Source organism: Zootoca vivipara, chromosome 11, assembly GCF_965207765.1.
Source record: "Zootoca vivipara chromosome 11, rZooViv2.hap1.1, whole genome shotgun sequence".
Lineage (NCBI taxonomy): Eukaryota > Metazoa > Chordata > Lepidosauria > Squamata > Lacertidae > Zootoca > Zootoca vivipara.
The window spans coordinates 25,402,714-25,474,802 of NC_142594.1; the positions used below are offsets into that span (position 1 = coordinate 25,402,714).

General features: G+C 44.0%; 2 protein-coding genes across 3 annotated transcripts; both read left to right on the forward strand.

The window, feature by feature from the left end:
- Positions 1-22,912: 22,912 nt before the first annotated feature.
- Positions 22,913-47,759, forward strand: TMEM196 (transmembrane protein 196). Its single transcript, XM_035130046.3, has 6 exons — positions 22,913-23,198; positions 41,032-41,088; positions 42,901-43,155; positions 44,160-44,233; positions 44,761-44,842; positions 47,033-47,759. The coding sequence occupies exons 1-6, from the start codon at positions 23,034-23,036 to the stop codon at positions 47,093-47,095; spliced, it is 696 nt and encodes a 231-aa protein (XP_034985937.1). The 5' UTR covers positions 22,913-23,033; the 3' UTR covers positions 47,096-47,759.
- Positions 47,760-67,077: 19,318 nt separating this feature from the next.
- POLR1F (RNA polymerase I subunit F) lies at positions 67,078-71,350 on the forward strand. Of its 2 annotated transcripts, none has more exons than XM_035130335.3 (4): positions 67,078-67,361; positions 68,137-68,278; positions 69,313-69,521; positions 70,691-71,350. In XM_035130335.3, the coding sequence occupies exons 1-4, from the start codon at positions 67,117-67,119 to the stop codon at positions 71,001-71,003; spliced, it is 909 nt and encodes a 302-aa protein (XP_034986226.3). In that variant the 5' UTR covers positions 67,078-67,116; the 3' UTR covers positions 71,004-71,350. The 2 variants fall into 2 exon arrangements, with proteins under 2 accessions (XP_034986226.3, XP_088509878.1); XM_088653752.1 differs by having other exon boundaries at positions 70,694-71,350.
- The last annotated feature ends 739 nt before the right edge of the window (positions 71,351-72,089 follow it).

Genomic DNA, 72,089 nt, shown 5'->3' on the forward strand with positions numbered 1-72,089 from the left:
GGAAAACGACAGGAGCATCCTCTGAACTGATAAATGATAGCAAACACAAGCTATTACCCAGGCACCCCCAAACTGCGGCCCTCCAGATGTTTTAGCCTACAACTCCCATGATCCCTAGCTAACAGGACCAGTGGTCGGGGAAGATGGGAATTGTAGTCCAAAACATCTGGAGGGCCGAAGTTTGGGGATGCCTGCTATTACCCCATCTCTGTTTGGCATTATGAGAAGCATGATTGTTGACGAGATCAACATCTGGTCTGATCCAGGAGGGGGGCGGGTCTTCTTATGTTCTTACACATTAACAAAAGAGTTGCAAAAAAGAAACATTTCTTGCAAAGAAGCTGTGCTGCAAGGTCAAGTGCAGTAAAGCAAGGCCATGCAGAAAAAGCACGGTCAAATAAGACACAGGAATGCCATATGTAAAATAAAAAAGATACGATATGGATATATATGTAAGTAATTGCAAAAGAGTTACATATAGCAGTTCAGTAACGTTGCCATATTTCAAAAAGTGAAAATCTAGAAAATGTTTTGTTTTGTTTTGCTGAGTTTTTTTATTTGCAAAATATAAAATAAAGAAAAAGGTTTTTGAGCTATTTTTTTAAGGAAATTGACCAAAAAACCAATACTTCCAATATAGGCTGCCATACATCCAGATTTTCCTGGACATTTTAACTGATTTCTGAAAATTCCACCCAGATGCTATTTTCAGCGGAGAATCCTGGGAAATTCCGGGAAATTCCAGACATATGGCAGCCCTAAATTCAGCATTTCACCTTTAGTTTAGTTTTGCCTAGTAATATGCAGGTTGTTAAGTATATTCCACTGCCACCCTAGTTTCTATTGCATTATTATCCAGGAGGGCAGGTCATCTTGGTTGAATTTTGCTATTAAAAAGTATTTCTTCAGGAACTAGTCAGTGTTTTGTGGGGGTTACCCTGTAATTTAAAAGTGCAATATAAGGATTTGAATCAACAGATTTCCCACTAGCCCACTGAACTGTAAGAATTTTAAGATGTTTTCTGATAGAATCCATATTTGTATGCAAAGCCATCGAGTTCATGACAATAAATATGAAAGGCATTAGTTGCCCTCACTGGTTCTGGAATCTTATAATTGACATCACTGCTTCTGAAACCTTGTGGTGTATATAAATTGATTTTTGCAAAACAAGGGGGTCGGAACACCTCAGTGGTTATTAAGTTTCTGAACGGGGCTGGGGAGGAGGAAGGCTGCGGAAGAGGTCAATTTCAGGACTGGAGGGATAATTATCCATCACCAGACTGCAAGTAATTATTTCCTGCTTGCACAAACTGACCCATACAGCTCACTAGGTGGAAAGCATGGAATTAGGAACTTTATTAGAAGTACCATTGGCACCTTCCTTTGATCTGACCTGTATTCATGCCAAGCAGCGCAGGTGTACTGTTTATAGTTTCCTCTGTGTCAGCAGCTGTAATATACTGAGCCAATATAAAGCATCTCATACTGTACTTTGTTCTTTCATATATATGTGTGTGCGTGCTGGAACTCGCTGGAGCTCAGTTCTGCCATCTCTCAGGTGGGCCTAAACCATGTGCACTTTGCTGTGGAGATTGTTGAACCCCCTACCTGCCGCTTAGACTATAATGCATAAAGCTACTCATGAAATCCTGATAATTTTTAATCCATGAAACCAGAAGACACCTCACCTCCCAAATGCCATAGATAACCAACCTTGAAATTCCAAAACAGTGAAGGGCTTTCATTCTGTGCCATTGCCAGGTCCTCCCTTCAGCCATCCAGGAAGACCGCTTTAGGAAGACACCGTATGAGGAGAGGAAATGTCCATGTGGCTCTGGGCAACTGGAAACAACAGGACATGCCTTTTTTCCCCACTGCCAATACTATACAGATATGCGAGCTAGGTTCAGCTTGTCTCTACTACATAAATTCCCAGGTTGCACAGAACAACTTTATACCTCTCTGCTACTTCAAGATGAGAACCCAGATGTTACATACAGGTACTTAGTTGCTAGATTTTGCGCTGCCATGATGGATACTCGTCAAAGGATGGCTTGCGCCACAAACTAGGCCTAAACTGAAGGACCTGTGCTCCTAAAACCAAAATGCAGGACCTGTGCTCCTTTACACTCCCTCCCTTCACAGTTTGTCCTTGTTTTTATGTTATGTATGGTATAATCACCTTTTAATTACTAGTTTTTATCACTTACCTGTTTTAAGTCTTAAGTCAGTTTATCTGTATGTTTTATCAGCTAATGCTGGTCTGTGACCGAAATAAAGTTTGATACTGATCCTGATAATTTCTGATCCCTGAGCACAGCTTGTCAGTGAACCTTCTACACTGTTATCCATTGAGCTCCCAACTTTTTAGATCCGTATGAAGGGACATTTCACGTATTGCTGAAGGTTATATTAAGCATGCTGACCAAGATTAAAATGTGTGCTCTCTTCTTCCAAACACCACACCACATTCCCAGGCCATGTACACTTAGTTGAATATTTAGAATATTACACTTAGTTGAATATTTGTCTGTATATTAACTGAGGTGACACATGCATCAAGGATGTAGTAGCGATGTTTTCCTGCCTTTTCAGATTGGGCATCCCTGTGACTTGTGTGTAATGGAGAACAGGCTACTGGTGTAGAAACAAAAGAGCTGGAAGTTGTATAGCTGTGAGCTGACATTGTACTGCGAAAAGAATGTCATCTGCATTCTTTTGGTTTTGTTTGTTCATGCCACATAAATGGTGTGTAAATCTTTTATGAACGTAGCCTTGGAAGTGAAATGTTCACACAGTGGCTTCTTCCCTCTAATCTCAATTAAATTCTTCAGGGCATTCCTTTCTGATTCCTTCGAGCTGTACTTACATTAGGTCCCTTGTAAATGAGAAATGCTTTCATTCATTTTCTTCTGGCACCGACTTCTAGACGATTAAGTGGAAAGAAACCATTACACAATTACCGAACTGCACATCCCACAGGTATAAAAAGTATTCTCATAATTAGAACGGGAGAAGGTAATGGTAGAATTGTTTTAGGATGACTTTAGATGCAGGTGGCACTGTGGGTGCCTAGGGCTTGCTGATCAGAAGGTCGGCGGTTCGAATCCCTACGACGGGGTGAGCTCCCATTGTTCGGTCCCAGCTCCTGCCCACCTAGCAGTTCGAAAGCACGTCAAAGTGCAAGTAGATAAATAGGTACCACTCCGGCGGGAAGGTAAACAACGTTTACATGTGCTGCTCTGGTTTGCCAGAAGCGGCTTAGTCATACTGGCCACATGACTCTGAAGCTGTATGCCGGCTCCCTCGGCCAGTAAAGCGAGATGAGCGCCGCAACCCCAGAGTCGGTCACGACTGGACCTAATAGTCAGGGGTCCCTTTACCTTTACCTTTAGTCCTTTTTGAGTGTTCAGAAAACTTGGTAAAGGAACATACAAAGGAAGCACAGGAATGAATGCGCTTTGTCCTCTCTGTTCCCACATCACCCTCCACAACAAAGGGCAACTGTCCTGAACGGCTACCAACTTGGATGGCTTTCAAGGGGAGTTGAACAAATTCATGCAGGATAAGGCTATTGATGTTACTAGCCATTATGGCTGTGTACCTCCATCAGAGGTTGTATGTGTCAGAGTACCAGCTGCTGCAAATCCCAACTGGGGAGAGTGCAGTTGCATTTCATGACTTGCTTTTATTATGATTAACATTTTATTGATCTACATAACATGTAATTGCTAAGCAGGCTTCTAAGCCGTTTTTAAGTATAAAACCAATGGCACTTATTTAAAATGCACACCAATGGATCGTCGTCAAAGCATTAGAACAAATATTCACAATTAAAATGTTTAATAAAACAAGCCCATTAATTCACAGCACAACAATTAGAAGATTTAAAACAGCAATCCAGTCAGGAGGTGTGTGTCTTCACAAGTCTGTATCTGTGGGCTCCCCATAAGTCTCTGGTTGGCCACTGCCAGAACAGCATGGCTGATTAGATGTCAGGATGCTGTCAGTGGCTCCCGGCTGTTGCCCAGGAAAGTATAAAGGCAAGGAAAAGTGTCTAACCATCCTTTTTATTTCAGTATTTGCAGAGAGAAGCTTTTGAATCCAGCCTCTTGGATAATGGCGTTGTCCCAAGTGAATTTCCACACCCCGTCTCTCCCACTTCCTCATTTGTCATTCTCATTCTCTCTTCTATGAGTGCTGCTATGTGCCCTCTGTCTTTGAGCTCTTTGCTCTCCTACTTTTAAGGCTCACTGGGTTCTGGGAGATGGAGGGTCTGGAATGCTTTCTAATGACAATTTGTCAGCTGGGTGTTGTTTCAGCTCTCCCATGATTTCTCAGCTTTCCCCCTCATCTTCGTCTGAACTGCTACCTCCCTGAAACACCTGTTGTAAATCTATACTGTCTTCCTCTTCCTTCTCCCTGGAAGGGTCAGGATGGGGAGGCGGTCTCCACCATTCCTTCTTTGCCCAGTCCCTGACACTAGATGGGCCTTTGGTCTGATCCAGCGGGACTTTGGAGAGCATGCCTGCATGGAACATCAAACTGGCTTTTCTGGTACACCTGCCCAGCCCTGACGTCACTGCTTCACCTTTGTCCAGCACCATTCAGGTAAGCTGTGATGACACTAGTGTCAAAAGGGTGGCCCGTGGGCTACTGTTGCTTACCAGATCCTTCCACCCTGAGCAACTCACATACACACAAACACCAGACTTATTCCACGGTGCAGTAGACTGAGGCTCTGGAATTCTTATGGGAATATGACTCAGGATGCAGAATAGAAACATCAAGTGTAGGATTTAATTCAGGTTCCCCCTTCTGTATACAGCAGCCACCAGACTTTCCATTCATTCTCACAGACGGCTTTTCCTAGTCTTGTGTGATGGGACTCACGGTGATGAACCCAGGGCAGCCTGACATTATGATTTGGGTCGAAGAATGGATCTATCGCGAACATTGCACACACTATTTACGCATGATTGATGCAGTCACACAAAGACAACATCCACAGACAGTCTGTGGACCAACATTGCAACACTGCGGTAGGACACCTACTCCTTTCACTGTGCAACATTTCACTAAAAAGCATGCCTGGAGTGTTTATGGATTATATATATATATATATATATATATATATATATATATATATATATATATATATATGGATATATGTATACGCACTGTATACTGTATGCACACTTATTGTGCAACTGATTTGTCCGAATCCCAAATCTAGTCAGGCCAACCTGCGCCAAATCTGGATCACCTTCAAGCAGCTACAGATGGCTATAGACCTAAATAGATTTGTAGTGATTTGTGCCTATCTAGAACTGAGAAACATTTTCTCTAAAGCCAGACAGACTGTCTCCAGTGTGTTGCAATTATGAATTGCAATGCCTCATAAGGAGAGTGCCAGGGTGGGGAGGGGAGGTGAAGGGGAGCTGGACTTTGTTCACTGAGAGCTCTAGCTTCTAGTCCAGGGCTAGAATCTCACACAGCATTCTCCAATCAGTGCTTGGGCAGAGGAATGGTTGTACCAATGACTAATAAGAGTTCATTTATATGTACTGAAACAGAAGATTTTACAGCCCGCAGCAGCAGAAATGCCCAAAGCTGAAGTGTGTGTTTACCTCAACCCACTTTTACTTTCTTTGTTTTTTACCAGGTGGTGGGAGGAATGGCAAAAACCCAGACAAATATTTACCCTGTATTTCTCTGTAAATCTTCATGACATTAATTTGGTCCCTTTGGAACTACCTTAAGAGCCCTGAAAGATTATTCAAAGCTGGTTCCAAGTTTGAAAATAGATATATAGGGTTTTTTTGTTTTTGCTTTCCACCACTAATTTGAATACAGCACCCTCACGATGAATGAGAGGTATTATATAATGCCAATATTGATTTGAGATGACTCTCAGCAAAGGTTCTCAAATGTACAAAGTGCCCTAAATCTACTTAGCTTGCTTTCGTTCTGGGGCCAGCAGCTGATTCCCCGCAGAGATAAACTAAGAGCAGCGGTAAGACTATTATGTTTCAGGGTTGGTGGCCTTTAATATTATTTCATTACAGCGTAGTTTGCTCTGCTCTTCACTCAAGTCTCACTGAACTCTCTGTGAGTTTAGATTTGCAAAACACGCAATAGAGAAGGCCCTTTGGCACTCGGAGCAGCTTTGCTTCTGCATCTATCATATTGACTCGAACTTGAAGCTTTGTTCCCTTTAATGCTGCCTGCTAACCAAACTGAGAAGTTTAAGTGAAATTGTATGCTTTTGTGGTAGTAGAAGCAGGATCCCTGCCCCTTTCGCTTGTTCTTAAAAGAAAGAAAGAAAGAAAACCAGCCTTTCTGCATGGTCACCTCTCCTGATCCAGGAAATCTGTTCTTCCTCTCCCCTCTTCTTCCCATTTGTTGACACAGAAAAAACCTGGAATGATTAATCATTTAATTCCACAGTGCCGGGCTGTTTTTATGAGATGCGTTGCTCACATTCCAGACTATGGGCAACAGCCGATGTTAGAATCAAAGACTAAGTTGAGCTGGAATAAAATAATGCAAAATGCTTATGAATCTCATAGGAAAATGAAGTACAACTTTAATCCAAAGTCAAAGTATTAAAATGTGGTCAGAATAGCCTGCAATTTTATCTATGTTTGACTACTGGTCTGTGATCAGTTCTTTTATCTATTACCTCAGGCTTTGATCTGACTAGATAAGTCAATCTGTTATTGTATTATCTTTGTAATTTTATCTATTTTGACCACATTTTATACTTTTACACTGAAAGTTGTCCGGTAATCTGCTACTGCAGCCACCGCTGATTCCCAGAAAGCCTTGCCACCGCTTCTGGCTACCTTCCTCCTTCCTGAGCTCCTCCTCCTGCCAGACCGACTCCATTCTGATTGGCCAGGTGGTGGCATTGGCACCAGAAGGTCTAAGTCTTTTGAAATTTTCCATGGGCCTTTTCCTTTGCACCACCAATGTTATGTATGTGTGTGAGCAATGTGAGGATCATAAAAGGCTTTTGGCAAACTCCAATGTGGTAGAGTTTTGGGTGAGGGTCATTGGTAGGCAAGTGAAGTGAGGAGTGATGGGAGCCCCTAGTACACACATTTTTTTGGTGTTAAATATAGGAATATAGAGAGCTGCTTTATACTGAGTCAGACCCATAGTCCATTCAGTTCAGTATTATCTACACTGGCTGGCAGCAGCTATCCAGGGTTTCAGACGGAAGTCTCTCCCAGCCATACCTGGAATTGTTGGGCATTGAAGCGGCATGCAAAGCAGATGCTGAGCTATGACTAATCTACATCAAACTTGTAGTCAAAAAACAATGTTGGAAAAGGAGTAACTTACATTAGTGTAACTTGTGCCATTGTAACTTATGCAGGCTTTCTATAGTTAGGATTGGTCTGTTAATAAGTAAATGAATGAATGAATAAAAATTCCCACACTTACTCCCAGGTAAGCAGATACAGCAATGCGAGTTACTGATAAAATGGGGGCTATTTTCCCACCCAGTGTGTGGTGCAATGCATACTTAAAGTATATAGTGCAGAATTCTGATTTCCCTTTTACAGTACTCATTTCCTGATTTGTAGTTCCAAGACACCAAATGTTCAAATCTGCTACACATTCCCATTTTCGGCACTGCAAGATCCTCTTTTCATTTTCACGATTAAGCGCAGCTCGGTGTTTGTTCCGTGATCTTAATCACAGGATTCTAGAGACGAATAACTTAAGGACAAAGTTGTAGGCCATAAAATGGGGGGCAGGGGGGGAGGGAATTAAGCTTACAAAACAGAGTGATATATAGTTTGGTCACAAACTGATTTTGATTTGACAGGAGATGGAAGATTGATGAGACAAGGAGATAAATTATTATAAACTAAAAGGTGATGAGAGATTTATGGTAAACAGTCATTCCAGATTGTCAGTACACTCACACTCACACACTCACACACTCTTTCTGTCACTATATAACTTTTGTTATGACAGCTACACATTTTTGGAAGAAGGGCAAAGACATAAATAATCATAGCAGACCTGAGTCGGAACCATGTGAAGAAAAAAAGAGGAATCTATCTAAGCCAATGAGCCTAAGAATACAGCGTGCAACTGAAGTTTTACTGAAAACAAGAGGGTGTTCTTTCACATTATTCTCATAACTCAAGAGTTATGCATGCTGGATGAAAGCAATGGATATGCCAGTGCTATTTTCCTAGAAAAAGAGGTGCTTGAACTCACCATGAATGCCTCCCTCATTCTCTTAGAATGGCAATGGCACCCACCTGAGAGGTTCTGGAACCTACCTGAGAAGTGCCAGAACCGAGTTCCGGAAAGTTCCCCCTGAAAAAAGGTCCAGGATATAACCATGCCTCTCTCATTGCTGAACTGTGGCATTGGGTTTATGACCAGGAAGGAAGATTTCACTCCTCAAGCTCTTTACTTCTGGGGCATTTCTGTGGAGCAGAAATTGAGGGACTCCATTCCACCTTTATCAAGTTATTTGCCGCCACACTCTGTGGATTCAGTAGTGGCTGGTGGAGGAGGACAAACTGTTGCCATTTATCGCCCAGCCTACAGAATGAATTGTGCATTTTATTCCACAGAATGGGCTTGTGTGCTCTTCAGAGGAAGGAAGCATAATAATGACATCTTTGGCAGCAAGAGATTTTGCAGACTTCCCTCCTGGAGCGCACCATCATGGCAGTATGGATCTAAGCCAATGGATTTGTTATGAATACATGCTTCTCGTTGGTGCCAAGAACATGTCCTCATGGTGTGTGCTTGATGGAAAGCTACCACAGTGAGCCTCTCCCCCCCCTGCTGTTAGATAGTCATGACTCTGTGACTGTTTGCATTTGACAGACATTGTCATTCAACCTGAAGACAAAACTCTATGCCTTTTAATTGATGTCTTTAAACCCGGTTCTCATGGTTCCGTCACATTTTTCCATGGCCAAGATTGGCTTCTTAGTCACTGTATTTAAGTCTCACCTTGAATTAAAAGTCGGCCACTGACAATTTGCAACAGAAACAACCATATTGAAAAGTCACAGTATATTAAAAAACTTAAAAACTTAAAACAGCAAGAGTAGAACATAGATGATGATAATAAGAGAATCCTTAAAACGGTAGCCGCATGAGACACATCAGAATTTAAAACTGCAGGATTAAAACACAACAGCAGAGTAAAAGGCTAAAAATAGTGTTAATAACAGCTATGGTTTCTTAATTGTTTCCTTTCTAGAAATAGAAGTCTTTCCTGTATGGTGGAAATCCATTAGAGAAGGAACAAAGCACACTTCCTTTGAAAGAGAATTCTGAAGCTTAAGTGTGAGTAGCAAAAAGTCCCCACTTTCCGGTCCCAACCGAAGCACACACAACCTTTTTAAAGCCCACACTTTTCAGGATTTTGTGATGCACAAAAGAAAGTCTGGATGAGCCCTCAATAATATCAAATAAACAGAGTTCAGTGATGAATAGAGGTAACCAAACTGATGAAAGCCCCCACCAGGTGGGTTACGACAATATATGGTAAAACAGTTACTATAATTATTTTTTAAAATGAGCAAAACTATTCCGAACCAAAGCAAAGATTAAACAAAAGAAAAGAAGTGGGCACCACAAAATTAACCCTCAAAGCACAGGCTAAAGATGCGTATCTTCAGCATGCGACATATTACTCTGCTGATTTTATTTTATTTTATTTTATGAAACGTGCACAGAATTGGGCCACGCCACTGAAACAAGTTTTCCAAGAGGCTGGCTGTCTTATCAGAATTAAGTATCAACAGTTTGCAAGTGTTTGTTAAACATTAATACAGCACTGAGCGTAGCTTGCCCTGCAGAACAAGAGGATTAAGACTGAAAGGCCAAAGGGAAGTTTGGGGGAATGGAGCATTACTTGCGAGCAGAGCACAAGACATTAGATCTGAAGCTTGACTAACATCTGTTACAGCCAGTTAATTTGTGCATAGTCCTTTATTAGCCGGGAGGGGGGGAAATAGTTGCAGTTTTCCATATTTGTGGTCTAGGATAACTGCTGCCAGATGAGGCCAATTCAAAGTCCATAATTCGCTGCCCTTTGTGTGCATTCATGAGTCTTCAGATAGCTGAACTTGAAAATCCTTGCTCAACAATTAGTTTTGCTGAGTGGTGCTTTTTCTTGTACACCCTGTAAGTGGGGGAAACTGCTGTAAACAATGAATCACATTACTTTGCCATTCCATCACTAACCTTTCCAGTTTCAGGATCTGCAACTGAATCACCCAGAGCACAATAGCACCAGGGAGCTTGCAAAAAATTAATTAAAAAAGTGGAATGACTGGACCAGCCATGAATTGGGAAGGGGAAACATAGGGATGTGGGGAGAAAGTCAAACGCGAGCTTATTGAATTTGCACTTTCCGAAACAATACATGAACCAAAATTCATACAACACAATTGGCACTTCATCACATTTTGAAATGCAGTTCTCCAGCCAAGTAACATGTACAAAAATGCATGTACCAGAGCATAAAAATTGTATATATGTTTGACAATAAATGCATTGGGGGAATTTCCTTTGCCAGAAAAAGGGTGTGTGTGTATTAGAATGAACTGCATACAGACATGTGTATATTGGGGGACATTTGCACTATAATAATAATAATAATAATAATAATAATAATAATAATAATTTATTTGTACCCCGCCCATGTGGATGGGTCTCCCCAGCCACTCTGAGCGGCTTCCAACAAAGATTAAAAATACATTAAAATGTCACACATTGGAAATTTCCCTCAACAGGGCTGCCTTCAGATGTCTTCTAAAATGCCGGTGACTTTATTACTATTGTTAAAAAACACCGCAACTAAATTGGCAGTGAGGGATATCTAGGAGAAGTGAATTACATGCAGCCAATTGGTAGCATCTTACAAAATCAACTGATGAGGCTGCTGCTCAGACGGTGTCTCCATTTGATTCTCCAGTCTGTCACGAGAACTGTCACGAGTCTGAAATAAATGCAAGATACAAAAGCACATTTTTACAAGCTAGAAATAACTGCCCCAAATCTTGACAATATTATGCCAACTGCAGTGTGTAACAAGGTTTTGCTTTTAAATTCAAACAAGCCTTGTAAGGTGCAGGTTAAAGGTGTCTTAAAAGAAAAGGGAGGGGGGAGATGGATGGAGCAACTATAGTGATTAATGTAAAGGTCACTTGACTGTTCAACTAAAATCAATCTCCTCCTCTGTAGCTATTTGGAACGTGGAGAAATGTAGCCCCTGTGGGGATTTAATAAGAGGAAATAGCAGGAATTTAGCCTTAGTAAAGCACGTGGAGGGGCCATGGTCGCTATTGCTCCTATGGCAGAACATTATATTGTGTACTAGCTGACCCGGCCACGCGTTGCTGTGGCGTTGTGTTTGTAGTTTGAAAAGTAGGAAGATATTCAGTCAATGTTTGGGTTAGCGTTTGTTCTTTGGATGCTTGCCTTTGTATTTTGGTGGGGGTTTTTTTTTTACGTGGTTGTTGAAGTTCTTGTTGTGGTTGAATTGTCTTTGTGATAGTCTTAGGATGGCGTTGTTTAAGGTATTGTTTGAAGGTGATGGATGTTGTTGGTTTTCATTGTGGTTTTTGATATATGAAAATATAATAGAAGAGAAAGATTGGTTAAAAATTTGTTTAAGGAAAGTTTGGTTGTGTTCTACGAATAGTATAGTGTTGTTGTTCTGTATTGTAAGGTATTGGCAGTGTGTAGTTGTGTATTTAGAAGGAAAAAGTGGATTTGTTAAGAGGTGTTGAATTTGTTTTTATTGTTGTTGGTGTTGTGGATGAGTGGGGGTAGTAGGTGATGTTTGTAGTTATATTGGGTTTTTTTCCATTGATAGTGAATTGGAGGTGTTGATGTTTTTTAAATTTTTATGTTTTGCATGTGTGTGGTGTGTGAGTGAATGTAAGTGAGGTTTGAGATGGTTGTGGTTACCTGAAGAAAGAAGTAGTTTGTTGATTTGAGGAACTCGGTTGTTTTCTTGTGTATGTTGTGATTTGTCCAGAGAAGTGGTTGTTGTTGTTGTTGTTGTTGCTGCTGCTGTAATAGTGCGGTTTTCAGGGATCTTTTGTTGTATTTTTATTTGTATTGTTCATTTTGTTGTTTCTTTGTCATTTGGGGGGGGGTTGAGGTGGTGTTAGTTTTGTTGTACTTTAAATGGATGTTGGAGTGGTCTGCAAGTAAAGGGTGTGAGGTTGGTATGAGAACCGAAAAGAATTGTAAATATTAAGAAGTTTAAAAGTCATGTTGCTGGGGGTAGAGATGTGGTACCCTACCTTTAGAGTTCTTTTTGAATTGCTGGAGTTGCAGTTTTGGTGAATAGTTTATCCTGGGGTTGTCCTGGATTTGTGGAAGGTGTAAATGGATGTTGGAGTTGCCAGTAATTAAGTTATCTTATCTTTAATTTTCTTTTTTGATTGTAGAAGTGTTAGTTTTGTTGATGGAAGTGTATTTCTGCGTGGTCTGGATAGTGGATTGGTAGCCTTAGAGTACCCCTGTTTTATTTGGAGTGGTGTGGTTCCCTTGGGGAGTTTTGTAATATATTTGGGGTTTATTAGGTTGTTTCACCAATTTTTGGATAATTGAAATGGGGTGTGTGGAGTGTTCAGTGATGGCAAGAGGGTGTTATTGTCAGAGGGAATGGTGTGATTGTGAGACTGTGATTGTTAGTGGGAAAGGGTTTGGAGGACGGTGTTTAGGAGTGGATGAAGGATCGAAGGATGCTGTTGGAGAGGTTTATAGGACTTTGTTTATGAGGGGATTTTGAGAGGGGCAGTATTGGAGGAAGGTAAGAGGGAATGGATCGGAGGACGGTGGTTTAGGAGGTCACCAAGATTGCGGAAAGGTTTTGAGGGGCATTGGGGTGGGTGTGATTATGAGAGAGAAAGGATCACAGGACGCTGTTGAAGAGGTTTGGAGGATGTTATTGAGTAGGGGATGAAGAGCAAGGAAAGCGTTCATGAGAGTATGTTGGGGGGGGGGTTGAGAGGGAAAGGTTGAGAGGACGGTGAGAGGGAACCGATTGGAGGATGGTGGTTTGGTGTTTCCCAAGATGGCGGAAAGGCTCTGAGTGTCTGGGGGGGTGTTATTGTGAGAGGGGACGGATTGGAGGACGCTGTTGGAGACGTTAGGAGGAACTTGTAATGGAAGGAAACTGTTTTTGAGGGCCTTTGGGGGGGGTGTGATTGTGAGAGGGGAAAGGATCGCAGGATGGTGAGGTATCGGAGGGTGGTGGTTTGTAGGGCCGGAAGATGGCAGATACGCTCGGAGGCCGTGGGGTGTGAGAGGAAAGATAGGAAGATTGGAAGAAAGATAAGAGGCAACGGATCGGAGTACGATGTTCGAGATGTTAGGATAATTACGAAGGAAAGTGTTTTTGAGGGCCTGTGGGGGTGTGTGATTGTGACAGAGGAAAGGATCGCAGGACGATGAGTGGGAAGGTATCGGAGGACGGTGGTTAGTAGGGCCGGAAGATGGCAGATAGGCTCGGAGACCGTGTGTGTGTGAGAGAGAGAGAGGGGGGGGGGAGATCGGAAGAAGGATAAGAGGCAACGGATCGGAGTACGATGTTCGAGATGTTAGGATAATTACGAAGGAAAGTGTTTTTGAGGGCCTGTGGGGGTGTGATTTTGAGAGGGGAAAGGGTCAGATGACAGTGTTTGGAGTATGTGAGGGATAGGAGGATGGTGAGAGGATGAGGGAGTGTGAGAGGGAAAGGTATACTTCTAAAAGATTTTAGGACGTTGGTAGGAGGTTAAGATGGCAGTGTTGTGTGTCTCCGTTGAGGTCTTGGAAAGTAATGGAAAGTGCATTAATCTGTTCCAGACAGGTCCGCAGAGTACTTAAACTGAAAATACTAAAACCGAGGCGTACTTAAACCGAGGTATGACTGTATTATGCACTCAAAGACTGCAAGGCTACAAAATGTACCCAGGATAAATGACTTAGTCTGGCATAGGGTTGTATCTAATGAAGTCATCCTGGCAGTATAAGGACTTCTGATTGCTCAGTAGGACTTCCTCTTCTGCCATCTTTGCATGCATCTCCCCAATGTGACAACTGACTTTACAAACAAACAAACAGCAAAAATGAATAATACCACCAGATTTTAGAAGCATCGCATTTCAGGTCTACTGGAAACAAAGCATCTTCACGAACCATTTATATCTCACTGTGTCTTGATGCAGCTTCCGTTCCATGCAGTTGGGCTGCAACAGCTGAGCTTATTGGCATCTATCCTAGCAACAGTTGCTCCCAGAGCCCATCAGGATTTGGAACGATTTTCCAGCCGTGATTATGGTTTCACAGATAGCGTGGACCTTATCTTATCTGGGATATTTATAAAGAGCTGAACATTACAAAATATGGTATAGCACAGAGCAGAAAAAATGCAATCAGTATGGGCAGATTAAACAGTTCTCAAAGAAGAAATCGGATGCTGCTTGCTGGTCATCTCATCCTTCGATAGCCTGCAAACCCTGCAAAAATAGCATCTGACAAAATGTGTATGTACAAAGTTGGGACATTTAATGGGCAGCGTATTCTGAAAGGCTGGCACCATTGCACAGAAGGACCCTTTTCTTCCTTCCCCTTACTTGAATATAATGCTTGTGCCACCTTACACATGTTACTTCCGAGCAATTCAAATGCTGGAGTCAGATGCCTACAAAAGCAGTGCAGAACGCATTGCTAAGAATACAAGATGGATCAGGTCAAAGGTCAAAGGTCCATCTAGTCCAGCATCCTGTTCTTAGAGAGGCCAGCCAGACAGCTGTGGGAACAGCACTTTCCCAGCAGCTTGTATTCCAAGCCATGCTGCCTTGAACAGTGGAAGTAGAACATAGCTAGCATGTCTATGAGCCATGGACTAAAAATTAAGCCTGTAAGTGGAGGGACTGCCCCCTAATTTTATACCCAGTAAGTTTCTGAGCACAATTCAAAGTGTTCGTGTAGGCCTTTAAAGCTCTAAACGGCCTTGGCCTGGCCCAGTATACCTGAAGGAGCGTCTCCACCCCCATCATTCTACCCGGACACTGAGGTCCAGCGCCAAGGGCCTTCTGGCACTTCCCTCACTGCGAGAAGCCAAGTTACAGGGAACCAGGCAGAGGGCCTTCTCGGTAGTGGCACCCGCCCTGTGGAACGCCCTCCCTTCAGATGTCAAAGAAATAAACAACTACAGTACCTGATGTTTAGAAGACATCTGAAGTTTAGGGAAGTTTTTAATGACTGATGTTTTAATGTATTTTTAATCTTTGTTGGAAGCCACCCAGAGTGGCTGGGGAAACCCAGCCAGATGGGTGGGGTACAAATAAATTATTATTATTATTATTATAAATATTAATATTATTATTTTACCCCCCCCTTTACAAACAAATAATGAAATCAATAAGAATGCCTTTGTTTAAAGGTTCCTTTGTCATTTTTCTCTCTCCCAGAGGCCAGATGTCCTACCTAACCAGGTAGAACTAAACATTCTTAGTGTGAGTGTTTGCATTTTCAGGTCTGAGGAACTCATGCATACCTGCATACTTCACCAACTTTTTTTTGTAGCAGTGTGATGTGTGAGGGATTTGTTCTTGTTTCATTTTTTAAAACCACAAGGCAGAGGACAGGGGGGCACAGGTTTCCTTTGAGCAACATGACTCAGCAGCATTTTCTCCTTTTTTTCTGTTTTAAAATGCTTTATTTACACTTATGCGTCATACAAATAGACAATGAATAAAACGAACATATAATACCAAACCAGATAAAATACAAAGCAAAAACAAAAACAAACAAACACATAAATACAATCATTGATAACAAAAACTACAGACAAGAATATAGGCGCCATATTCTCCTACAAAAAAGAAAAACTTCACTTCAAGAAAAGACGACAAAAAGAAACAAACCTAGAAGAAAAAGGGGAAAAGAAAATAGAAAAAAGATGACATCCAGCTAACTCCATGTGGTTAATTCTTCTCATATCACTGGTTATGTGTAATGATTAAATTTTGGAGAAACATTTTGATTACGTGTGAGACTTTCATTTTAAGCTAAGGCAAGTACAATTCTGCATTTTCTCCTTTGCTAAGGGGGGTTGTGAGAATTGTTCTCAGTTGGCGGCAGGGGAGAAAAAACTTGTGATGAGGAAGGGAGGAGAAGAGACTATTCACATTCTATGTCCTTTTAAACGTGTGGAAGGAGGGTGGGTATTATTGGTTTGCTTTTGCTTTTATTATGTATTTTGTATATTAATACTGTGAACCTCCCTGTGACCTTCGGATGAAGGGAGGTATACAAATTAAATAAAAAAATTAAATAAATATAAATAAAAAAATATTCTGGATGTTGAAGTGCATGGGAAATCCGTTGCAGCTAGGATTGCTAGCAATCCTGTACGCTGGGCTGTAGTCAACAAAGTTCTATGCAGAATAAACCCATTGAAGTTAATTATTATTATTAGCAATCGGACTAAGTTCATCTATGCAACTACAAAAGATGCAGGAGCTCTGCTTTCTTTTTCACCTGCCCACTCTAGTCAGGCAGTAGGAAAAGCCTTTGCAGGAACAGGAGCCAATGCTAGCAGACACAGTCAAGGATGGTGAAAGAGCATTGAAATTCACTGTGTTCTTAATTTGCCATAAGATCCTGGAAGAGCTCCGTTAGTTTCTGTAGAATAACTTTGGTAATTAGAGCCAATTGCTACTCTTCATCAAGACAGCCTCATGCATTTAAGCTGCCTGCTAGGCCCAAAGAATAATAATAATAATAATATCGATCTGGCTGGGTTTCCCCAGCCACTCTGGGCGGCTTCCAACCAAATATTAAAAACAATACAGCATCAAACATTAAAAACTTCCCTAAACAGGGCTGCCTTCAGTTGTCTTCTAAAAGTAAAATACTGGTAGTTGCTTATTGCCTTGACATCTGCTGGGAGGGCATTCCACAGGATGGGTGCCACTACTGAGAAGGCCCACTGTCTGGTTCCCTGTAACCTCACTTCTCGCAATGAGGGAACCGCCAGAAGGCCCTCGGTGCTGGATCTCAGTGTCCGGGCTGAATGATGGGGGTGGAGACGCTCTTTCAGGTATACTGGACCGAGGCCATTTAGGGCTTTAACGGTCAGTACCAACACATTGAATTGTGCTCGGAAACGTACTGGGAGCCAGTACCTGGCTAGAACCTGATAGGCAAGTATAGCTCTCTGTGTTGAGATGTCAGTGGCAGTCGAATGGGTATGTAGACCTCTGTATGTAGAGCTGGAAGGACCATAAGGGTCATCTAGTTCAATGCAGGAATATTTTGCCTGACATGGGGCTTGAACCCACAACCCTGATATTAAGAGCCTTATGCTCTACCAACTGAGCTAAGCAATACATAAAGAGGGGGTTTCTATATGACCACTATGTCCTGAGTGTACAATTGCCTAACTGTACCTCTGGAAATTGGACAAATGTGTGATCTGCAGTGAACTTTTGTAATGAAGATGAATGCAGTCAGGGTTATAACATTTGCCTGCTTGTCCTGTAATTGATGGATCTCATCCGGTCTCACCAGGTATTTTTGGATGCATATTCCACTTACTGTACATTCCTTATATGCACTGTATTTACATTCATGTGAGAAATTATCACATGAAGAAAAAACTTAGCAAAGCTTGGCAGTTTCCCCATGGTTTATGATAGGAAAGTATAGTCACAACAGAAATGTCACCTCCCATCTACACCAGTAATTTAAAATTCTTTGCTTTTTTATCAGTTTAGCAGCCCTTACACTATTGCTTCTTTAAAAAGTGGTAATGGGTGTCAGATACAAGGTGAAACCAGCGGGATGAAAAGCAGCAAGGGGGCAATTTGTTTTTCATGTGCAATATAGTTTTCCTTTAGGAAACTCATACAAACTGTGGACAGCAGCTGCAATACAAAATGCATGTACTCCTGCGTACATCAAACTGCTCTTAGTTCCTGGTCAGTAATGGAGCAATTGACACAATATAGGTGTGTGTGTGTGTGTGTGTGTGTGTGTGTGTGTGTGTGTTTAGGTTCCATTAATTTCTATGGGGAACATGTAAAAAAAACAAAAACCACCCATGTTTACTCTCCTACTAAAATCAAGTTTTAACATCAACCAGATGATAGTCCATTTTCTCCTTGCATAATTATGATGATAACTATAACACACAACAGTGTTGTCCTTTACATGCTTACTGTAGGTCCTGCTGTCTTCAGGTCTGCTTACTTCCTAGTAGTTAGTGTGTTCTGGGTTGCATCCCAAATTGCGGCAAAGGACAATAAGGTTCCCAATGCCTCCTGCTGTTCTAAAGTACTGTTTTCTTCATTCACCCATATACACTTTGAAAACTGTTTTTCCATTCCAGGCAGTGGTTTACTGCATGAACCCAAAGGATGGTTTGCTCTAAATCAGGGTTTCCCAAACTTGGGTCTCCAGTTGTTTTTGGACTACTAAGCATTGCTGTGCCTTTAGTTTAAACAGACACATCTAAAGTACAGTATGTATAAATAGCACTAAAGTACCAAAGTGTTAGGACCCCTGAATCCAGTATCAATCCTGTCAGGGGGACCCCCCTACAGGGAGCCTCGCATCATCCTGACCTGCACTTCGCCCAGCGACAGCGCTAGCAGCGGGTCAAGGGAAAGTGGAATGGAAGGGGGAAGGCTCAGCGAGGCATCAGAGCCCTGGCAATGCTCTGGGGAACAAACAGTGGAAGAAGGGCTCAGCGACGTATCGGAGCCCCTGTACCACTCTGACCATCTAGAGGAGGAGGGACGGCTCAGGGAGGCGCCAGAGCCCAGGCAACATCCCAGCCAGCAAGGGGAAGAAGGGACACCACTCCTTCCGGCGCCCAAATTGAGGCGCGCACCCAAACGAAGGGGCGGCGTTTCGGGGTGCCCAGGTTATTATGATGGCCCTGAAGCTGACGGGCGCCATTGCCAGGTTCTGAGAGTGACTAGGTGGTCATGTTTTCTGCTACCTCTGCTGTAATGGGCTGTGGCACCTCTCACTCCTCCCGACCCTCTCTCCTGTAGCTGTGAAACTTAGACAAAATAAACTTCAGTAGAAGCTGCCACCATCCCTTCTTCTCACGCTTGCACCTGGGAAGAGAGATCGAAAGGAAAATCTCTCTGCCTTATACTTAGGCTGCAAGTCTCTTAGTCTCTTCTTTAAGAAGCAGACAGAAATTCAATAATTAAAACAAACTTACCTCAAAAGAAAGAAATCAAGCAAGCCTCTTTGAACATAGGAAACTATCACATCAGGGAGATAGCTTTGTGACAATAACTCTGCTTTTAGTTTTCCATGTAGATGGAATTCTTTTGAGAATGGAGAAGCATGAATTCATGTGAGCCCCTGCCTGCAGCCTGATGTTGCAGTCCAGACACAATATGAGTTGCAGAGAGGTGGTGGGTATCTGAAATATTATGATATGCATATCTGCATCAGAACCATATATACACCTATATGCATCTTGCTTTGATTTGTCTCTCACTGGCTCTTGCCAGCCCTTCTTTGTTCCTTCGGTGTTCGTCATGTGTTTTCAGTACATAACCTATATAGAAAAACAGTGGAACGATGAAGGACAAATGTACCCTTTCAATCAGCAAGCTGGAATACTTACAAGCCATTTTACTTGCTGGCACGCCTTCAAATATAGGAGGCAGCAATATCCTGCACAATCTGTTAGGTACATTGCAGAAAAGTTGATTCCTCTTTCGTAAGGTGCTGACTTCCTGGGAAGAACTAGGGCAGGGGTGTCAAACTCAAATTCATCGGGGGCCGCATCAGCAGTTTGGTCACCCTCAAAGGGCCGGTTGTATCTGTGGGACTATGTTTCCACTCTTTATTATCATAAATTATTGTCACTGCATTCAATTATTACTGTTTTTTGTAATAATGTAAGTAATAACTAGCTCTGAAAGCAGAAACATAGTCAGAATAATGGCAAGTAGATATTCAAATGTACAATTATTGTACAATTTATTGAAAAATGATTTTTGGTAACTGCACTGGGTGGTGGAGGCTCGCTAGGGTTTCATGCAGGACCTTTGCAGAGCTACTAGTACCTGGAGATGCTGGGGTCCTTCTGCATGCAGGACAGATGTTCTGCCAGTGAGCCACCACCCTTCACCAAAGGGACTGGCTGAGGTTGACTCACTGAAGCTGCTCTCCTGGTTCCAGGGTTTAAGGGCCAGAAGTATAAAGCAGCATCCTATGTTTCTGAGGAGAGGGAGAGGGAGAGGGGAGGAAGGAAGGAAGGAAGGAAGGAAGGAAGGAAGAAAAGAGGGAGTGGGAGGGAGAGAGGAAGGAAGGAAGGAAAGAAGGAAAGAAGGAAAGAAGGAAAGAGGGGAGAGAAAGAAGAGTAGGAAATAAGGAAGAGAATAAAGAAGGAAAGAAAAAGAAAGAGGGAGAGAAGACGGAAAGGGAGAAAGAAGGAAGGAAGTAGAGGGAAAGAAAGAATAAGAATGAGGGAGAGGAAGAAAGTTGGGAAGGACGGAAGGAAGGAAGGAAGGAAGGAAGGAAGGAAGGAAGAAAAGAGGGAGCAGGAGGGAGAGAGGAAGGAAAGAGGTGAGAGAAAGAAGAGTAGGAAAGAAGGAATAAAGAAGGAAAGAAAAAGAAAGAGGGAGATAAGACAGAGATAAAGAAGGAAGGAAGGAGGGGGAAAGAAAGAATAAGAACGAGAGAGAGGAAGAAAGAAAGGGAGGGGGGGTCGCCGCCTTGATTCAGCGCCAGAAAAGAGCACGAAGGGACCCAGGGGCAAAAAGCATTTCCCCGGCCCCAGCTGTTTGTCGGCGCTTTGTTGGCACGGCGCTTCAGCAGCAAGGTCCCACTGCTGGGTCCCGCTGGCTGGGGCACTCGGCGGGCCACATGACGAGGTCTGGCGGGCCGGATTTGGCCCCCGGGCCTTGTGTTTGACACCTGTGAACTAGGGCATGGAGTCTTCGCCAATGACACCACTTGCAGCTATGATCAGGGATATCAAAGGCTACTAGCTATGCTCTGCCTCCACAGTTTGAGGCAGCGATGCTTCTGAATACCAGTTTCTGGAAACCGGGGGGGGGGAGTGTTCCTGTGCTCCATTCCGACCTACAGGTTTCCCATAGGCAGGTGATTGGCTACTGTGAGAAGAGGGGGTCATGCTGGCTACGGGAGGCCTGGAAGGCTGTGCCGTCCTCGTGATCCCTATCCCCCCATTAGATGAAGGGGGCAGTGTCAGCTACGAGAGGCCTGGAAGCTAGCATCGTTTTCGCAGCCCCAACCCCCCCCCAGATGAAGGGGGGCCATATTGGCCACATGGCCTTTCAGAAGGCCTTGCCATACTTGTGGCCCCAATCCTTCCACCAGATGATGGGGGCAGTGCTGGCCACAGGAGACCTTGAAGGCCGTCGCTTGGCTTAGCAGAAAGCCATGCCATCCTTGTGGCCCCAATCCCCCCGCCGGATGAAGGGGGGCTGCTCCAGCTACAGGAGGCATGGAAGGCCACCATGCAGCCTAGCAGAAGGCCGCACCATCCTCGTGGCCTCGATTACCCCACTGGATAAAGGGGGGGGCGCCAGCCAACTCTACCTAGGGAGGCCAAGGATTGAACCTGAGACCATCACACATGAGACCAATGCTCTACCACTGAGCCAAGGGTTACCCTCACCCTACTATATGCTATGTAAATCATTCCACCTGGAAGTGATCCCACTTAAATATTTCAATTCTTTTATTTTTAATAGCCTTAGAACCAGAATGGGGGAAGCAGGCTATATATGTCATTATTGATGTGTATTTATTGATAACTGTGAATGTTGAAACCACAAGTAGAGATGTTACATAACTCCAACACTTTCCCAATATTTCGTATATTAAAAAAGACCAGTCCTTCCTGGGATGGAGGTATCGGGAAGGTTTTGCATTATCTGACTCATTCTTGTACTGTCAGGGCACGACTTTGGGGCAGAAGCCCATGGGAGCAGAGGTGTAGGTTGGCAAAAGCAGCAGGGCTTGCTTACCACATTTGAACATAAGCGGCGGGGGCGGGAGAAAACCCACCACATTACAATCTATAGAGGAGGAACCCCAGTAAGTAAGATCTGGGTTGGGTTGGGGGGGGGGGTTGTGTCAAAAATTACCTGACTCCACCACTGCTCTTCCCTCACACAATGCACCAAAGAGACCTGCAGTTTTGCACCCCATAGATTATAAAGAATTACACCAGCGTCGCCACCGCTGGGGTTGTGAGCGCTTGTGTCGGGGCTGCTGCGAACTTGCCGCGTCCAGGCTCATGCATAATTCTTGCTAGGGCTGGGCTTTCCCCTTCGGCGTCTCCTCCCTCCAGCCAACTCTTAGCGAGGTCATTCCAATGAGAACGAAGGAGGCGTCATACAAGGTCGCTTTTCCCCCCTCTCTCTTTTTCTGGAGAAGACACCAGCTGAGCGCGAGAGAAGAGCGTGGTGCTGAATTTAATCTGCCTTCGCCAGTCTCAAGGATATCCAGACTCTTTTCATACAGCGTCCGCAGAAAGAGAGAGAAAGGCAGAGACAGACACCCCAAAGGAGAACAAGATCGATGCCACCGCTTAGGAGAGTCGTGTGATCAGGAAGCGTCTGGAGAGCGCGCGTCGGGGAGGTTCGGGGAAGGAGGCACCAGCACCTCGGACAGCTCCCCGCTGAAGCTCCCTTCAGGCTCTGCGTGGCTGCAGCGGCGCTTTACTCGCTCCAGGCTTCCTCGACGCCCAGCACCGAGCAGCGCGAGAAACCCACCTCCCCGATCCATCAACTAGAGGCGCACCCAGATTTAGGATCTCCGGCCCGGCTTGGAGAGAGAAGCACGCCCAGACTCGAGGCCACCCGGCCTTCACCGCTGTGGCTATATGCCTGCCAGCTGCTGCTGAAGAAGAGGACAAAAGTTTGCCGCGGAGGGGAGAGCCCTTCTTCTCCCTCTTCCCTTCCCCTTGGAGAAGGCGAATGCGTCGCTTTCGGAGCTGATTTGGTAGGAACGATGACCGAGCGAGGATGTGCACCAGCAGTCAGATCATCGGAGGCCTCCTGGTGCTCTCCGTGCTGGAGATAGGGCTGGGGGTCTCCAGCGTGGCCGTGGGGGCGGTCAGCTTCAGCCTGGCTCTTTCCGAGCGTGCGCCTCAGCTGGGAGACTCTTCTCCGGTATGGAGCGGGGTGTGTGTACGTTAGCCATTTCACTCTCTCTTTAACTCTTGATGGTGATGATGTTGTGCTCAGCGGGTGCTAATTTTCCATACGGCCCTTTCTCTAGCTTGCATGCTCCGTGCACTCTTGATATCTGCATGATCCATGTGTATAGACTGCTTCCTTCCTTCCTTCCTTCCTTCCTTCCTTCCTTCCTTCCTTCCTTCCTTCCTTCCTTCCTTCCTTCCTTCCTTCCTTCCTCCCTCCCTCCCCTCCCCTCCCCTCCCCTCCCCTCCCCAACCTCTTTTAGGACAACATAACCTGAACTTTATTTGAACCCTCTAGCATAATATCTCACACCCCACCGCAGCCTTCATCAGATTTATACCTGCGGAACACTGGGCAATGCCTTTGACCATGGGGGAAAAAAATCTACAATGGGGTGTAAAACTCTTCCAGCTGCCCTGCTCCATGCAAAGCCATGGAGGAAGGATCATAGCTCAGTGGCAGAGCGTCCATCATGCATGCAGCTCCCAAGTATCTCTAGGTAGGGCTGGGAAAACTCCTATCTGAACTCCCAGGTCAGAGCAGATAATACTGAGCTAGATGGACTAAAGGTGTGACTTGGTATAAGGGTGGGTGGGTGGGTAGACAGAAGTCCAGGACCCCATGCAGCAGAATAAGCAGAAGACTCCCAAATGGAACAGGGATGGCTTAATGCTTTGGAAATAAGCGAAGTAATGAACATTGCCATCTTAAACCAGTACACCCCCCCAAAAGAACCCGAATATTTGTGTCTAAAATTATCTAGTTGCACCATTGTGCATAGGACCATGTGGTAGTCCAAAGACAGAAAAGGTATTTCCAAATGATGCCAAGGACATGCCTTAGACTGCATATTTCTGAAAGAATGAAAAGGAAGCATATTCTTGCAGCATTACATCATTTTCTTGTGATCAGGATAGAGCAACTGCATCTTTAAGTCAGGATTTTACTAGGAACTGAAAATGTGGACAAAGTCAGTCAACATTCAGGCATACTCACAATTAATTTTGACATCATATGTTGTTTGGTTGAAATCCCCTACCACCACCATAACTTTAAATGAAATGAAAGATTGACACCTCAGCTTCAATAGAGGGTGGCTTCTTCTTCTTCTTCTTCTTCTTCTTCATCATCATCATCATTACATCCATTGTAACAATTGGATGAATGAAAGTACATTGTACTGTTTTCTATTGCAATTCATGAGACTGGCATCCAATGTGCTTCAGAGCTCAGCTTTAGGCACCCTTCTCCTAAACATATTCTTTGGAAATCAGTCCTACTGATTAAAATGGAATTTGGTGCAACCCAAACAAAACTAAGTAGGTTTAATTCCCATTCAAATGAATTGAATTTTAAATCTCAGTTACATTATTAAATCCAACTGAGTGGGATGGGACTTAAGTATGTGTAACTTCCAATGTTATGCCCAGCATGACTAACATTGTGGTGCATGGTAAAAATAATCCATGCAGCCATCATGGAGTAGCAGTGGAGTTTTCAGCTGAAATTAGTTAGGATACAGTGGGGTATGCTGACTAAGGATTTCAGCCTGCATTGGTATGAAAAAACGTAGCATACAATGTACATTTCCTCACTGGTTCTGTTTAGATCATTAGGAAGCAAAGCAAATGTGACCTGTATTAGAATTCATAATTTTAACTGAATAAGAACTTCAAAACTTAAAGAGAAATGAAGTGGAAATGTATTAGAATCATATAGACATATATTGGTCTAATGAAAGATACGATGCACAAGGTGTTTTGAAAGTGCACCATTTCCTCTGATTTTAGACTAAATAGCTGCACAATCCTGTGTTGAAATGTCTAGTTAGTACATTTTTACCTACATGTACATGTATCTTGGAGTAACAGCAGCACATTAATTAAGCTGCTGAGCCACAGAAGCAGCACTTACAGATTGTGGTAAGAGCTTGGAATCACAATTTCACCAGGTGGCCTGAGTGTAATAGTGGGCATGTGTGGGGGGAGGTATAGCTTTCTGAAGAGCAGGTTGGATCCAACCCAAATTACTTGCACTTAGATCCCAATGAAATCAATGGGACTTAAGTTCCAACTAACTTGGGTTAGATTCAACCCTACGGCTTTTGTCAGACTAGGAGTGATTATTAAACCTTTGAATGGCAGTGCTCAGCTGAAGGAGCAGCTGTGGACAAAAATACTGACACTGATAATTTTATTGGTATAGACAATTAGATAATTAGGTGCAGAGTCATATTAGCCTAGTGGGTTTCTACAGTTACAAAGTTTTATTGGGTAAGGATCTTGCATATTTTTAATCCATTTCTGGGCCTCCTTGCTAGTTGCCTCTGTGAGTGAACCTTATGAGTATCATATATGAACAGCCTGATTTAGAACATGGTTAAAACTCATGATGGAGTCATCCAACTATATTAATTTGCAGCTACCTTGTTCCATGTGGATAGTACACACATAGCAAGGTACACAACATACAGGATGTATGAGACATTTCTACAAGCCTGGATTCTGGGTGGATGCCTAACTTAAAAAGTGCCATGCTGTGTGGTTTTGTGACTGCATCCTCAAGTATTTGGTTTCAAGCTCACCATTGCTAAACTGTCATTGTTTCCCCACAAGGGTGAGATCTCTGCCTTTTCAAGAACTGCAAGGGGTATGAGCTGGTTGATGCACTTAGATGTGCCCTACTCAATGGCTTCTGAGAGAGCTAATTCATACAGTCAGCTTCCCCACATGATACTGGCCAGGTTGTAACCCTATCAATGGCGCAGCAAGCTTTCTGAGACCACTGTGTCTGTTCTGTAAATCTGCTCTATGGTCCGACTAACAATCTCATCTTAGACATATTTGCTCTGAAGAAGGCCATACTGTATCGAATTCAATGAGATTCGTGTATCTGAAGAAGTGTGCATGCACACGAAAGCTCATACCAAAATATAAACTTAGTTGGTCTTTAAGGTGCTACTGAAGGAATTTTTTTATTTTGCTTCGACTCAGACCAACACGGCTACCTACCTGTAATGAGATTCATGTCCAAGTATGCATGCTTGCAACTGCAGAATTAGGCTTGAAACCGAATGGTTTTGTTTTAATTGCAATAATTTCAGGTATCAGAGGGAGAATAGGTCAGGTAGGGTGGGATGAATTGCTTCAAACTTCTGAAGAGCACGCCCATTAGAGGAAAGCAGATTTGTATGCACTCTTCCTAAAAATAACATAACATGGAAATTTAATTAAAGGCCTTTGACCCACTTCTGTCTCCAAATAGCTGCAACTAGATGGGAGCCCAGTTTCACACATAAGTGGCTAAAGGGAAGGTTACTATGGAAACCTTAACTCAGAATATCCTGCTTTGTGTGGATTGAAATCATGCACATCTCTATTACACATATTGTCTCACCAACCACAATATCCTATTAAGCTGCCAAATGATATATTTGCTTTTATTTTTTACTGCCAGGCACCTTTAGCCACCTTTTCTATTTTAAAAGAACACTCAAAGTGGCTAAACATTTATAAAGCAGAGATAGCAGTTGAATGCACCATCACCGCCAGTAAATGTTTAAAAAATCATCCCAAGATTGTTAACCTGTAATTCAGATACAATTAAAAAGCATCTCAAAAGCCAACTGTAATAAGCATATTTTCACAAGGTGAGCAGAAATGGGACCAGGCAGACTTCCTTAGGGAGAGTGTTCCATAACTTTTGGATTCCATAACTTTGGCGTTTATACCTTCTCATTACTGTAAACCCATTTATATTGACAACAATGGTATGCAGTATAGCCATAGTTGCAATGTGTGAACTCCAGTCCACAGCAGTATTTTTTGCATAAGCAAGCCCATTATTGAAACTGAGGTCGCATTCGTGCAGAGTCCTGATGCACAAGAAAGTTTTATTGCTAACTGCCTTCATGGATTTTAAAAAAAAATGGTTCATGGACAGTAGCAGACCCACCAAGATCAATGGAACTGCTCATATAGCCACTGCTAATTGCCTGCATAATGATAAGGGTCATGTATGAGTGGTAACTTGTTCATAACTGAAGGCCCATTGGAAACATACTGTGAGATGCAGACTTTGAGGTATTGGGCATATTCTTGCAGAAATTGGCTATATCTTACAAGTAATATCAAAAAATGTGGTAGACAAAGCCTATTACACTTCCTGAATACTCAAGACATCTGGGTGGAGCAAGAACACTAAAAAACGTTGGCATCATTAAATTGATTTAGAAATCTTGGGGCAGAAAAGCCATATAAGAATTGTAGGGTCTTGCTTACTTTGGTACATAATCCGAAGACTGTCAGGCTGAAACCATGAAAAACATTATTTTAAAAGAAAGAAAACCAGATATTATTTGATATTTAATGGAAGCCACTTCACTCATACCATATAGCTAAGAGCAGGACTGGGGGGACCTGTGATTCTCCACATATTGTTAGACTCCCAACCTCCATCAGCCTCAACCAGGATGCTCAATGGTGATGGGTGATGGGAACTGCAGACCAACAACACCTGGAGGGCCAAAGGTCCCCTTAGAGGTTGTCTAGTGCTCATCTCTGTATTCATGATAGGAATATTAGACCTGGAAGATCCTTGGCACCAAGGATGGTCCAAAGATGCTAAAAATTCATGGCTTTGCTTGGATGAGAGTAGACCACACTATGAAGCTGCCTCATACTAAATCTAGTTCAATATGGTCTTGACGCTAAGGACTTGGGTGAATATCTTGCCAGCTCTTCTGCCAGCTGTCTTTTAAGTGGACCTGGGACTTCTGAAGCCAAACTATTTTGGAATCAAGAGGAAAGAGTCATCCTATGCAAACATATGGGAGCAAGCTCCATTGACCACAGTGGGACTTACTTCTAAACAAACATGTGGGGGGTTGCTCTGTTCATGTCTGATTAAGGAATTTGTGTAGACTGTCAAAATATAGAGCTCTACTCCAATAAGGGACCTCAGAACAGAATGGTTACACTAATTACAAATGTGAGAGCTAATGAGTTTTCCAAGCTCAAGAGCAGAAAGCTTAATATATCCGAGAAATGAAAGGAAAAGAAATACATTAAAATATGTAGTAAAATATATTATGGATCTTCTGCTTCTGCCCACCTAATTTTTCTGGAGCTGAAATTCTGCATGGTTCTCACTCTATAAAGAATCAGTTTCAGTTAAGGCAACAGAAATTGGAAGAAGAGTCTAGTTATATGGCAACAACCTAAAATCAATCACTCAGTTAATCTCATCTGTGTGGAGACCCTTATCTTGCTTGTGATATAGATGAGGATATGCCTGTCCTCTCAGTGATACGACTGAATAAGAGACTGAAATACAAAAACTCTTTGAATCCAGCCATTGTGTGCCGGATGCCTTTCCACTTGTATTACTTGTCATAGTCATACAGCGTGAGGTGTAATTAGTCCTTTGAGGTGAACAGAAATGCTGCTAGATTTTGACTTTTTTTAAAAAAAATCTACTACTCACACGGAATGAGCTGCTTCTCCATAGAAACGGCAGGACCAATTGCACGAGCGTGTTGAGCACACAGGCATACACTGCGAAGAGAGTGGCAGCATGCATACAAATCACCTCTACACACAGAGGAAGGCATGCAAGCATGCACCCACCAAAAAGGAAGAATAAAGCTGCTTTAAAAAATAACAATCCTGAATTATGTAAGTCACATCAGGGGTAGTGCATGTGCTAGCTACTAACTTCAAAAGTGCCATATCGATTCAGTGTTTGGATTTCTCAAACAAGTGCCCAGGCTAAAAGCTGTCTAGGATCTAGACAGGTCTTTCTTCTCATTTCAGATGTTTGAGAGGGCTGCTGGCAGTGGTTCCCTGTGGTGCTTGGAAGTCACTCTGTTCATTAACAAGAGAGACACCCACTCACTCACTCATTCACTCACTCACTCTCTTCTTCACTTCCTCTGAGTCTGGGCTGAGCCCTGACACCATGGTGGAGCAGGCCAGGGAGGAAGCACCACCATTTATCACACAGCAAGGATGGTGATGTCATTTCCTGGGGGGTGGGGCATGATTGGCCAATCCTCTTCATGCCAACCATTTCATTAATCAATCAATTAATGAGATTTAATATCCTGCTTCATCAACAACAAAAAAACCCTCTAAGCGGTTTACATAAAACAATATAAAAGGTTCATTGAACAATTCCGATCAAATCAAATGTTAAAAGCAGGGTATCCAAACAAAAATAAAACCAGAAGTTTTAAAAGAACTTCTTTTAATTTTAATTTTTAATTTTTAAAGAAATATACATAATGGAGTAAGCTCACAGCCTATGCAAGATTATGTTCATACTAAATTATGACTAAAACCAAAATCGTGTATAGTCAAAATGCATTTGGTTCAGTGGTGGGCGAGATTGCCAAAGTCATCCCCCCCCAAAAAAGTTGTCCCCTTTCCACCCCCCTTTTTTTAAAAAAAATCCCCATGTGCGTAAAACTCAATGCGCACAAGCTAAGTGCACATAAGTTGTGGGTTTACTGTAAAACCACATAACAAAATGATGTGCTGCCCTGTGCTCCTTTGGGAGGAATATTAAAAATACATGTCTGGGTAGGTTTGATTTATTTTTTTTGAACAGGTGCTAAAAATAATACAGTGATGGCTGCTACCTAACATTAATGGGCAGGGACTCCCAGAGAGCAGGTGCTGCCACCGTGAGGGATCGATTCCTTGTAGATGTGAAACATACACCGTGTGATACTTGAAAAAGTTCCACTTCCACAGATCAAAGTAATCAAGTGGGCACATATGGGATAAGGCTATCCTTCAAGTAAACTGGTCCCAAGCTGTTGAGAGCTTTAGATATGACCATACTGTATAATACTGTAGCTTATACGCCATAATACCAATAGCACCTTGAATTTGGCTCAGTAACAAACCAGCAGGTGTGCAGATCTCTGGGCAGGGGCGCAATATGCTGACAGGGTCTCGTTCCTGGCAGCAATCATGCTGCAGTGTTCTGCACTGACTGCAGTTTCTGGGCCAACCTCAAAGGAAGCTCTATATTCTAGACTGCATTGCATTAACAGTCTTGAAGCAACCGGTTACAGGATTAGTGTGATCAAGCTCTCCCAGTCCAGGGAAGGTCGCAACTGTTGTGCCAGTTGTTAAAGAAGCTGTCCTCAGAGAGAGAAACTCATAAAGTAGGTGAAGCAGACATATAGAGGTGGGTCATATTAGCATGAGTATGCCACTTTCTTTTTTGGAAAACTCTGAAGTGTCGCTTTGTTATGGTAACCAAAATGTTGCAAAATAGCTAGGAAGCATTTTTGAGTCAGAACTGTCCATCAGGCTGGATAATAAGCAAAAATGTGTGTGTGTGTGTGTGAGAGAGAGAGAGAGAGAGAGAGAGAGAGAGAGAGAGAGAGAGAGAGAGAATTTAGTTTGATATTGAAGCTGTAGTTTCTGCACTGGTCAAAAAAATCATTTTCAGAATTAATCATTTTCTGAGAATTAATCTCAGAAGAAGCATAGCTATTGGGGTTGTCATGAAAAGCACCTAAACTTATTCCATGTATTTATTACCCCGGTATGTATATGCCCAAGGAGCTCAAGGTGCCATAAATGGTTCTCTTCCTCCCCATTTTATCTGCACAACAGCTCTGTGAGGTAGGCTAGGCTGAGAGTGGTTAACTGGTCTGGTGAGCTTCATGGCTGAGTAGGGATTTGAACCCTGGTCCCGCTGGTACTAGTCAAGCACAATAACCACTGTACCACACTGACATGGCCTCACAATTTACCACTATTGGACTTCTTGGCATCTTAAAAAAAAGGCACTGGAACCGAGTCCCCACAACCCTGGTTCAAAGTAAAGAAAATTGATTTAAATTTAACATTTTTTTTAAATGTACAAAATAATATCCAACGAGTAAGAAACAAAATAACCGCGTCCTACGGGACCGCCTCTGGTATGCCCCGCAGAGGACATTAAGGTTCACAAATAATAATATACTGGAGATCCCGAGTCACAAGGTGATTAGGCTGGCCTCGACCAGGACCAGGGCCTTCTCAGTACTGGCCCTGACCTGGTGGAACGCTCTGTCTCAGGAGACTAGGGCCCTGCGGGATTTGTCATCTTTTCGTAGGGCCTGCAAGACAGAGCTGTTCCGCTTGGCCTTTGGACTGACGCAGCCTCAGGTTACCCCCCCCCCCTAAGGTTTTATTTTATAATGGTTTTATCTTACTTGTAGATTTTTAATTTTAAAACTGAATTTTAACATTGTATTAATCTGCATTTTAATTAAATTGTTTCTTTTATACTTGTGTTGATATTTTTGTTGTGAGCCGCCCTGAGCCATAGTTCATGTTTCTTTTTCCAACTACAGCCTTGATTGGGAAGGGCGGGGTATAAATAGAATTATTATTATTATTATTATTATTATTATTATTATTATTATTATTTCACATTGCTGCTCAGCACATGGACACCTCAACCCCCCCCCCCTGCTTGCTGTACAGCACATTCATGGCATGGATGTCAAAGCCCCACCTGCAGCCATCTACCCATTCATATTGCAGCTGGGTTCACCACTACTCTTATCTGATTTTGCTTCAGTGCACCAACTAGAATCCGAACAAGAGATGCGGGGGGGAATTAATCTGGTTTGCATTTGAAGATGAAGCTATCAAATGCACATGTTCTGAAACTGCCTAAGAACTGAAACCCAGTGATCTTTTGCAATGGTTTCTTCTCTGATTTTGCAGGGTAGTTCCCCAGCCAAACGATGTTTACAACATTGTGTATGTTAGGGGAGATGGTGCATAAAAATAGATACATTTGCGAAAATGGCACATAGTGTGCATTGTCTTAGGATAAATTGTTTGCAAAAGTGTGTGCATGGGTCAAAACTGCACACAGAGGTGTTTATTAAGAAAAACCTGTACTAAATGCTGGTGAATTGTCGGGAGGATTTTTTTTAAAATCTCAAATTGCTGCAGAAATGCGGAGAGGCGAATTTAAGAAGAGAAAACTGAGAAACTGAGCTAGACCCATGAGCAAAGGCCTCATAGGAGCCCATTGCAGGGAAGTGGTAGAAACAGCTGGCCTGGTGATCAGAACAGAAGGGAGGCAGGTAGTTTGCCTGGAGAAGATGTGGTGACTGGGCTTAGAATGGGCCTGAAGCCATCACCCAACAGCAGTGGGTTGGCTCAGGATCCAGTGGGTCCTGGGGTGGCTCTGTCCTCCCCTGTCCTTGGAATGGCTCATGTTGTGGCTGGTTATTTCCAGTGGGGGTCTCACCGGTGGCACTCCCACCTGCCTGTGCTGGCAGAAGGGGAAGATGTCTCATGCCTCACTGCCTCAGGCAGCAGCTGCCGGGAGGCTGTTGGGCTCTGACAGGGGTGGGTGGATCCAACCTCCGTCCCCCCAAGTGGGGCAACAAGGATTTGGGACTGCTGCATTAGTGGTTGTGTGAACTGATGCTCTGCCGCACATGTATACCATGGAGAGAAAGGTAGTTAGAAGGAGAGGCGGGGAGGGGAAGAGAATGAAGTTAATGGTATTATTATGTCATCTGATAACAGCATTCTCTGAGCAGCTTACTATAATAATGTTAAAGTACAATAGCTTTCATGAATTATTAGGTTCCGCTAAATTAATAACCACTGCTAGACTGATCACTCTTTGTCTAGTTCTCTTGCAAAAACCATCCAAGCTACCAAACAGTTCCTGAGAGAGTAAAAGGTAAAGGGACCCCTGACCATTAGGTCCAGTCACGGACGACTCTGGGGTTGCGGCGCTCATCTTGCTTTACTGGCCGAGGCAGCCGGCGTTCAGCTTCCGGGTCATGTGGCCAGCATGACAAAGCCGCTTCTGGCGAACCAGAGCAGCACACGGAAATGCCGTTTACCTTCCCGCTGTAGTGATACCTATTTATCTACTTGCACTTTGACATGCTTTCGAACTGCCTGAGAGAGCATCTGAAGGTAAAAGCTGGGCATGGTGTTTCTCTTTGCCAACTTCCTCTGCTGACCTGGGATCTGTTCTCTCTTAAGGACCTGGGCTCTAATCCTGTAAAGGCTGGCATCAGGCAGCTTCATTCTTTTCATGTGGTGGCAGCTTGAGGACATTCACCAGCTCTGGACATACGACTCCAGAGAGAGCAGAAGCGAATGGCACAAGCAAGGCGAGAACCTACAGATGTGCAACTGCCTCAGGCGGCAAGATCCACAGGCGCTTTCCAAGGAATGTATTGCCTGCCACTGCTGTCACTGCTGCACTGACAGCGACGGTGCGTTCCTTGGAGGCTGGATCTGCTGCCTCCTTGACAGCCCCCACCTACCAATCCTGCTTCTATGGTGGCCTCTGGGTGAATAGGAGGCGCTGATCATCTCCTCCCAACTATAGAGAGGAAACAGCAGCGGCCACTTCCATGATTCAGAGCAGACCCCCTTTCCCTACTACAATGGCCTTTGATTGCTTGCTCAACCGTTGGGTAAGGTTGACTTGATTCCCACCCGCCTTGTTCCCAATGTATTCCTCTTTTCTTCCTGATGGAGATTGTCACTCACCACTTCTTCCCTGGTGGGGGTACCATTTTGTGGTTCGCCTCAGGTGCCGAAATGTCTTGGGCCGACTTTCCATCCTTCTCCATGTTTTCGCAGAGCTAGTGCTATGTTCACAGGACCTGTTTTACTGTATTGGCCCAATGTACATCCCTACAGTGACCCCCCCCTCCCCAATCCCAGCAATGTATTCCAGGTAACCTGGTCTTCCAGATTTCCTATTCCCATATCCCAGAAGGAGAGGATGCCACCTGCAGATCCAAGCAAAGTCTAACTCGTGTGTGTGAATATCAAGGAAGAAGCCTCATGTAATAGCAAGCACACACACAAAGCAAACCTGCTAACTTATTGACAGTTAAGCATTTATATCACTCATACAGAAAACCCTGATGACTCACTTCTGAAATGAGTGGCAAATGAGTGGCATTCAAATGCCAAAATGGATCCAATGATTATTCATTCTCTGAATCTTCTCTCCGGTTTAGTCACCTCTACAGTAAATCCAGTTAGGCTCCTTTACAGCGAAACTAGCTGCACCTAATTTCATTGAATGAAATCAATGGTATTTTAGGTGCTTTTCAGATAAGAGACACAGATGTGTGGTAGCCCCTTTTTTTGTGACACAATCCCATCTGGTGATTGGGATTCTGTATAGCCACAGTCCCAGCTGCATGGAATTGCTTCAGAGAAAAGCAGCTCAAAGGCAGCGGCAGCTGTGAATAACGGCACCATAGTCACAACTGATCTAAGTCACTGGTTTCAATAGAACTTAGAAGCAATTAGCTCAGAAACCTCCAAGCGCCCCTATTTTCCAGGGACAGTCCTGGATTTACAGAAGCCATCCTGGTTTCTGATTTGATTCCGGAATGTCCCCCTTTTCCTTAGGACATTGCTGTTTTTCATTGGAGAAATATTGGGAGGGATGGAGTTATGAGACCCCTGAGCCAAGGAGATAAGTAACTATACAACCTTTAGAAGACATCTGAAGGCAGCCCTGTATAGGAAAGCTTTTTGTTTTATTTATTTTTATGTTGGAAGCATCCCAGAGTGGCTGGGGCAACCCAGTTGGATGAGTGGGATATAAATAATAAAATTAGTATTAGTATTAGTATTATTTATTACTCCCTATTTCCATTGGAGAAATGTTGGAGGGTATGTTAATAATAATAATAATAATAATAATAATAATAATAATAATAATACTATATTTATACCCCACCCTCCCCAGCCAAGGCTGGGCTCAGAGCGGCTAACACCAAATATAAAACAACTAGTTAAAATACAATTCAACAACAAGATTAAATACATTTAAATTTAAATTTAAAATGCAGCCTCATAAAAACGGAAAAAAGAAAGGGAAAATGGGGGAGGGGATCAGGTTGGCTCCAGGCCAAATGCCAGGCGGAACAACTCTGTCTTACAGACCGTGCAGAAAGAAATCACGTCCTGCAGGGCCCTGATCTCAGGAGACAGAGCGTTCCACCAGGTCGGGGCCAGTGTTGAGAAGGCCCTGGTTCTAGTAGAGGCTAATCTGATTTCCTTCAGGCCCAGGACCTCTAAGGTATTACTGTTTACGGACCTTAAATAGTAAAATAGTAGTAGTAATAGTAAAATAGTATTTTACAGATACTATTCACCTCAAATACGAGGGTCCTAGGCCATAAAGGGCATTAAAGATCAAAACCAGCACCTTAAATCTGACCCTGTACTCCACTGGGAGCCAGTGCAGCTGGAAAAGCACTGGGCGAATATGCTCCCATGGCAGGGACCATGTTAGCTTCCTCTGAATAAAAACCATAGTTTTTACAAGGGGGAATCAATATCTACATTAGATGTGTCTTTTATGCCAGTTACTCGCAGGCTGATGCTATGCATTTTTCTTCCCAGGGACTTCAGTCACTTATGGGGGCATGGGAGGAGGAAGGAGTTTCTAAAGCTTTCTGTCTTTCCAATGCTGCTGCTTCAAAGCGGCCAGAAGCCAAGAGCAGAGGCAATGGGGCATCTCATAAAAGAGCTGCTGCAACAGCCTTGGCATTGGGCAAGCAAACTTCCTAGTACTACAAAAAGGTTGAAGGAGACCATCTTCCTTTGAACACATTTTCTTTTTCCTCTGCCTGTTCTCACATACCTGACTCCCACAGCCAGAATCTTGTGGATCATGGGTGGTGATGCAGGGTTGAACATACCCCATCCCCCCACTTCCATGATCTTCATTCATGGGCATGATCTTCATTCATGGGTGCCCTGATTCACCTCCCTGATTCATTTATATACTTGGTTTTTACATGCTGCTTCACAAAATAGCTTAACTCAGTTGGTTAGAGGATGGTGCTGATAACATCAAGGTTGCATGTTTGATCTCTATGTGGGAAGGCTGCATATTCCTGCTTTGCAGGGGGTTGGACCAGATGATCCTCAGGTCCCTTCCAACTCTACAATTCTAGGATTCCCCCCAAATGGCCTGGTAGCCAATCTCCAATACCTGATAGGCATAATCAGGCCTGTGGACCGTCTGGAAGGTCCACACCAGTGCTTTGCAGCAACCTAACCTGGATGTAACCAGAGTATGTTTTAACTGTGGCCAGAGATCATCTCTCCAAGAAGGGATATGGCTGACAAGCTGGGCAAAGCTTATGGAAGGCACTACAGTCATACCTCGACATCCAAACGACTCAACTTCCGAAGGTTTCGACTTCCGAAGTCGACAACCCCGGAAGTCTTTTCGCTGCCTGCGCAGAAGCGGCGCAGTCGGTCGGCGCATGCGCAGAACGGGCGCTTCGACAACCGAAGACTTCGACTTACGAAGACGGCCGCAGAACGGATCGTCTTCACAAGTTGAGGTACCACTGTACAAGCAGCAGTAGCACAGGATCTAAACCAGGTGTAGGAAAGCTTTGGCTCTCCAGATGTTGCTGAACTGCAACTCCCATCAGCCCCAGCAAGCATGGTTCATAGCCAGGGATGATACACAGTTGAACAACATCTGGGGGACCCAAGCTTTCCCAAACTTGATATAAATGCTTCCCCCAAGCTTTGCACCTCTTTCTTAAGGGACAGTGCAGCCCCATAACAAAGACTGACTCAATAGCATTCCCTAAATCATTGGCTGACAGTGCCTCTGACTTATGTGCAATGATCTTCAATTTTTTAAGCTTTCAACCGGCCTATCTCAGGGCCTGCTTCCTAAGTTATGGAGAGTGTCCTCCACAGCTTATGAAAGGAGAGACCCGGGTCTCAGCGCCTTGCCTCAGTTCCTCCCCTCTCTGCTCCAGACCCATTTCTTTTTCTGCCAGCAAAGAATCTGCAGACAGCCAATTCATAGCATTCAATAGATCTTCCAAGCACTACCCGGGTTGCAGGCTGAATTTATTTTAGTCGCTAGGAAAGAAATTGCCTGTAAGGGGATTTATGACAGTCTTTTCGTTTTGGTTTAAGAAGCTCAAGTGGCTCAGAACAAAGGCAATTCATTTCCAAACTACATCAGGAACTTATTGGATTAATGCACATTTCGTCCTGAATGGCCTCCCCAAGTAACTTTATGCAACAGTTTGCTTATTTTTCTTTTGCCTCCAGTAATATCTAATGACAGTTTATTCATAATTAGAGTTTATGCAGATTGTGACTTATGTCTTGCTAACCTGCTTTCTATGCAGACTGAGGATGTGGACTAGAGTAATACACAAGTTAAAACAATCTGGGCAGAGGATGAGAATCATACTTGATAAAAAGTGGTTGCTTTAGGCCAAACATGATGTGTGTCAGAATGAGGTCAGCCCCATCAAAAAAGGGTTCGTCCAAACTTCTGCATGTCCTGTGCCCAGAAAAAAACAATGAGTGAGCAATTTTCCACTTGACCCACACTTTCTACATATGGGTCCAAGTGGTTTCTCCCTTGCCCTGCTCCTTTCCCCCTAGGGAAAACCCATTCTTTCGCTCTAAATTGGAGCAAATGTCAATCCAGATAAAACCTGAATTTCTGTTTGTTCCAATTGAGCACTAAAGAGCGGTTTTCCCCAGGGGGAAAGTGGCAGGACAAGAGGAAGCATGGATTAGCCTTAAGTGTGTGTGTGTGTGTGTGTGTGTGTGTGTGTGTGTGTGTGTGAGAGAGAGAGAGAGAGAGAGAGAGAGAGAGAGAGAGAGAGAGAGAGAGAATGAATGGAGAAAGAGCTTTAAAATGCACCAGGAGGGAGCTGAACATCCCCCTTTGTACCTATTAGGGCTCTGTAATTGAACATGGAAGAAAGCTGGCATATGAGATCCAAGTTTGGAGAAGAAAAGGGTGACTAGGGGAGTCCGTGGTCCTCCAGATGTTGGACTCCACTTTCCATCCATCAGTTACAGCCTGTATGGTCAATAGTCAGGGACGGTGTAGTCCAACAATATCTGGAGGGCCCCAGATTCTTCATCCCTGGTTCACCTACTTTTGCCTATGCTGCACTTTAAGTCACTGCACACCCCTGACCTTTTTATAGGATACTAGCTGGCCCTGCCACGTGTTGCTGTGGGTTATTTGTGTGATTTCCCCTACCCTGTACCGATCCATGACGTATCCCTGTGATTCCCCCACTCCTCCCCTCACCCCTCCAGCTTATCCCTGTGATTGCCCCCTCATCCCCCTCCCTCATCCCTGTGAATCCCCCAACTCTGTCCTGATCCATGACCTATTATGCCCCCTCTTCCCCCCCGGCTTATCCCTGTGATTTCCCTCCTCTCATCCATCCAACCCCCCTCCCCCGGTTATCCCTGTGACCCGTTCATTTTGCACACAATCATTCCCCCAATGCGCGTGTTCTGTAAAATTTTGCCCTGTCCCAACCCTGACTCCCCTACCCACGTGTGTTATGTGAAATAACATTTATTCTACTCAAAGGATTGGCCTGTAAAAGGCCCATATTCAGTTGATTCTATGCTGCAGCCTATTCACCCCCCCCCATCCCTCATCCAGGCAGGCCCCTAAATCCATTCAGCCTAGTCTGCAAAGCCGAGGCGAGATACTGTGGAGAGGGCAGGTTTCATCCCTGTGTTTCCCTCCATCCTGTTCTGACCCACCATATCCCTGCCCCCTGTTTGGCTCCCCATCCCCCCCCCCCCCGACAGGCCCCTACCTCCACTTGGCAATGTTGGGCCTTGCTGCTGCAAAAGGCCTGTTTTCAGTTGGTTGGGCCTTGTTGCTGCAAAAGGCCTGTTTTCAGTTGGTTGTGGAATTTTGTGGTGTCATCTGGTGGCGCGGCTTTCGAGGCAGCAGTGGGTGATCTGCCTTTCTATTGGATGCTGCTGGAGTCTTCAGAGCTTCTGCTGGTGACGTCTAATGTGTGCACCACTTTTTGTGTTTAATCATTATTTTAGGTATGAAAGGTTTGCTTTTGGGGGAAAAAAATTATGCCAGATCCCTCACTGATGGGCATGGAACGTTGTGGCCAAATTTGTTACATTACAGTTCAGCGGTTATGGAGAAAGGCTGTGACCTCTGCACACGCAATGCCTACATTTTTATATATTTAGATTGGCAGGCTGAGTCTTTCTGCTGCTCTCCTGTATTATCGTGCCTGTAACCTCACTGCTATAGGTGGAGATTCTTCCTATGTCACAAGGTAGTTAGTTTGGGGTACAGATGGTTCCAAATTACTGATCACCTAAGGAATCCTCCAGGCATCCTGTTTATTGAGAATTCAGCCCAATTAAGCTACAGAAAGCTTACACAGAGGTTAGACTATGTCTACCAGAAAAGTGATGTGTCTATGTATCAATGATTGCATTCCATCAAGTGATCTACCACCAGAGAGCAGAAGGGCTTCCAAGCTTGAGGGGGACATAACAAGAGAGCCAGTGTGGTGAACCTCACTTCACTACAGAGTAATTTTCCATGTTGCATGTACCACTGCTGCATTGTGGGTTTCTGGGCCCAGAGAACTATTCAGACGTGGTGGCACCCACTAGTATCCATGCATGTGTGACATCTTACACAGTGTTGGGCTTAGGTATAACCAAGCCCACTGGGTTCATCCTGGTTTTCCAACCATTAATATTTACAGACCACAGACCACTCTGACAGCATTTAGGTCTGGTGGTATTTGAAACAGAATTGAACATTTTCAGGAGGATGAGGTGGAATGTGTTGAATTTCCCTAGATTTAATAATAATAATAATAATAATAATAATAATAATAATAATAATAATAATAATTGAATGTTAGTGTGAAACAGTGTTTTCATGTGTAAGCACTGTCTGGTGGTAAATTGGAGGAGGGGTGAAAACTGGGTTTCTATGATTTCTCCGTTGAGAATAAGAAACAAAGTTGGACATGGATTGCGATTCATGTAGCTATTCTTGGAAGTCCATTGAAGTATGTTCAATGATGCTTATTCCCAGGAAAATGTGCTGAAATCTAAATTCCCAGTTTTAGACTTCCCGCTTCAGTTTCTGCGCTAAATACATCAGATTCATTTATTGAAATTCACTGTTTGACATTTTCTATGCATGAAGATGCTTGATTTGTAGCATTTGGCTGACTTTTCCACATTAAGTATAATTGTGTTCCTGACCATTATTGCCACTTGGTTGTCATTTCTTAAGGCTGAACTGAGAAGGAAAAGTAGAATCCATAGCCCTACCATTTTCACCAGAAGTAAGAGGATGGCTGTAAAACATTTTTGCAAAAGGAGAAACATTCCATAGCTGGTTAATAAGAAATATGAATACCGTAACTTTGCATGTACTCAAGGATAGATATGACCTGCCCAAAGGGCAGACTGTAGCTGACCTTGGAAACAGACTTTCAGAGCAATCCTAACTATAGGATATCAGTGAAACAGGTTGGCATAGTTTGACCCATTCCAAGCTCCTTCTGGGAGCCTCTGGAGGGAGCTGTTGCTGGCTGAGTCTGCAGGTGAGTGTGGGCCTAAGTGTTGAGGATTGGGCCCTAGATGACAGGATGGAGCCGAACAGGGTTTTGAATAAGTATAAGACTCCCCTTTCCCTTTCCCACAACTCCTCAGAAGTTCCCCTTTTAAGATGGCTGCAATGGGATGTTGATGTGGCTCCAAGATCTGCTGAATCCAAACTCTCATCCCAGCAGATTTTGGATTTGGTTTGTGCTGTTCCTAAATACAAAGAGGTTTGGCTGAAAACTGTTTTTCGAAAGAGTAACCCTATCATCTAGATATAGCCACAGGTTTTTTAAAAAAATGAATATTCTGCTACAGTTTTCATTATTTTACAGCGTGGCAGAGTTGATGCTGCTGTTCTAGACTTTCAGTTATGACATATGTTCTTCTTGTTGTTACAGTTTCTGCTTTGTGGAGCGTGTGGGATACTGTGTGCCAAAAAAAAATCAGGACTTGTCGTAAGTTTTTGCATGACTTGTATTATGTATCAATAGATGAAATGCAAACTGTCGTGTGCCTTGAATTATTTACTGCTGGAAGACGCCATGCTCCATCTCCAAAAGGACAGTGGAAAGTGCCCTTGGGAAAGGTAGGTACTTTCCTACTCTGGGCCAGAGGCGACCGACCGGCAATATTCAGTTTAATTCTGTTCTGCCCTTGGCCTAATCCCATAGGAGAGGGAAGCCCTGAGGGCGGGAAGGAGTGTAAGAGGAGGAAAAAATGGGTGAAGGAATGGAAGGAGGAGGTGGGAAAGCTCTTTGAAAGCTGTCAGTTCAGATCTCTGGCAAGAATGAGGTTATCCAGTGCTATTTTTCTAGAAAAAGAGGTGCCAGAACTTGCCATTAACACTTCCCTCGTTCTCTTATAATGGCAATGGCACCCACCTGAGAGGTGCCAAAATTGAGTTCCGGCAAGTTCCAGCTGAAAAAAATGCCCTGATGCTATCTAATACTATGATTTATAATGGCAAAGAGCCCACTGATGCAAAACAAAGAAGGCCAATCTTACCTAGGCACCTCTTTAGCTTAGCTTTTGATACCTGAGGTGTAGACTTTTAGGAACCCCTGTTGAAAATAAGCTTGAAAGAAGCATTCTGTGGTAGCCAATATGAGAGGTTGTCCAATCTGCCTGGTTGTGGCATACGTGGCGCCCACAATGGTTTTTATGGTTTGCAGATGTGCCCACAGGCCCCAAAAGAATGGCAACCCCTGTTGCACGTACGGAGAAAATGTACACACAGCTGTCAGAAGTTCTGTAGAACTCATAGCTACTTCTGACAGTTTTCATATATGTGTTCATCGACATGCTCGGTGTAACTGGGGTCGAAAGCTGTATTTCCATGAAAGCTCACCTCCTCCCGCATGTGCCTACCTGGTTTTCTTCAGAGGCCCTGCTATGGCTATGAGTGCCCCACCACGTGAAGTGCAGCAGGTGGCTATCAAGCAAAGGGCCTTTTCGGTGGTGGCACCTCAGCTGTGGAGCAGCCTAGAGAGGCTCACCGGGAGCCTGGTGAAGAGTTGCTGTATTTAATTCACCCAGGCTTTTAAATTTTATGTTTTGAATCTGGGCTGTACATCCTTTTATGCTGTCTCTGGGCAAGGAAGGTTTTTCTCATTCTTTTTGGCCGTCTTTTATCAGTTATGGTTGGGTTTTGGGGGGGGGAATCTACCTTCTAGATTCTTGGAATAGTAGAGTTGTAATGGGCCCAGAGGGTCATCTGGTCTAACCCCCTGTGATGCAGGCATCACAATTGAAGAATCCCCATTGCATATAATGTATCGGCCCGAATATAAGCCGCACTTTCCTCCCAAATTCTGACTGTGCAGCTTATATTTGCGACCTTACGGTGTGCAGCTAGGAGTGCGGGGCAAACAGCACCAGGAGCGCGGCTCCCCTCCCCCCCCCCGAGAGTGAGGAAGGGGAAAGACCGCCAGCAATGCAGCGTGACCCCCCGCCCCCAGTATGCAGCCATAAGCAGCAAGGAAGGGAGCGACTTATATTTGGGTATTTTTTTTTCACCCCCCTCCCTCCAATTTTAAAGCTGCGGCTCACATTCATGTGCGGTTTATATTCGGGCCAATGCAGTATTGTTTGCAAACTATTTTGTCGTCACCAGCCCAGGGGAAGTTAATTTATTTATTTAAATGTTTTGGGCCGTGTGGCTATATATCCGTCTGTCGGTCACTCTGCTTTTCAGCCCCCCCTGCACCGCAATTGCCTTCTCTGGCAGAGAAGTCCATGGTAACGTGATCTTTCTTGTCTCCTCCCAGATGATACTTTTCTCAGCCTGCTGTATCTGTGGACTAATTGGAGGAATATTAAATTTTCAGTTCCTTCGGGCTCTGACAAAGAAATCCTCACATCTTTATCCTCTGCATGTCACCTCCATGTCCCTGGCTTGCATCGGCATCGGTGGGTGCACTCTGTCCTCGTGGCTGACTTGTCGGCTAGCCAGCTACGAGCAAAGAAGAATGTTTTCAGAAAGAGAGCACTCGCTGCACCACTCCCACGAAATGGGCGAGAAGGTAAGTTGGGCGGTCTTCCCGAACCGTTGCGTTTCTTCCCAAAAGGCTCTTCTTGTGTTCTAATATATTCGTTCAGCAGTAAGGGGAAGAATGGAATTTTCGGCTTTACAAAGGACTGGGAAATGAAACAGTGCCATTTGGTGCACGCTTCGTTCTCTTATAGAAAGCTATTTTTGATACCGTATCTCTGCAGTACACCCATTTCAACAAAATGCGTCAATTATCTACATTGTTCCATTGTATAAGATAGACAAATGCTGAGCCGCTAAGTCTAGCACTCCCTAAATAACCTGCTTAATTAATGTGAACATACAGACACACCTCATTGCATGGAAATATTATTTCCGGTGATATTTTCCTAGAAAAAGAGGTGCCGGAACTTGCCATTAACTTATAATGGTGCCCACCTGAGAGGTTCAGGAACTGAGTTTTGGCGACTTTTGGCTGCAGGAAAAAAGCCCTGATTGCTTCCCCCTGTTGTAAAATGGAGAGATTCCAAAGATTACATCTATATGGGACAGGGATTGAAAACCCATGGCCCTCCAGATGTTCTTTTGAATGACAGCTCATATCGTAGCTGGGAATGATGGTAGCTTGGAGCCCAACAACATTGGAGGCCACAGGTGAACTCCACCCCAATGTAGGAGGTCAAGCTGAACAATCAGCAACTCCATGCAATGGATGTGTTGTTGGTTTGTACTGCTTCAAACTGCAGATGGAAAAATCAGACGGCTGAATTTCCCCCACATATTCCCAGAGCATACAAAACCTGCATACCAGGGAGGTTTGAGCCAGGCTTTCTGGGGATGTACAAGGTGTTCTTAGCAAGAGAATGCACTTGGGCATCTGCTCCTATACTCTAAAGAGGTACAGTACAGCGCTAGAGTATATTGCCAGAAGTTGCTGATTGTGTACATCTGTAGAGGAAGTACAACTTTCTGTATATTGATACTGATATGCTGCCTGTTTCTCTGCCTCATTTATGACTGTTATATCTATATTAGAGATTGAGGGGTATTGAAATAACCGACCTGCCCAGCTGCCCAGTGGTACCCCCGACACCAGAGTTACCTTCAAGGTATGCCAAATTCTAGAATGCTACAATGTTTGGTTTGGTTTTTAATATCTCTGTAGCAAGTTCAGTTTCTTAGAGGAATGCATCATCAGTCTTGGGGTGGATCTACACACAGGGGGGAAATGCTATAAATAAGTCAGAAAATATCTGAGGCAGAATCCAGTTATAACGGGTATAATCAGGGACTTTCCTCCTCCTTCTCCCCCCCTCCTGTATTTTAATGTGATGGTACTCATAATACTGATACACCCTCCGTTATCTCTGATCATGTAAGCAAGCTCCACAATTTCCTTTTTGTAAATGGGGAAACCTAAGCAAACACATTGACTTGGTTGACTGAGGAGCTCCTGAGCCCTCCTCCAATATTTGTTTTACTGGATGATACTGGCTTTCACTGGCGACATCCATTGACTGCTTAATGGATTAATCCATTGACTTAATGGATTAATCCATTGACTTAATGGATTAATCCATTGACTGCTTAATGGCTGAAGGGATGTTAAGTCTACTCATCTCACTCTGTTTCCCAGCAGACAGGTATCTACATCACCACATCCTCACCTCAACCGACATTATCTGGCGCCCTTCCTGGAAATCCCAGCAGAGACCAAGGTATCAAATTGTGATTCAATTGTCATCTCTTCCATAATACAAACATAGGTTCCATTTCTTCCATGGGGCATTATAAAAAAACAGGACAAGACAGATTTATTGTAAGAAACTGCTTAGGGCAACCATTTCTGCTGCTACCGCTTGTCAAGGACACTTTTTTAGTCACATGCTATCTGCTGTCTAGGGTGAAGGAAGGGCAGGTGACCTGTTGCTGTAAGGAGAGTTGAAATAACTAGGAGGCAGATCCCAACAGCACTGGGAATGAAGGAGAAAGAAGCCAGTAGACCAGGGGTGAGGAGATGAGGAGTCTAGGGCCTTCCAGGTGTCCTTGGACTCCTACCCCCATCAGCCCCAGCCAACATGGCCAATAGTGAGAAATGATGGGAGTTGGAGTAAAACAACTAGATGAGCCACATCCCTGAAGTAGGTCCACATCTCGACGTGAAGTGAAACAGAAACCTATCAGGACCTAAGGAGAAGTGGAGCTCGAGGTCCACCACAAAAAGAAAGTGAAAGCTAAGTTAAAGCGCCAGTGAGACAGATGCTTAACACAGGGGTCCAAGGAAAAAACCAGACGTCATAAAACTTAGAGGGATGGGTGACAACCAGACCATTAAGTTTAAGAACATAAGAGCCTGCTGCATCCAGCCAGCGGTTCATCAAGTCCATTATCCAGTTGCCAACCAAATGCTTATGGGAAGACCGCAAGCAGAACCTGAGGGGAACAACACTCTTCTCTCTGTAGTTTCTTGCAACTGGTATTGAGAAGTGTACTGTCTTCTGAATTCATAGCTATTTGGGGTAGTACCTAAGCTTCAAGATCAGCTGCAGGTGTACAGGAATGTTTTCATTTTAAATTTTTAGCCTTTGTGCTGGGATGGGTAAGGTTGGTGTTGGTGAAGAAGCTTTTGCTATTCTTCCATGCGTAGCATCCTTCCATTTGGGTGGCTGAAGAATATATGGGTTTTTTTCCTAGCTCTCTCATGCCATCACCTTTCATTACATTATGTCATATTACACAGCATGAAGCTCCCCTAAACGATGAGGCAGGAAAGGCCTGTAGGCTGCAAACTACCAAGGCATTTCCACTCCCATGACTAAGGGCGCTTCCAGACTGTCACTCCTTTGGGTGGGATTCAATCATACCCCAGGAAATTCAGGCTGTGCAATTCAAGCTGATTTGGAGCCCTCACACAACAAGCCTGATTTCCGAAAGATCAGAACTTCCCCCCAATAAGCAAAGGGATGAGGAAATGCACTCGCAAGTGTTGGGATGAAACTTGCTTAACACAATGATCTTCTAATCTCACAACCAGATCAGAATGACTGCTCATTAAATGTTCATTTATTTATTACTTTTCTATGCCACTTTTTCCTCCAAGGAGCTTGAGGTGGTGTACTTAGTTCGCCTTCTCCTCGTTTTATCCTCACAACAACCCTGTGGAGTAGGTTAGGCTGAGAGGGAGCAAGTAGCCTAAGGCCACCTTCATGGCCAAGTGGGGATTTGAACCCTGGTCTCCCAGGTCATGGTCCAACACTCCAACCCAGACTTCCTCAACCTCGGCCCTCCAGATGTTTTGAGACTACAATTCCCAGCATCCCTGACCACTGGTCCTGCTAGCTAGGGATCATGGGAGTTGTAGGCCAAAAACATCTGGAGGGCTGAGGTTGAGGAAGCCTGCTCTAACCGCTACACCATGCTGACTCCTAATACAGTGGTACCTCGGTTTACAAACAGTCCCGTTTATGAACGCCGCGGACCGGAAGTGTTTACATCCGGGTTCCGCGGCGTCGGATGCACAGAAGCGATCTGCGCAGCGTGTGTGTGTGCAGAAGCGCTCTATTGGCGCTTCACGCATGCGCAGAAGCATGCCTTCAGGGAGCGAATGCCTCCGTTTACGAACGCCTCCATGGAGCGGATCGCGTTCGTAAACCAAGGTTCCACTGTAGGCAGTGTCATCCAATCTCTCATTGAACAGATTGTCTGGCAGCTCCATGCTGTCATTTTGTGGCAATGCACCCATGGGCTGATCATTCTGGGTGGAAAAATTCTAGGAAAGAAAATCTGCCACAGGCCAGATGTGAGCTTCAGTCCTTACGTTGCTTAAATCTGTACTAGCTAATTAGCAACATGCAAAGCTGACCAAAAAAAAATGCCTTTAATCACAACTCCCCATTTTATGCTTACAGGAAATGACAGACAACATGTGTAATGGAGGCCCACACCTAATTTATAATGGAAGAGCCTACTGAACGGTTTACAGTTTTCAAGAAGAACAACTACTTTCAGGATTTTCTTTAAGAGGCAAAGATGTAGATGGCAGCGACTTTTGAGAGGAGGCCCTGGAAACATGGTGACTTTTGATTTGCAATAAGTTCACAGCTGAAAACAAGAACAGCACAGTGGCATCTCCTTGCAGAGATTCGTCTTGATTTTCTCTCCCGTTATTTGAAGATATTTTACTGCATATTTTGACAATACACAGTAGTGATGACGTCCTTAATGTTTTCTTCTTCTTTTGTCTGAATGATTTTTGAATGGCTGTGATCATATTTTAAAACGAATTTTTCAGACTCTTACTCGGGCTCGCCTTATGAGGATTTTCTGAAATGAAAACTAAAACCCAACAACCCACAGACGTGAAAATGGAGAGCGTTTAAACAATGGATTGCACAATGGCAGGAATGGAAATGAGACTTGAAAGGCTCGCCTTTCTTATACAGAGCCCAATGAATGAATTATGAGCATGCTGCAACAACACGGATGTCTTTGTTTTGAAAGACAGAATGCTTTAAGGATGCCATAAGTCAAAACCTGAACAATGCCTTGCTGTAAAGAAACTGTAAATATTTCCAATTTGTGAGGTATATTTCATAATTTGTTCATACAAGATGTCAAATAAAAAGAAACCTAAAAGTGTGACACTTTAGAGTATTTGTGAAAATGTTCCACAATCATCCTGAAAAAGATACATGGGAACAAAAAACCCTGATTTTGACTGACCTGTACCTCCTAAACCACTACAAACAATCTCTCAAATTCTGACAGAGTGGATCCGTCTCCTGCCATGGATGTTGGATTATTTTAAATGGAAGATGGCGACTTCACTTCCTATCCCACTTCTGTCCCCCTTAGCTGCCAAGTATCCCGTTTTTCGCGGGAAACCCCTGGATTTTAATCCGTTTCCCGCTGTTCTCCTGAATGGAGAAAAATCCCGGAAATCCCCCCGATTTCCTACCTGCCAGGGAGCCTCCATTTTGGGTGCCGCTCTTCCCATGTGTAGGCACTGGAAATCGTGCAGAGCGGTACCAGAAGTAGCTTCTACGCATGCTCAGCGGCCATCTTGGTCATGCGGCCACCACCAAGATAACCACCGGGCATGTGTAGAAGCGACTTCCGGTGCCACTCTGCCTGATTTCCGGTCACACATGGGAAGAGCGGCTACGGAAGTTGCTTCTACGCAACTTCCGGTGCCGTGCCACTGCTGATCCTGCATTTTTCAGTGGGAGACTTGGCAGATATGCTGTCCCCTGACCCAGAATAGTGTTGCACTGAGTACCCAAGCAGACACAGGTAGTTTAGCACAGGGCTATCCAGATTATTTGCCCAGGACTTAGTTAAACACACCAGGTTGTCCTCTGTAATTCACAAACAAATTGTGGATGATAGATGCTTTATTCTGGGCAGACCTGGGCCGGATCTACACTTGTCGTTTATAACGTTAAAATGTGTTATTAAAATGCGACACTAGAGGGCACTGCAGAGCAGGGACCCACTGGCAAAGGGAAACTGTCATTAAGCATTATAGATTGTTATATTTTATAACGCTTAGAAGATCAATGCAGATCCAGCCGTGGTGTTTAACACCACCACCAGACCAGGTGGTCAACTGATTAGTACACACAAATTCTAACATGTAGCAGGGGAAGCAGAAGGAGCAAGGCTTTGATGCAACAGCCCTCCTTTGACTACCTCCATACCGGCCCCTACCTACGATCACAGGGATTACAACCAAAGTATAATTAAATTGGGGGTGTGGGTGGCACTGTGGTCTAAACCACAGAGCCTAGGGCTTGCTGATCAGAAGGTCAGTGGTTTGAATCCCTGCGACGGGGTGAGCTCCCGTTGTTCGGTCCCAGCTCCTGCCTACCTAGCAATTCGAAAGCACATCAAAGTGCAAGTAGATAAATATTTACTGCTCCAGTGGGAAGGTAAACAGTGTTTCCATGTGCTGCTCTGGTTTGCCAGAAGCAGCTTAGTCATGCTGGCCACATGACCCGGAAGCTGTCTGCGTACAAACGCTGGCTCCCTCGGCTTATAGAGCGAGATGAGCGTGCAACCCCAGAGTCGTCCGCGACTGGACCTAACGGTCAGGGGTACCTTGACCTTTACCTTTGTCAAACATTGCTGCCAAGTTCACAGACTCAACCTTATCACAAGCAAGTGTATAACAACACTCAAGTAGTTCAGCCAAAATTCACAGTAAAGAGGCTTCCTCTGCCAAAGTTGCCGCTACAATGCAGAGCGCTTGTGCTCTGCATAATTGACCATCGGGATCATGTGTAAGCCTTGCTTCTGGGGAACGATGATCGGGCTTACACCCAGGTCATAGATTGCAATAACATAGACAATACTATTTTTCAGGGCACCCAGATCTGCAATGTGTATATCTGCGGAAGTAGGATCTGGGCCAAGGACAATAAACCCAAAGTGTAATTGAATTGCTTTGTCAGACGGTGCTGCCAAGTTCATAGAGTATAGACAAGTAGGCAAAGGACTTTGTCATACATTTGTGCACAGCATGAAAGTTCTCACAAATGCAAAACATGACGCTGCCAAGAATATGTTCAGGTTACCCCTTCCATTAAATCAAATAGAGAGCAATCAGTATAAGCTAGATCTATTCGGTTTGATTATTACAATGTATTTATTCAAATAGAATAGCTTATCTTCCCCTTTGCTAGAACTAGAGAGAGATGATATAAGTGGGTCTTGCTGTAAATGTTTGAAGCATCCTTGGAGGGGACCCTTCTTGTTCCCATTCACCCCAACCAGTGGCCTGCATTACCACTGTAATGCAGTATTACCACTGTAATGCAGTAACTTTGGCCATTACCGGTAGTTATATGCACAGACATAAGAAGCACAACTGAGTCACATTGCTAGCATTCATCATTCGTGGTCAAAGAGAGACCTCATGCATTCAGGCATGGCTCATGCATCTTGCCTTCAGAGATACAATTTTCATCTCTCTGGTCCTGTGAATAAGACCTTAGGGTCCACCCTTAGACTCCTTTCACCCATATAGGACCTTTGCTACTTCCACTTTCCACTGCAGCTCTCCAACAAACTTAGTGCCTGCTGCAATGCTGCAGGCATCTAAGCGACTTGAGACCACTACAGGCAGTGGCATAGTGTGGGTTGCCAGCCCCCGGGGCCGCACGGGGGTATGTGTATGAGGGAGGGGAACAGACGGAGTGCGCAAGTGCATTCAACTGCCTGACGGCACCCATGTCACCCATGAGATCACAGAGATATGAAGAGTCATTCCGTTGTCTAGAGAAATCACTTCCTGGCTCGCATGGAGAATCCAATTTCAATGGAACCCAGTGACGGAAACACACAGCTGTATTGAGGCAGCACCAGGTGTTGAATTTTTGTGCCTCTACTCTGGGCAACTGCCCCTGTGCCCTCCCTCCTCCCCCCATGCCACTGACTGCAGGGCTAACAAGCAGGATATGTTTTCCTTATTTAATTATGCTTCTGTCTCTTTCTGGATTTAGGGAGGCCAACTAGAACTGGCATGTCATTATACTAGAAAAGCTATAATGTTCAGAACTGGAGCCTGAGATTGCTTTTTTTATATACCGTATATAACTTCTCCTCTCTTCCTATCCGCTTTTCCTTGTGTGTCAAATCTTTTCTGATTGTAAGCTTGAGGGACAGGGACTTTCTTACTACTGGTATTTGGCTTAAGGGCAGGTTATCAATGTTTAAAATAAATACGCTATAGATCAGGGGTCAGCAAAAATTTTCAGCAGGGGGTCGGTCCACTGTCCCTCAGACCTTGTGAGGGGCCAGATAATATTTTGAAGGGGGGGGAATGAAAGAATTCCTATGCCCCACAAAAAACCCAGAGATGCATTTTAAATAATAGGATACATTCTACTCATGTAAGAACGCCAGACAGGCCCCACAAATAACCCAGAGATGCATTTTAAATAAAAGGACACATTCTACTCATGTAAAAACACGCTGATTCCCAGACTGTCCACAGGCTAGATTTAGATGGTGATTGGGCCAGCCCTGGCTCCCGGGCCTTAGTTTGCCTACCCATGCTCTAGATCAGGCATCCCCAAACTTCGGCCCTCCAGATGTTTTGGACTACAATTCCCATCTTCCCCAACCACTGGTCCTGTTAGCTAGGGATCATGGGAGCTGTAGGCCAAAACATCTGGAGGGCCGCAGTTTGGGGATGCCTGCTCTAGATTTTGATGGCTTGTTTAATAATACTGAAGATCACAAGCAAGCCACCAATTTTCTCTTGCAACGAAGATTTTCGCTCAGCCGCACTTTCTTGCTTTGTTTTTAAGAACACTTTATTAAGACTTTCCATATGAAAGAAACAACAAAACCCAGAGGATGTCCACATATATATTTGGTTGCAGTGAACAGAATAGCAAAGCAGAACAAATAAACAACATAAAGTCTCCTACACATATGCAGTCCATATCACACAGACAAATAAAGTAATCAGGGAACCATCATAGAGCTAATCAGCTGGCCAAGCATAAAGAGAAGGCCTATAATATCACTCAGTAAAGCTGCATCAGCTGATGGAGAAAGCCGCTCATGCTCTGTGACCGAAACCTATTTGATCAGTCACTTTTAAGTATGCTGTGAATCCATGCCAATAATTAACTATTTCCGCTGTGCTTTGATGTGCGAGTTCCCTTGCTGTCTCGGGAAGGGAGGGGTGATTTCCCACCCCCACCAGTATTATGGCTGCGGAGGGAAGGTTTCACCTTTTCCTTCCCAAGCATGGCATACCTGAGAACACTGGTCATCCCCATGCCTGCTAGTTAATTTTTAAAAATTCACAGTGGGTGGACTTTGGTCTTTTAAATTTCAGCGGTGCCCTGAGCAAGACCAAAATTTGGTGCCCCCTGCCACTTGCCTTCCGTTCTGCTCAATTTACTACGTCATCATTGTGACTCCCTATGACATCACCTAGGCTCAGCACCCAGTACAGCTGATTGGATGGCTCTGAAGATATCGTTGCCCAATTTTAATCTATTCTCTGTGTCAGAATGACTTGGAGGTGTGGGGAGGAATCTCCTTCTGGTATATATTAACATTTAGACAGGCTGTAGAATATTTATGCCTGTGATTTATGGGAAACAAACTATGTGTTTCCATGAACAAAGATAGTTTGAATTTTGACAATCAAAGGGGGGGACCACAGCGCAGATTATGAGGGAGAAATTGTTGCATGTGATATATGGCTGAAGACTTTGCACTGCCCTCTCTTGAATACATATTTATCACATATAAAATGAATTAACAACTGCTTGAACAGTGGCAGAGTCAAGTTCAGTGCTAGGGTTACACAAAGCCATTCATTATCTCAGGCAGACCAATATTCATATCAAGAGCTCTCCTGGAGGCCAAGATTTTCCCTTGCAAAGTTATCGGTGAGCTGTCAGGCCATCAAGACTTGATACATAATTGGATTCTGAGTAATATAGCTTTTAAAATCTCAAGACGGGCAAGTGTTCCATTTTTAGAGTATGAGACAGTAGGTTAACAATAGCCCTAATAGATTAACGCATGACACATGCGCGCCATGGTATCACAAAATTATAAAAATACACCAAGAGTGAATGTTTTGGACCGGAAGGACAAGAGGGGCTGTGGCTCAGTGGTTTTATATGCAGAACCTTCCAGATTCAATCCCCAGCATCTCTAGGTTAGGGCTGGGGAAAGGCTGTTGTCTAAAACTCTGGAGAACCCATGGCAGTAAGTGCAGATCCTGAGATCTGTAGTTTGTTCAAGGTGCTGGCAATTGCAGCTCTGAGGGGTCTCCTAAAAACCCTCAGCAAATACAGTTCCTGTGATACTTTGAGGGTAGCCATAATTGTTAGAGTGTGAAGTGGTTGTAACCTTTGTCACGGCTCATTAAAGCCCTCGTGTTAGGTTATAGGTATGGGAAGAAATTTGCTTGGGTTGGGCTTTGATGCTCTTCCTAGAGGAAAGAGAAAGGAAAGGTAGAGTTGAACAAAAGAGGTGTGAAATGGAGCAGAACAGCTTTGTTGACAATTGCCCTTTTTGTTGTCCCTCTCTGTCCCTAGAGGTTAGGGTCAAATTCAGCAGGTTTAATAGATTAAATGTGCAAGGTGGACGATTATGAATATGAATTAAAATACAGTGGTACCTTGGTTTCCAGTGAGCGCCTCAGCTTCACGATCTGCTCACTGGAAGGACAGATCGTGAAGCTGAGGCTCCAATACTTTGGCCACCTCATGAGAAGAGAAGACTCCCTGGAAAAGACCCTGCTGTTGGGAAAGATTGAGGGCACAAGGAGAAGGGGACGACAGAGGACGAGATGGTTGGACAGTGTTCTTGAAGCTACGAACATGAGTTTGACCAAACTGTGGGAGGCAATAGAAGACAGGAGTGCCTGGTGTGCTATGGTCCATGGGGTCACGAAGAATCAGACATGACTAAACGACTAACCAACCTTGGTTTAAGAACAGCTTAGTTTATGAACAACTTGAATTTAGAAGGCTGCAAACCCGGAAGTAGGTGTTTTGGTTTTTGAACTTTGCCTTGGAATAACATGTTTCGCTTCCTGTTGAGTGTGTTCCATTTGTAAATTGATTCCCCTGCTGCTATGGGATAGCAAGCCTTGGTTTGAGAACCGACTTCTGGAACGGATTAAGTTCATAAACCAAGGTACCACTGTAATGTGATCTATGAATGTCATGGAGTCCTATGTTGCTGGGAAGAGCTGTGCGCAGTGTATAGTGAGCTTGTAGAACAACCCACCATCAAAAGCATTATCGGATTGGAAGAGAGGAGTTTATGTCACATTGATATGATTTACTTGCCATCCTCCCAGTTCTTAGAAAGCAGGGTAAGGAAATGTTACTTCACAGTGGGGATAATTTAATGATGATGATTATAATAACAATATCAATAATTTTATTATTTATACCCTACCCATCTGGCTGGGTTTCCCCAGCCTCTCTGTGTGGCTTATAGCATATATTAAAAATTGTAGCACATCGAACATTAAAAATTTCCCGATACAGAGCTGCCTTCAGATATCTTCTAAAAGTCAGGTGGTTAGACTATGACGGATGGAAGGATCTTCCAGCTTTAGTTCTCTCTTTAGTTTAGTTCTTATTTTACCACTCTTCAATTCAGTTCTCCACATTTTGCAGCAATTTGCCATTTTTAAAAAATCCTCATGAAAACTCATCAGCATTCTAGTTTGAATTTCTCCTAATAAACACATTTTTGACTGAAATACGGTATTGGCTAAGGTACATATTTGTGCAAGCAATTTCCCCTAATATAATGCACTAGTGAGGAATGCCTGATGTTGGCCTGGGTTTTTAATAAGCAAAAAAATAAAAAATAAATTGTGTTTGTCTTTTTTTATATAATTATTATTATAGTGTATTCTGTGTGTTTGGACTCACCACACCAAAAATTGGCGTGCTCTGGTCCATGGGGTCACGAAGAGTCAGACACGACTAAACGACTAAACAACAACAATGCCAAACTCATATTTTGGTCTGCTACTTTGGTTCAATATGGCACCCAGCATCCAAGGAGCAATGAACACACACACACACACACACACACCCCTCCAGAACCCTTGTACCAAATTGGGCAACAATGTTTCGAATGGTGGTTTAACCTATGCCAAACAACGGGCAAAGTCATGCCCAAGTCACATGTTGGTCTGCCATCTTCTTTCAAAATGGTACCCAGAATCCCAATGGTGACAAAGTCCACCAGCCCCACCTCAGGAACTCTGGTGCCAAGTTTGGTGACAATATTTTGAGAGGCAGTCGAACCTATGCCCCAAAATGGGCAAAGTCTCACCAAAGTCATGTTTCGGTCTGCCATCTTGATTCAACATGGCGGCTGACATCCAAATGATGACGAGCACTGCCCCCACCAAAGGAACTCTCATGCCAAGTCTGCTGACAAGGTATTGTGAACCATCCAAATGTATAGAGAACAAACAGAAAGACAACCATTTCCCAAAATATATAGTAGATTTGTGTGTGTTATTTTCATCAATTTAGGCATTTTTCTGCGCCCTAATATAGGCTTCTTTGTAAGCATTGGTTGGTTGGCAAACTGCAAATTTTGGATCAGTGTGAATTTTGAATGAAAGTTGTGTTTCGGTTTCCCTATTGCTTCAGAAAGTGCAAATGTGATCCATTCAGCTTCAGAATTGAATTTCTTGGCCACCCGTACTTCATAGCACTTTTAACTGAAGTTAGTGTACGCTTTAATCTGTGGCTGGTTTTATTCTTCATATATTGTAAGTGATACATTGAAGTGATATTTTGCTTCATGGCAAAATATGCCAAAATGCTACATTTAGAGTTTTCTAATCTTTTTCCATACTGAGCTTAGGCATTTGATTTCTAATGTTTATTTTAAAAAAATATTGTAAGTAGAAATTAATATAAACTTTACATCCAAATACTGTTTCATAACTTGGCAGATGCACACTGATTTTGTAAATATATGAACTCTTGAGCCTTTCCCATGGAAACGTATCTAATATTTCTTACTAAGAGCTTATAACAGCTAATAATCTCAGTCATTCTATATCTATAAATCTAACATTGTCAGATCCTAGCGCTAATACACAAAATGAAAACAATTACATTAAATAATTGACATTAAAACCTGGCACACTGGCTAGACATTTTTGTATGTGCAGAGTTGCCTATGGAAATACAGGACACAGGTAACTAGGGATGTGGAGGTGGTCATTTTTCCACAGGAAAATAATAATACAGAAAACACTCCACTACTATATTACTCTAGGTACATTTTCCCAGTTTTAGAAATGCTTTGTTTCTTAGCATGAATTAGCAACGGGAATCCTACCTCGCTTTACATAAGGCAGGGAGTTGGTGTGGAGAGGGAAAACACAAGAAAATAAATAAATAAACAGTTCCCTGCTGGATCAGGCCAAAGACCCATACAGACCAGATTCCTCTTTTCAGAGCAGTGAACCAGATGCCTGTGGGAAGCCTGCAAACGGAGCCTGACCACAACAGCGCTCTCCCAACCCACAATTCCCATCAACTGGTATTATTTCAGAGGTATCCTGTGTCCAAAAGTGGAGGTAAAACATAGCCATTGTGGCTAGTAGCCATTGAGAGATCGGCTTGCAGATGAACTAACATGTTAAAAGTGTTAACACCAGTCCTAAACGATCTCCGCTGGCTCCCAGTATGTTTCCGAGCATAATTTAAAGTGTTGGTACTTACCTTTAAAGCCCTAAACCAGGCATCCCCAAACTCGGCCCTCCAGATGTTTGGAACTACAATTCCCATCATCCCTGACCACTGGTCCTGTTAGCTAGGGGTGATGGGAGTTGTAGTCCCAAAACAACTGGAGGGCCAAATTTGGGGGTGCCTAAACAGGCCTCGGCCCAATATACCTGAAGGAGTGTCTCCACTCCCATCACTGAGGGCCTTCTGGCAGTTCCATTACTGTGAGAAGTGAGGTTACAGGGAACCAGGCAGAGGGCCTTCTTGGTAGTGGCACCCACCCTGTGGAACACCCTCCCATCAGATGTCAAGGAAATAAACAACTATCTGACTTTTAGAAGACATCTGAAGGCAGCCCTTCAGATTTGATGTTTTATTGTGTTTTTAATATTTTGTTGGGAGCCACCAAGAGTGGCTGGGGTAACCCAGTCAAATGGGTGGCATTATCACAGTTCAGGGACACATTCCGGCCAGGCAAAAGCACCCAGAGGGAACACAGAGCAGGGGCGGTGAGAGCTGTGGGTTGGGGAGAATGCCAAGGGCCAGAAAGAAAGGCATGGAGGGCCGCATTTACTGTGCAATACTCAGGAGATCCATTGCATTCAATGTCACTAACTCCCAGGTAGGTGAGCACAGGATACATAGAACCTTTGGCACATGTTTAGCTTTCACTCTGAAGTCAAAGGAGCCTGGAAGTTTAAATTTTGCATAGATTGTGATCATGCATGAACGACTACAAAGAGAGACAGAAAGAGTTTGAAATAAATCCAAGTTATCTTGGCAAAATAATGTTGAAATATTATATTTGTCTGAGTTTCTTTTTTAAAAATAGAAATCATTATTATATTACTCGGTACTTTGGAAGCTAAAGAAGAAATCCTATATTCACATACTTAAGGATTAAGCATCATTGAACTTAATGGGACTTACTTCTGAGTTGACATGTAAAGAATTCTACTGTAAATCTCCCCGAAGACAGAGAAGAGCTGAGAAGAAGAGAGTGCCCTTAGCAAGGCTTTGCTTCTATTTGTTTAAAGAAGTTGTTAAATCCTCTAACCTACCATTAATCCCATATTTATTGGTTAATAATGACCTCAGAAACCCACATGCCATTATTCCATTATTAGTAACAGCATACTCTGAGTAACTGCAGCCCGCAGGGAAAGTGGTTTTTTTCCTGTTTCTCATGCAAAATGTGCAAATGGTTCAACTGCGTATTTTGGCAACGTATTCCAGGAAATAATATATTATTTCAATACATTTTAATCTTTCCACCCACACCAAAACGTGCACACAAAAAACAAAACGTGCACACTGTGTGTATATGACGAAATGTTGAGACTTAATCTAACAAAATGACTGTCAGAAGCTAGTGTAACATAGTGGCTACGAAACAAGAAGCCCCCAGTTCGAATTTCCCCTTTGCCATGATCTTACGTGGTGGCCGTAGGCAAGTCGCTCTCTCTGAGACTCAGCTCACACCCACACCGTACCTTTAAAGCACATGGCTTTCCTCAAGGAATCCTGGGAACTGTAATTTGTTAAAGGTGCTTAGAACTGTAGCCAAGTGAGGGGTAAACTATGGCTCCCAGGATTCTTTGCAGGGAGGCATGTGTGGATGTCACTTCAGACCCTGCATCTGCAATCATTTTTATTGTGTGTGCATTACCTTCTAGGGTCGTTGTAAGAATTTAAGCTAACAAATGGACATGAAGGACATTGGAACTCTTGAAATTGCTGTATGCTTTCCTGTGAGCCTTCACTTGTGTGTAATGTAACGACATTGCAGCACACCCCTGATCTTTGAGCCTGGAGATCTGCGCAGCAAACCCCAGCAACAGGGATGCAATGTTGGTACCCTGATGCAATGTTGGTACCCTCAAAAGCTGTCCAGGCAGGAGAAAGATGGCGATAGTATGCAGGAGCAGAGGAAGGGGTGGGTGGTGGGTGTGAGTGTGGGCCACCCTGGGTGTCACCACTTAGGGGGGGAATGCCATGTGACACTCACCGCGGGGCATGCAGCGCATCCAAGACATGCATCTCTCCTGTCCAAGGGCGTACCCAGGATCAAACGGTCTGCCTGCTGCCCCCCCCCAGATGTGGGGCGTCTGAGTGGGAGGCAGGCAGACTCCAGAGGCCCTGGGTATGCCCCACCCCGCCCCTATGGGCGCCTCACCCCACCCCTGGGCGTTCCACCCCAGGCGCCCGAGCGACATCCTCCGCTGCTGATGGCATGGACCCAGATTTGTGGTGGCGGAGAACAGGACACACTCCAGAAGAAGAAGCAAAGAGCTAGGAAATAATGGAGGATGAGAAACATGGGCAAGCTAACAGATGTTTTAGTCTTGAACAGAGTCTTAACTCAGAAGTGGGAGATATAGCAGGGCATACAGTGAACACTAGAGTACATCACTTGAAACCTTGTCGAACCTCCTCCTCCAAGAACCAGGCGATCCCTTCGTATCTTACAGCCGATGGCCAAACAGACAGAAAGATTTGTTGCTGGCCCCCACAGTAAGGAGGGGTTTGAAAGCTAGGAAGTATGCAAGAGGGGTGGAGAGGGCACTCTGAGCAACGTCTCAAGACCAAGGGGGAGCATAATCCATGGTCTCTCTGTGTATTCTGTTGATTTAAATAAAATAAATAGCAGAAGCTCTCTATGTCTAGCTACTAGGCAGCTAGCCTGGGACACCTACATGTGAATAAATGCAGGGAAAGCGGGTAGGACCCCCTTGTAGAGCCTTGCGCGTGTTGATACATGTGAATGCGCATAAATATTGAAGCTACAGGGACCATAAAGAAGGCTGATCGGCGAAGAATTGATGCTTTTGAATTATGGTGCTGGAGGAGACTCTTGAGAGTCCCATGGACTGCAAGAAGATCAAACCTATCCATTCTTAAGGAAATCAGCCCTGAGTGCTCACTGGAAGGACAGATCGTGAAGCTGAGGCTCCAATACTTTGGCCACCTCATTAGAAGAGAAGACTCCCTGGAAAAGACCCTGATGCTGGGGAAAATGGAGGGCACAAGGAAAAGGGAACAACAGAGGACGAGATGGCTGGACAGTGTTCCTGAAGCTATCAACATGAGTTTGACCAAACTGCGGGAGGCAGTGCAAGACAGGAGTGCCTGGCGTGCTATGGTCCATGGGGTCACAAAGAGTCGGACATGACTAAACGACTAAACAACAACAACAGGGACCCCTAAGCAGCAAACTGGATTTTACAAGCAGGGTGCAATGCCATGAAAACAGGATGCATACCCCTTAGCAGATTAGCAAAGGTCCCATTCAACAGTGACCCTAAACAGGCAGCTAACTTGAAGAATCGGAGGAAGCTTACCCTCTGGGAATATATTTGGGCAGGGAGAAGGCTGAGTGGAGCTGGTGCGCTCATGCGCCCTCTCCCCTCCTTGCATGTTGACTTAAACTCCATCAGAGGCGTCAGTTTCTCAAGATGATTGAGGGGGTCTGACACGTCGTCCTGACATCACACACGGGGGCAGGGCCAAATGCCCTCTGAACACTGAGGGGTTCTGCCCCCCTCAAAAAACACTGGTGTGTGTGTGTGTGTGTGGAAGTGCTTCGGCCCCTAGGAGTGCTTCGGCACCTATGAACTCTGTTCATGGACCAGCACCTTCTTTTTATCTGGACCAAGTTTTGTTTGTTCACACTCACCTCAAGATGTGAAGGTCTGGGGTGGAATGGAAAAGAAATTGGAGGATGGCCAATTTCCCCTCAATCTTTCTGATCCCCCCCCAGTTTGTTTCCAAAAAGATGGGGGTAGGAACATGGGCATAGCCAGGGTTTATATTTGGGAGGCAGGATTTATGTTTGGGGAGCAGAACCGAGCCATCTGAGACACGATTGGCCAGTTAGTAAGGTATTTCTATTTATTGACTTGATCTAGGGAGGCAACTGCCCCCCCCCCCGCCTCCCTGGCTATGGCCATGGGAGGGGATGCCTCCCCAAATTTTCCAGCTCTCCCCCAAGACTTCACACCTCAACTGTCATCCACATCAGAACAAGCTTGTGGAAATCAGAGGAAGGACGCAGGGTATATATGGAGTCTGTTATTTGATCCATCTAGCCCAGGATTATTTACATGGATGGGCAGTGATTTGAGACAGGAGACTTTCCCAGTTCCGTCTGGAGATGCCAGGGCTTGAAACAGGGACCTTCAGGAAGCAGAGAAGATGCTCTGACACTGAGCTAGGGCCCTTCACTGACCATGATTTGGACACTGAGCACGCCTGAGTCGAAATCCTCGGATGACCTCTCTCAGTGGTTTTCATTTTCAAGAACACAGCGGACAAGATGGAACCCCGAGGCATTACATGGTTGAAAGGCGCCACTGAGAAACATGGAAGAAGCCATTGGGAGAGGTTCAAACCTCCAACCAGCTGAAACCAACAGAACTTAAAAGTGCTTAATTTTGCCCGGAGCAGCCCGTTATTTTGCACGTACTAACTAATTTGATTCATTTTTCATTTGGATACACATGAAAGATGTGTGTGATTGATTCCACATTGAAAACAGATTGTAGTCACGGCAACCATCCTCTCAAATGGCTTGAATGTTCTAGCCTGGTAAAAAAGAAAGAATAAAAGAAAGAGAAATATCTAGTCTTCAGGGCATTTGCTTCAACATTCTTACAAATACGTGGGCTAACAACTAAGACTAGATTTCTGCTACGGTTCTCAGATATTCCATGCTTTTTGTGCTCTGCTTTTCTATTATTATTAATTTTTTTTTAAAAACAACCCATAAAAATACATCATTGACTTTTGACATCTTGGGATTTCACTGTATTTTTCACATGTGGGTGGATGAATAGGATGGTAAATAGTCAAACCCGTTACACTGAGAACTTAAAGAGCTGCCAAGTTAAATCTTAAGCTGAGTGGGAAGGAGGGGAAGACAAGAAGCCTCCAAAACAACACTGAGATTAATGCAACACTGAAGCACACACCAGTGGATTCTCAGCGGGGCTTTCCCATTCCTTCAGGGGTAAAGAGACTTCAGTTTTCCCTACAAGTCTAAAAAAAATAAAAATGGAGAAGAACTAGTGGAGGATAAATGGAGCCTGGCTGAGTTCACAAAATATTGGCTCTGGCATTGCAAATGTTTGACTCAGAAGTTCAACCCAGAGAAACTTTGCAGCATAAGCATATACAGAGCCTTGTTCAGAGCTAAATCTTTAAGCGGGCACCAAGAAGAAAAGGAGAGTTACCAGCAGTCAGCGGTTTTACTCGGTGCAAGGGGAGAAAAAGAGATGCCATAAATCCTGCTCGGCCCAGATCCTGCCACTTTCATTGCGGTGCATTATTCGTAGTCATCACAAGCCGATTCCAAATGGGTTTCCACTGATATGATTATAAAGAGTTGACTGGTGTGATTTACAAGGCGCTGAAAGAGGCTTACTTGCACTTAAGCAAGTCAGTTGCCTCTGACTGAAGAGAACGAGTTAAATGCTGATGGGCACATTCACAGTAGTAGTAGTAGTAGTAGTAACAACAACAACAACAAAAACAACAACAACAACAACTTATTATTTATACCCCGCCCATCTGACTGGGTTTCCCCAGCCACTCTGGATGGCTCTCAACAGAATATTAAAGACATGATAAAACATCAAACTTCCCCAAACAGGACTGCCTCAGATGTCTTCTAAAAGCCAGGTAGTTGTTTATTTCCTTGGCATCTGATGGGAGGGCGGTCCACAGGGCGGGTGCCACTACCAAGAAGGCCCTCTGCCTGGTTCCCTGTAACTTGGCTTCTCGTAGCGAGGGAACCACCAGAAGGCCCTTGGCACTGGACCTCAGTGTCCGTGCTGAATGATGGGGGTGGAGATGCTCCTTCAGGTATACTTGGCCAAGGCCGTTTAGGGCTTTAAAGGTCAGCACCAACACTCTGAATTGTGCTTGGAAACGTACTGGGAGCCAATGTAGGTCTTTCAGGACCAGCAGCCGCTCCCAGTCACCAGTCTTGCTGCCACATTCTGGATTGAGTTTAATGGGACTTACTCCCAAGTAAGCACATGCAGCAGGGATGGGGGAGTTATGGCCTGCCAGATGTTGCTGTACATCAGCTCCCATCATCCCTGGCCATGGACCCTACTGGCTGGAGCTGATGGGAGCTGGAGTCCATCAACATATACCCCAGGTATAGGATTGCAACCCTTAAGATGTTATTCATTTGTCTGCCTGATTTTCATCCTTAAAGTTGTCCACCAACATTGATGCCCATGAGTTGCTCAATTGAATGGATATTTTACCACTGTATATATCTTACTGTATATATGTTACGCTTCAGTTTCACTTATGTAAGAGTTATGCAACTGATGTTGAGTCTAATACCCTGAACTACCCAGAGTAAGTAGTGTGAAAACCAGAGGCCTTTTCTCTGTGAAATTAAGTGGTTGAAAAGATGAAAGATAAGATATCTTTATTGTCATTGTCCCCTTGCGGGAACAACGGAATTACTCGGTTGCTACATCCACTCAGATAAAGCATTCCGCATAATCAGATAAAGCATTCCGCATAATTAAAAACAGTAAATATAATGCAAAATAACAAGTAAAATAAGATGACTTCAAAGTCCAGGCTTTCCATTTAAGGCCAGAATCACTCTAGAGAAGAAACTGTTCCTGAGACGGCTCGTTCTTGCCTGCATTGTTCTATATCTCCGTCCCGATGGCAGGAGCTCAAAGAAATGGTGACCTGGGTGCGTTGGATCTCTTGATATGTCTAGTGCTTTTCTATAGCACCTGGTGGTGTAGATTTGTTCTAAGGTGGAGAGTGAGCAGCCAATAATGCTTTCTGAATGGGTCTATCCTAGTTTTCTGGTGCTGCCTTTGCAGTGCCTCTTCTCCACTGCTTGAGCAAAATGTATCCCTTGCTCTCTTATAATCTCCTCCCTTGAAGGTATTAGGAAACTGCAATTGACAGAAAGATGTTTCCAAATCTGATTTGGAATAAACTTCTCTCTGTCTTTGCATTTGTAAGGCAGATCAGGAAGTGTGAGAAATCTCAAGAGGCCTCTAGCTGGTTTAATGGAGCAATGGAATAATCTCACTTGCTCTGTATCCCAGTAACTATATTTTGGGCTCAAAGCAAAGTCATGGATAACTGACACTGCCAAAGGAAATTTAAACAGCTAATTCAAATATTCTAAAGTCAAAAGCGAGAATGTTAAATGATCTGCAAGCTCACTCCTGGGATTAGTTTCAGTCCTTGGCCCTGTGACATCTGAACAGTGACTATACGTCTGTGTGTGTGTGTGTCCTCAGGGTGCAGTTGTTTGACAGTTTAGGAGAGTGGTAGGAAACTGCTGGCCTTCCAGACGCTGTTGGACTGCAGCTCTCATTGGCCATTCTGGCTGGACTGGGGCTGATGGGAGTTGGAGTCCATCAAAATTTGGAGGCCACAGGTTCCCCATCCCTGCTCCAAGAGGCAAATATATTCATCTTCTTAGCAGTACAATGCAAACTTCACATAGGTAGCTGCTGACAGCATCTGTTAAGGTAAAGGGACCCCTGACCATTAGGTCCAGTCGTGACCGACTCTGGGGTTGCGGCGCTCATCTCGCATTATTGGCCGAGGGAGCCAGCATACAGCTTCCGGGTCATGTGGCCAGCATGACAAAGCTGCTTCTCGCGAACCAGAGCAGCACACGGAAACGGCGTTTACCTTCCTGCTGTAGAGGTACCTATTTATCTACTTGCACTTTGACATGCTTTCGAACTGCTAAGTTGGCAGGAGCTGGGATCAAGCAACGGGAGCTCACCCTCGCCACGGGGATTTGAACTGCCAACCTTCTGATCTGCAAGCTCTAGGCTCTGTGGTTTAACCCACAGCACCACCCGCTGTCCCTGACAGCATCTGTATCCATTCCCAAATATATTCGAGCCAGATGCTAGCTAAATCAAGTTTAGCTCAGCTCAAATGTGCACAGCATTTATATTTGCCGACTCCCTGCCTCTACAAGTTCTCTTGCACAGCATTAACCAGCTCTAGGATTCCTGAATAATGATCATATCACAATAATTGCTGTAACTCAAATTTTAATATGGCATTTTCCTACTATCCAACATATCAAGGGGGGAAATTGGGACACACATATTCCAGAGCTATGCTCCTGGAGCAGTAGGAGAATCTTCTTTACTTGGGCACACTGCCCACACAAGGTGGAAACCTGGGAGACCAGCAGTAATCAATTGGATTTATTTTTATGCAAGTCTGATTAGTACAATTACCCTAGGACAGTGTTGAAAGTCCTGAAACAATTACAAACATATTGAGAAAACCGATCTTCAGGTTACAAAATACATCTTTGGGCATGTTTATGTAGGCAATATTTTAGCTACCTTTGATTTCAGAAAGTTACTTAAATGTAGGAGTGGACTGTATCTCCAATTTCATAGTATTTAAAGACCCTCTACCAAAAAATATTAAAAAATGATGGTCAGAAGCAGAGGCATTCCTTGAAATGTCCATAACTGCCACCACTGTTCAAATGCTACCATGAAGAACAAGAAGGAAATGCGAGATAACCACTGTCGTGTTACCTTTACCATTTCCTCTGAAACAAGTTTCCACCACAGTTAAGACTGCAGCACTGAGCTCTGCAAAAGCTATAGGAACAAGTTCAGGTTCAGATTTCAGCAATATTTTGCACAATATTGTTCTTCAGCCTTTTGATGCTAAATGATGAGGAAAGCTATTGATTTCAGAGGGGTTAAAAACAGAATTTGCAAAAAGCAATTCGAGGCTCAATTGTGCCATCTGGCGACTCCTTCCTAAACTACATTTATCATTGTAGATTTTTCTTTCATATGCACTCACCCTCTCCAGAAAGACTTAGAGAAGTTGACGATATGTGGGGGGTTTTTTGGGGGGGGAGATTAAAAATTCCGATGTACAAATCATGCTAACATTTACAAAAAGGGCTAGACCTAATTATTACTATTAGCTGCTTCCCACCCCCCAAGAAATGAGACTCAAGTGACTTACACAAAAAGTAATGCATGTGTGCACCCACTTAAACGTCTTGCAATACTTCAAATAATGTGCTAGTTCAGATTTAGTCAAAAGAGATGGAAACTTCAGAACTGAAGAGGAGCATATTTTATTATTATTATTTTTTATTATTATTCTACTGTTTTACTCAGAATAGACCCACTGAAATTGTGTATATTTAGCCTGGAAAAGAGGAGACTGAGAGGAGATATGATAGCCACCTTTAAGTATCTCAAGCTTGTTTTCTCCTGCTTTGGAGGGTAGGACTCACAACAATGACTTCAAGTTACAAGAAAGAAGATTCCGACTAACCATACAGAAAAACTTTCTGACAGTGAGAGCCGTTCAACAGTGTAATGGTCTCCCTTGAGAGGTTGTGGACTCTCCTTCCTTGGGAAGTTTTTAAGCAGAGGTTGGATGGTCATCTGTCATGGATGCTTTAGCTGAGATTCCTGCATTGCTGGGGGTTGGACTAGATGACCCTTAGGATCCCTTCCAACTGTAAAATTCTTATTCGTATCCTATCTTATCTTCTTTTACATCAGTAACAAGAGATGCTCTTGATTCTTTCCTGCAAGGATTCATTGAGTGAATAGCGCATGATGCTTTCATTTGAATGGAAAACAAAAAGTTATTGGTATGACTTTCCATATGACACTGTGGAAGACAAAGGACTTTAATTTCACTTGCAAGGCCGCCTAATTCTTCTAGTCTCTAGTTTAACTTTGATTTAATCCCACCATTTTTCTTAAAAGTAGGCAGTGTGGCTATGTGAGCGCCAGAAACGAACATCCCCACCAGCCATTATCATTTTTTGCAAAACGTATGTAGGTACTGTCCTTCTGCGTTTCGCTGTTCCAGGGTTTTCACATTTCTGAAAACTCTGCTGTATTACATTTTGTGAGGGCAAACCAGATCTCTAGAATCCTAACAAGGATTTCGTTCTACACATATGCAGTCCATGCTACTGCGAAAATACAGTAGGGTGCTTTTCATTGGCGGTGTATTATTTGAGGGAAGCAATTCCCTACGTGTTAAGAGGACAGAAAAAGCAGTAAGAAAACTAATCGGTGCTCCCACTCGTGGGAGACACTTAGACCCCCCCTTTTATTCGTCTTCTTCTTTTTGCTCAAGTTAAAGAACTGTGTGGTTGTAACTACAATTTGCTACGCAAAAAAAAAATTACAGTCATAAAAACAAAGCACAATTTCAGGGCAGCCAATGCAGCTACTAACAAATATTATAAGAAAAAATAGTATCAGAGAGATCACGGTCGCGCATTTAGAAAATCCAGTACAGTAAGTGAATTATGTAAACTCAAATAACAGGCGCACGTGATGCCAAAAAGCAAAGCGAAACGACCTTAGCGGCTCCCGGTGAAACATAAACAACTGGGGAGCTAGGATTGGCTAATCATTAGCATGTGGGAGGAGCTTTCAGCTGGGCTGATGACGTTATAGGCTGCCGGGCTTAGCCGGCTAGCCAACCGTTCTCCAATCTCTTGCCTTAAAAAAAAGAAAGCACATTCCAAAGGACCCGGATGAGACAGGCCACACCTGAGATGGCTGCCAAGTTAATACCGGAAACAGAAGAGGAGTCATTTCCTCCCCGCCGCCTCTTCCTCTCGGTGCGCCATTCGCAAGCTCGAGGCGAGTACCCAGGCTCATCGCGAGGACGTCATCGCTAGGCGACAGCGAGGAGAAGACGTTGCCTCGTGTTGAGCCATGGAGGAGGCTGAGGAGAAGCCTCCGGCTGCTGTCGCGGCTCCCCCGGCGCCCGCCCTGCCGCCCTGCGTGGAGGCGGAGCTGCCGTCCTTCGAGGCGGCCCGGGCGCTGACGGAGAACCGCTACTCGTGCCTGGTGGTGACTCCGCAGCGGAGGCACGTCGCCTTGCCGCCGCGCTTCCTGCACCGCAAGAGGACGGGGATCCGCGCGCAGCTGGACGCCGAGCTGCGCCGCTTCTCGGAGAGGTAGCGAGCGGGTGCGGAGCTCCGTGGGGTGGAGGGGAGGCCGGAGGGAAGCCCTGGGCAGCCTTCGCCGCATCTTCACACGGCGCGGGGTCGGGACTTGAAAGAGGATGGGTGAAGCAAACTCCCGGAGGATAAAGGCTGTGTTCTGCGGATCGAAAGTGGGGAGAGCACCGTGGCAGCCAAGAACATTAAGCAAAGCCTGCGCTGGATCAGGCCAGTGGCCCCTCTAGTCCGGTATCCTACCAGATGCACGTGGGAAACCTGCACAAGGGCATATTTCCCCCAGGGGCAGATCTGCTACGAAGCTAATAAAGCTTAAGCTTCAGGGCCCCTAATCGGGGGGGGGGGGGCGGGCGGCTCTCCAGAAGTGATTCAATCCACATTGGGTTTTTGTGTGTGTGTTTTTAAGGGTCTAGTAGACGCAGCTTGAGTCTGGCAGCTCAAATTGATATAATTTATTGTATATAGGACCTACATTTTAGGCTCCCCCAAACTTGAACTGTTAAGAGGGCCCCTTCAATTGCATTCTTCCTTGTAATTGGTATAGGCATCTGTATGCTACCTTTCCACTTTTGAAATGGAAGTATATGTGGCAGCTTTCCCATAAATTGTATGTAGAAGATTTTACTACTTCCACTTGCTTGTTCAGGGTAATACTAGGAAGATGTACTTGAACAATCTTGGTTGCAGCTAGCATTGGATATATTCTAGCCTTAAAACCCTTCATATTTCTTAGTTGCTCTCCTTGATATGTGTGGCTTCTTGTATCTTGCAGGTTTCAGGGTGTTCCTGTGGCTTATGATGATATTAAAATAACAAGGGAAGTGGGAGATATAATCGATGACATTGGAGCTGTCCATCTGGACATTGAAACAGATTTTGTCGTGTTCCAGCCTAAAGAAGGGAAAAAACTTGTGGTATGTAAATGAATGCTTCTTTTTCACCATTGCTTTTAATGCTTAAAACAGGACCTTTGTATCATCTTTCTGGTACACGGTACAAGTATTCTGTGGGAAATCTAAACGCAAAATACTTGAGTTGACTTGTTATAGTGCTTCAGGGTGTAATTATCATTTACAGCCTGAATGTATGCAGTATTCTGCATGTTGGTCCCCTGAAATTAATGGTTTGAGATGTGCCTAAATGCAAAACCTGTGGTCTTCTTCTTTTTGTTGTTGTTGTATATGTGTGTGAGAGTGTGGTGGTCTTTAATTGCTTTCTACTAATAACGTAACTAGTATTGCAGCAGTGGCAACAACTGCTGGTGCATGGTGTTAATTATTTGTAAACAAGATATTACAATTGCTCTTGAAGCCTTTCACAAGCATCAGATGGACATAGGGCTTCAGAAATGTCACACATCAAGCTTTTGGATGCTTTAATAAAAGTTAGATTTCCAAGACCTTGCCAATTCAGCTGTTATAGCGACAGTATTTAAGGTACGTATCTGCAATGTGTGTCAATTGAGCAGATACAGGATAAGGTTCTGAAAACTCAAAAGGATAACAAAGTTTCTAAAAATAGCAAGAATTTATCTTTTTGTTTGTATTTAATTTTCTTAGTGTTTCAGCATACACCAAAGTTCCATACCCGCTTTTTGTAGCTGTAATACAAGGAGTTTTTCTTCAAATGTATGCAGTGCTACTAAAGATTGGGCCATATCCTGTGGTGAGCATTAAACTTAACACACATACGGTACCCCACCTTAAGTGTTCAAGTCAAACATTATAATGTGCATTGGCAGACTAAATCTTCTGTGCACACCTGTGACACTGATCTCTGCTTTAAGATAGTGATGGTGTCTTTTAAATACCTTATTGTATTGTCCATATTGAACATATAAGGGACTAGTAAGAGAAACAACTGCTTGCATCTGTGAGAAATTAGAGGTTACATAGCATATTTGTCTGCCTTTTTAATTTGTCTTTTTAATTTGTCTCTCTATTTCCAGGGTACAATCAATAAAATGGCACCTAGTCACATAGGCTGTCTGGTACATGGCTGTTTCAATGCTTCCATCCCCAAACCTGATCACATGTCAACCGATGAATGGAAAGACCTTGGCTTCCAAATTGGCAACAGACTGATATTTAAAGTACTGCATTTTGATTCAGATGCTGCTGGAGTGTTCTGCATCAAAGGAAAACTCTGTAGAAAGAGGTACAGTAATGTGACTTTTTGCAAAGTACTTCAGAAGAATGTTTACTTCTCAGAGTGATCACATGTCGAATTTTAGCTGGAGAACAGATTTGAATGAAATATCAGAAGTTGAAAGATATGAAGATGAGGGTGGGAAATGGTTTCTCTTCCACAAGTCTGTGTGTTGTTGGAGTTTCACCTATACAGTGGTACCTCACAAGACGGAGGAGTTTTGCGTTGCGCGAGGCATTCGCAAGACGAGAGGTTTTCTATGACTGCCGCTTCGTCTTGCGAAGCGCGGCCATAGAAAGAGGAAGCGGGCGAGCCGCAACAAAAAGGGAACCAGCTGTAGCGCGGCAAGAAGGCTGACAGCTGATCTTCTTTGCCTTCTTACCCAGGGCCGGCTCTTCGTAGACCCCCGGTGGCGCAGGGCACCATGGCGCCGGCCTGCCAGGAGGGCGCCGCGAGCTGTGCCCGCCCGCTGGCCGGCCGGTCCGGGGTGCGCGGCGCCCACCTGCCCACCGCGCTGGAAAACGGGGCGGGAGGACGCCGGAGAGATCGCGCTGTGCCTGCCCGCCGCGCAGCAGTGCCGCGCCCACCGCGCTGTGAAACGGGGCGGAAGGGCGCCGGAGAGATCCGGCGCACCATGGCGACAGGGGCGCTTAAGAGAGCAAGCGCCTGCCTGCCTTCCCCGAGCCAAGCAAGCGCCACCGCCAGTCCCCCGGAGCCCATAGGAACGCATTGATTAAGTTTCAATGCATTCCTATGGGAAACCACGACTCGCAAGACAAATTTTTCGTAGGACAAATTGACTCCTGGAACGAATTAAATTCGTCTTGCGAGGCACCACTGTATTTAGACTGAAGAGTAATGCCCATCTTGTTAGCAAGGATTATACTGAAAGTGAAAGTTGTAAAGTATACTCAAGTTTTGATGAGTTCTGCTGTATTTGACTGCACTTTAATTTTAGTGAGTTGGTGGGGGGGGGGGTTGACCTTTGCATGAAAAGTAAGAAAATGACAGACAGTATGGGAAGGAAACCCAGTCAAATTGAAAATAGAATAGAATAAGAAATAGAATAAACAGCTTTAATTCTGAGGGCTAATAATGGTAGCTTCTCTTATTCTCATATATGATATTATATCCTTTGAAATCTCATCTACTGCCCCCCTTTCACTTTTTTCCCAAAGCAGCAAGGAAAAGCACAAGGGAAAACTTGAAAAGCCCCATGATGTGCAGAATGGCACAGAGGAGATGGAGATGGACATAGCGACAGCTGGTGTTGAAGAGATGAGAAACAACGACATGGATAATGGAATATTTGATATGTCAGATCGAGGGAATGGGCAACACAGAGCAGGCCTGGGGCTGCATATGAGTGACTCAAGCGGCTACCATAGTGATCATGGCAAATCTAAGAAAAAGAAGAGAAAACTTGGCGAGGAAGAAGGTGGACTCCCTGGATTATTAAATCCCAAAGCTAAAAAAAAGAAAAAGCAATGAGAAATAGTATGGATAATACCAAGTGCCTTAACTTGAACCTAGAACTCTTCCATGAGGTGTATTTGGAGAAGGAATATTGTTGTTATCTGTAGTTGGCGGACTCTTCAGCACAGCTAGTTGCTGCCACTTGGTTCTTTGCACTAGCAGTAGACAAAATCAATACAGACCACAGGAATGGAGAACTTGAGAGACAGCACAAGCTTGTCCCCAATTCAATTAGCTGAGGAAAACTGCAGTCAGTCAGTTTCACCTCTCTATCTGTAAAAGCAATTTATTTAAAATTTGCCCCATTTTAAGATTGTAATCCCAACTGCTACAAGAGTTTAAAAATAATAATATTCTGTTTATTTGCTTTTTGACTGCATTTATTCCCTGAAAAACAGATACCATGACGGGTCTCCATCTGTAAACAAAAACAAATCACACCAAAAAGACTCCAGGCATTACATCACCTTTGTAAATTTATAAAAATAGTTATACATCATCAAGAGGCATGTTTCAGAGACTTCAATTTCTAGATGTCACTAAATGCCAGATTTAGTCCATTAAAATACATTACGGATGTTCAGAAATTTCTCCCTAAGTTCTTTTTTTTTCTTTTTGAGAAGGATAAAGCATGACTCCCCAAAGTTATTCATAATACTTTAAAGAATACTAACTGCTCTGTGGATGTCAAGGCAAAGCTGGTTTCTGACAGCCTTCAGTCTAAACATAGTACAATATTCCTGACTTGTCCTGGGAAGAAAGGGCAAATGTCCAATTTTTGTCTCCCCACCCCACCCCCAAAATGCAATCTGCATCTCGGGAGAACAGCCTCTCAGCAAAAGAAAACCTAACTGAGAAGTTATCAATCCCTGGTTCAGAAGAATTATTGGAGCACTTTCCAAAAATTGTTGAGAAAACCTTTTCCAATGACTACTGTATTTTTTCGCTCTATAGGACACACTTTTTTCCTCCTCAAGAGAGGGGAAATGTATGTGCGTCCTATAGAGCGAATGCCATGGCTCCGGCAGCGGGATCCCTCGGCTGCCGCTGCAGTCTGAGCGGAGATGCCTCTGCCGCCGAACCACTGTCTCTCCCAACCGC

Bases quoted from the DNA above. Each gene is read 5' to 3' on its own strand.
- TMEM196 (XM_035130046.3), top strand. From the start codon at position 23,034: ATGTGCACCAGCAGTCAGATCATCGGAGGCCTCCTGGTGCTCTCCGTG. The intron at 23,199-41,031 runs GTACGTTAGCCA...TTGTTGTTACAG, and splicing joins CGGTATGGAGCGGGGTGTGT to TTTCTGCTTTGTGGAGCGTG. The intron at 41,089-42,900 runs GTAAGTTTTTGC...GTCTCCTCCCAG, and splicing joins AAAAAAAATCAGGACTTGTC to ATGATACTTTTCTCAGCCTG.
- POLR1F (XM_035130335.3), top strand. From the start codon at position 67,117: ATGGAGGAGGCTGAGGAGAAGCCTCCGGCTGCTGTCGCGGCTCCCCCG. The intron at 68,279-69,312 runs GTATGTAAATGA...CTCTATTTCCAG, and splicing joins AAGAAGGGAAAAAACTTGTG to GGTACAATCAATAAAATGGC. The intron at 69,522-70,690 runs GTACAGTAATGT...TTTTTCCCAAAG, and splicing joins GGAAAACTCTGTAGAAAGAG to CAGCAAGGAAAAGCACAAGG.